We start from the raw sequence: 72,089 nt of genomic DNA, 5'->3' as shown, positions 1-72,089 counted from the left end.
GACACAAATTATTATTTATTGTTACAAATGCCAGATAAGTCAGTCTACAGATGGAGATGTATAAGCTTCTCTCATTCAACAAAACACAGAACTATCTTGCCTTCAACAATTTTACACTATGATATGCAAAAAATAAATAGAAGATATTTACTTCCCCTCTACTAGTGTTAATCTACATAAATCCATGCAAAATATTCATGAATACAGAACATGTTGCAGAATTTTAAAGATAGTCATTAAAATAAGTGAAATAAAATGCTATAAATCATGGTTCCTCTAAGAAAAGAAGGTTCTATCACATCCAGAGACATAAAATGTTTCTATCAGTAAAAGTGATGTGTTTATCTAAAGTATACTTTGAAAATTTAGCACAGAGATAAAATATATTTACTGGGAAACATGTACATGTATAATATGCAGTGAGTTTAACATTTGCCCACTGGATACCAGAAAATAAAACAGATGTGTTCATAGGTTTGTTTTTTTTACACATAGCATATTGAATTCCATGACAGAATTATGTCTAATCAAGAGTCCTAAACTTTTTTTTTTCTTTAATTTAAGTCTAATCTGTTCCTAATATAAAATCAAATATAACATTATTTGTATTATGTCATACTGTTGTGTATGTATTTAAAATTATCTTGATATTATTTAATAGCATAGAAAACTCAAGCAGTAAATGATTACCAAGAAACAAGCAACAAACAAACAACAACCAGAAAATTAAAAGGAAAGTTAAGATAATTCATCTATTCAGTTATGAGTAGATTATACACGGACAAGCAAATAATAGATAAAGGTGTAGATTAATTTCTTTTTCTTGATCTATATTTTTGGTTAACTTCTTGTTATAACTTCTATGTTTTGTCTCTATTGATGTACATCAGAGGTACTGTTTTTGTGCAAAGTTGCTTCTAAAGGAGACATTCTCAGAACAGAATAAGCAAGCAGTTCAGCTGGACTTCTTTCAATGTACATGCTTGCTAGCAAAAGCAACTAACATGCAAAAATAATGGATAAGGTTGGCCAATGGTAGAGAGTTCTTTCTTTTCTCTTTAAAAGACAAGTTATAATAGTATAATAATAGCATTAGTCTGTTTACGCTTACTGTCTATTGCTATTTTATATATAATTTCCTTCCCTTTGAAGCTTCTCAGGTTAGCCCAGTACCAAATCCTTAGAAATTGTTCTGGATTGTTGGGGAATGAACATTAGAATAACCATAACACTTGGAAGAACAAAATGGTTTTCTCATTTTGGTGTAATTCTCTGAACTTTGACAGAATGAACAGTTGTTTATGATATTTGATGTTCCCCTTATAGAAATGCTGAGTACCTTTCCAGACAATTTTTCCAGTATCAAAGACAGCCTGCAAGAGCATCAAGACTTTTTCAGTACCAATATCACAGAGGATGATTTTAAAACAAACAAAACAACCAAATAAACAACAAAGAAAAAAAAATACCTTTTTGGATTTCTATGAAGCAACAAAATCCTTCCTGCATTTTTTTTTTTTTTCCCTAAATGCACTGGAAGATGTTTATATGGTTCTTATGTATTTGAGACAGAATAGGGAAGTATTCAGATGTTGCCACATGGACCTTTTATATTTTATCTTGGGTAAGTGAATATTTGTGTTTTGTTGTTTTTGTTCTGTTTTGTTTGTTTGTTTGTAAGGTAAACATATAACTTTTGAATATTATTCATTTGTTTTCTCTAGGGCATAAAAGGATGCTATGGGTTAGACAGAAATAGGTCAAGAACTCATGGCATTGTATAACCACAGGTAAGCAGAAAGGCACATGCAGTACAATCCTCATGTATAACAGACTCTCCAGGATGCAGGAAGTGTTTACTCACTTGTCTTCTTCTTCAGGTTGATGGATTATTCTCATGCCTGAGAATTCCCATGTCATGAAAGTAAAATAACATCAAGTATCTTCTATCCAAGACTTCCTTAGAAACAAGGTAAAGATTTATGTGACCTTAATTCCCACCATAATATCTATTACTAGAACATCTATCAGTTTTCACTTTTGTAAAGTCTCATAAAAATGCACAAACTAATGAAGTTGATTCAAAAAATCCCATTTCTTAAAATGCTCAAAAACTGGTTGGCTCATTCAATAAATACAAGCTTTAGAATAAGTTATCTAGTTACATAACTATGGGACTGAAAGTAAAACTAAACATATTTCTCCAACTAGTTATCCTATTATTTATAGTCTTGTCTTATTCAGCTGGTTCTTACATGAAATTTTAACCTTTTTGTAGCAATGAGAATATTTTCCTAGGTATTTTCTATGATGTCATAGTGCAGTAGATACTGAATACAAAAATGAAGCATCTATTTTAAGTTAATATTCTGGAAAAATCAGGCACAGTGTGGGAGATTAAACACAAAGTTGCTGTGTAATATTGTGAAGGCAGCATGCACAGGGAATTCACCACGGTGTCTGTGTCTTCACAGGTCTCATGCACCAGTGTTACAGTATAGGTGGAACTTAAATTCACCATGGTTATATAAGTGTGAAGCACATTGATAAATAGAAATAAATACTTTGCTTAGAGATACACGTATTTTATTCCAGAGCAGTGAGAAAAGCTAGCTGCTCCTATCCACTAAATGCTGAAGATGATTGTACACTGATCATCGTTACTTTCTGCTATTTCCAGTAGGGCTGTTCAAATAGTATCCTTTTTGGTTCAGAATACCAGATCGTATTTACAAACAAATAGAACACAGAACTGGACTTTTTTTGTCTCATTGTTGCAGGAGTGCAAGAGTAACTAAAAAAAAATATATATATATAAACAAACTTCAGTCACTTCAGTCTAGTACCTGTCTTCTCCATTATATACTCAAATATACAGGGAGAGAGAAAGGGAGAGATAAAGAGGGAACACCATACAAGCAGCTAGTCTTTTGTCAAAAGAGCATTAACATTCAAGATACATATATAAACAAAAAGTGATTGAGCATCAAGCAGACGTCCCTGTGTCTGGCAAACGCAGTTTTCTGCACAGGTTATACTGGACATCCTTTTCAACTGAAGAAATTTGAAGACACAAAATAACTAAACACTTACTTCTTCAGTTAGATAAACACCCAACTGATACTATTTAAACTACTGAGCATGTAGTTTACAGATATACAGATATATAAGGCCCAGATAAATAGATAAATTAAAAGATAAGTATGGCCCTGTCACAACATTTTATTACAACTGTTTTATTCATCTACTTTAGATAAAAATGCAGTCAGTTTCACTATCTAGATAAAAATTTTGGCCATGAACCATAAATACGGTCTTGGAGCAGACAGATTACACTAGCTTAATCAGTTTGGAGTGGAGTTTGGAGTGGAAAAGAGAGATTAAAAACAGAAAAGTTGCTGAATTTGTTTCCATTAAGAAGCTTTTTTTGTTTGTTTGCTTGTTTTCTGTTTCTTCTTCGTCCTTCCATATTAATATGTTAGAGTAGTATTACCTGATCTCAGTGCTTAAAATAGCTACATTATATTTATTGTCCACATATGATTACTTCGGGTTCCTTGTAAGAAGATTAGAGATGAATATTACTGATTTTAACTAACAAAACTACGGGACATACATACTTCAGCTTTCTGCTGTGATTAAACTGCAAAAAACTCTGCCCAAATAAATTCAGTCTCACTAAGCTATCAAACTTATATAACATTGTAACTGAAAAGGCCTGCACTCAAAGATGTGTAAATTTGTACAATAAATGCAAGAAAGAATAGGTGGAAGGTTATTGAATGGTATTGGGTAGTCCTGACACTTCTCTTTTATGCTGCTGTGTCTGGTTTGGTATCTATAAAATGACAGCAGAAGAGAAAACTGTAAAACTAAAAAGATAGTTGTACATTAGTTGTTTCTGGTGTTATGTGGAATAATGCAACAAACTAAATAAACTGTGCAGAAAGAAGAGTATGTTATTCATACAAGAAAGATCAAGTTAGCTAAGGAAGTGTAAGCAGAACAGTAATGCAGAGATATCAAGCCTGCATTTCAAAAAGATTTTCTAGATTTTAGATTTTCTGCCTTTTTTTTTTTTCTTTTTTTCTTTGTCTGTATAAACCTAACTGCTTCACTGTCATCTTTTCTGTATATGGAACTGATACAAAATCATAGCAACACAGGGAACAACAGAAGGAACAGAAAATAGGATTCCAGGTTCATCTTGGTGATTTCTACTTTTGTTGTTACCCAATAACCCAGATTATAAGTAGAAATCAAGCAGCCAATTCTACAAAGTAAATCAGGCAGTGACGTATCACTGGAAAGTTGCTCTTAGTACCAATGATTGGTAGATGTCAACTTTAGGAATGCTCCTATGTATTGCAGAGACAAAATTCTGGTGGGTTTTAAGAATTCTATCTCTTAATTGCACTTTTTGTTATATTTCCATTCTGTTCAGCTTTAACCAATTTTATTACCAAACACTTCCTACATTTTTTAAAGCTCATGTCCTAATCTGCTCCAGTCAGACAGTGTTCTTTCAAGTATACCTCTACTGATGCCCATCTTGCTAAACAGAATAATGTCAGGGAGACACCTCTATCTGCACCATATTGCATTCCATGTTCCCTCAGATTGTTTTTGTCTCTGGCTGTTAGTATTCTTTCATGCAGCATCCAGACATGGCTCAGGGAGCAATATTTTCCATGGGCCGTCTATAACAAGAGTTATATAACAAGATACCTTTTGAGTCTTCAGACTCTCTAATGTACCTTCCTGTGACATGCAGTCTAGAACATGCCAAGAAACTAATATACCTCTGGATTCAAAATATGCAAACTCTATTGCAATGGGATGAAACAGAACACATTTCAGATGTTCTGAAACTTAAAATCATGTATATATTTATTTCTTTAGACCACTGACACTACATTGGGTCCACAGGAGACCATGAGCTAAGTGCTAAGGATATGCTTAGTCTGTTGCTCAATATTAGAAGAACATCTGCATAGACTCAGGCCAACAGTTCTGGCTAACAGCATGGACTCCTGTTTCTTATGAGTGATGAATCAAGAATATGCAGGTTCTAAGTGCCATTCTGGCAACTGGAGAAAGCAAATTCATGAGCCAGTGGAAAGCAGACTTCTTCATTGGAGGCACACTGGTGTCCCACAGGAGCAGGTAGCGAGGGCATTACAAAAAGCCCACACGCATGAAAGTGCTGGCCTACCTAAATATAGTTTTTCAAAGATACTTAAGTGTGCCCATTTAATAGAATATAAGCATATATAGAAGGGATGAAAAAGTTGGAGTAATTAAACATTATATATAATTGTCCTGAAGACCACAGTTGCCCTGAGAGAGAAACTAATTGTTTATTAATTGAAGTCTCTCTGCCTGGGTAATATAATGCAAATAAGAAGCCACCTCTAAATCAAAAGGCAAGACTTGGGAGGGTTCTTAGGAGAATAAAATCAAACAGACTGTTCTGATAACCTAATTTAGGTACTAATTTGAAATGACTGTAGGTGAGATGAAAACTGGGGACTTCTCCTCAAAGAGCTGAATTCAAAAGAAATGGATGCTTATAATTAGGGGCAAAAACAGCAGGAAACAACCTTAGATGTCTCAACAGTAGAAATGTCCATCAAGCACACAGCTGAGTTCAGTTGTGATTTGGAATATTCTGCTTACATTTGTCTCCTTCTATTCATCTTTCTTCAAAGGGCAAATAAATATCCTCTCAGAAAAGCAAGTGCAGTCTGTCATATATTGTTTCTGATTGTATAGGAATACTATTCTTACATTTGTGAAATATACCTTGAACTGGCTAAAATATTAGAACAAAAATGACAAGGACTTGGCATATTATAATTAAATTTAGATATTTTTGAACTCAAATCCAGTTCATGATAATACAATGACTACTGTTCTGATTCTTAAATGTGAGAAGAAACAACATCCTAAATAAATGGGCTGGCCTCTTTTCTTCTTAGTCAATAATTAGAAATGTATGCTAGCAATGAGCTTATTCAGTCAGATGGAATGTTGTCTGTGTTAAGCTGCTTGGAATTGCATCACAGAAATTAGACAAAATGACATTACAAAATTTAGAAAAGTAGCCTTTACTGAAAGGTGGTTCAGGAAATATGCTAATGAATCCTCAGATAATGGTTCTACCAGCAGACTATATCATTTATACAAGGCTGGGGGCAGATACAATTGTTGACCTGAACTTTTTAAACAGTCAAGTTCAAGTTCACACTCGGTCCAATTCACATAACGAAGCAGAAGACCAAACACAGAAAGTCTTCCTAATCTATTTCACTTGCCCAGCAGCTCTCATTTAACAGTGGAGTAAACAATAAAACATTTTCATAATTTAGAACTATGCTTTCAAACAGGAAAAACTAGCACTAGTCCAAACTAATTTACAATGTTAATTAGGCAAGGATTCTAATAATTACATGCATTTTCTTGATTTATAGAAATCAGTAACAAAAACCATGCAGAGCTTACTGCAGAAGGAGCCTAAATTTCCACTGCTGCATAGTAATTTGCCCTTTAGCTTAAGTTTTGTATTAACCTGGGACGTAAAATATTAATGATCTGCTTGACTCCAAATCAGCAGTATTCTGAAAACTCTCTAATAATACAAATTAATTCCATAAATTAATGTGGTGTTTTCTCAAAATACATTGTATTAGGTAAAACTCTATGTAGATTCCAATTTTAATAACAACTTTGAATCTTTGAAACGTCACAAAAGAATGCACTGTTCTTATTTGATATTATATGCCTAAGCAGCAAAGAAACTGTGATGACAGTAGAATGTGTATAAGCATCCATACTCAGGAATGTGATGTACTTTAATGTAATCGATTTCTCATGTAAACATTATTTTCTAGCCTTTGCAATAGTTGCTTGGAATGAATGAATGAATGAATGAATGAATGAACAAATAAATAAATAAATAAATAAATATTTTCCATCCAGTTGAGGAGAGTACCACTTTAAGGCTATTAGAAGTTTTGCCTTATTTAGAATATATATATAGCCACCCTATTTTATATTCTGAAATTTCAGAACCTAGAAAAGTTAATTATTAAATCTTATCAAATTCATGTTTCTTATTTCTTCTTCAGTAAAACTTATAAACTGATTTGTTATGAGAAAAAATAATAATAAAAAATGTTATAATCTCATCAGACAACTAGAATTTACTAACAGAAAAAAAAAAATATTAATTTCTCCTTTCTGTTCAGCTACATACTATGATAAAGAAATTTACGTGTAAGTTTTAAAGTAAAAATCTTTCTTGACAAATTTACTCCTGTAATGAGAACTAATCTAAAAAAAATATGTTTATAAACTTGAGCAAAATACAGTTCCATTTGTTAACAAAAACATATAGGACACCATAACAATGCCCTCAGCTTTTCCGTGTTAATTGCACATTTCATTTGCAATAAATTGTTCTGTTTTCCTCCCATAGAAAATAAGCATTATATTGCTAGACTATAACACCATATATTCAGATACCCAGCCACCTTAGTAAATATGGTGGCTAAAGATGTCAAAGAAGTAAGTAAAGTTGTTTCATCTCCTGTTGTACAAGCAGAATAACACTGTAAAAAGATGTTCATAGGTTCTAAGAATCATAGTTATCAGGATGTTAAATAATCTTTTATAATTATTATTATTCTTTAAGGGTCCAACTTTGACTCTTTACCCTTTCCAACTCCACCCCCCTTACCTGGCAATACTGGCAACAGCTTAAATTTACTGTAAACAGAGATTTCATAAATGAAATAAAAGCAGAGTTTTAGTTAAACTTATGCTGCAGATTTTAGATTTTCTGAAGCTTCCTTTGCATTGCCAAATCTATTTTACATCATCTGATAAGATGGCCCTAGAAGTTATGGCCACTAAAAACAAAAGTTCTTAAATTTTATGGGATCCCCAACTCTGTAACTCATAGACTCAGCTCAAGCAAGTTATTTAACCTGCCAATAAACAGACTTACTCATCTGTGAAATGATGAATTAAGAGGTTGCAAAGTGATATAAACTCTCAGATAAAAAGCTATTCATGAAAATATTTTGTTGTTTCCTATTCTGTCTGGTTGTTCCATATTGTAATTCAGATGTGGTTGACAAGAAAACAAAAAATAAAGAGGAACTCTGAAGATTATCCTAATTCACTCACTGCTGCCACTCAGACTGAACTGAACTTTTCTTTTAGGGAGAGGAGAAAGAGAGTAACAAATTGATCTGCTTGAACATCAGTAGGATTCTTTTCATTCATATGACAAGACTGGGAGTTGGCAGGCCCTGAGGACTATGAAAGCTTTATTAAAAGTAGATTATTAATGAGCTTAATATGGAAATAAAGAATTGGTAAGTAAACACATAAACTGTATATATATATAACTCATAAATATACACAATAATAAAATCACAGAATTGTTGAATGTTTGGGGTTGGAAGGGACCTTTAAGATCATCTAATTCTAATCCCCCACTATGGGCAGGGACACCTTCTACTATACCAGGTTGCTCAAAACCCCAGCCTACCTGGCCTTGAACACTTCCAGGGAGGTGGTGTCCACAGCCTCTCTGGGCTACCTGCTTCTGTGACATATCACCCTCAGAGTAAAGAATTTCTCCCTTATATCTGACCTAAATCCACACTCTTTTAGTTTAAAAATATTGCCCTGACCCAGATGCAGGACATTGCATTTGGCTTTTTTGAACTTATTGAGGTTCACACAGGCCTACCTCTCAAGCTTGTCCAGGTCCCTCTGGATGGCTTCCCTTCTGTCCAGAGTGTTTACTGCACCACACAGCCTAGTGACATTGGAAAACTTGCTGAGGATGCATTTGATTCCACTGTCCATGTCACTGACAAAAATGTTAAACAGTGCTTGTCCCAATACTGATCCCTGAGGAACACCACTCACTACTGATCTCCACTTGGACATTGAGCTGTTGACCACAACATTGTAAGACAATAATAATATGAGATAATAATAGTATAAGATTGTAAAGCATTAGTGGTACAGAGGCTAGCATAGCTGCCTTCCAAACATTTGACCTGGGTTAGAAAACCAGCTAAAGCAGCATGAACTTTATTTGTCTTGTACAGAGTTGCCATGACAAAGTAGAGTTCTCTATTACAGGTGAAGTCAGGAGGGAAGACAATAAAACTACTACCTTGGTCTTCTGGAAGGCAGACTTTGAACTGTTCAGGACAGTGGTAGGGAGGGTCCCTTGGGAGTCAGTCATCAAGGGCAGAGGGATCCAGAAAGGCTGGACACTCCTGAAGAAGGTACTCTTAAACACCCAGGAGCAGGCTGTCCCTGTCTGTCACAAGATGAGCTGGTGGGGAAGAAGACTGGAATGGCTGACCAGGAAACTTTTCCTGTGTATTCAGGAGCATTTATGTGTGGTGCAAGAAGGGATAGGAAACTCAGAAAAAGTACAGGGAAATTGCCAGCATACATAGAGAAAAAATGACGAAGGCCAAGGTCCAGGATGAGCTCTACCTGTCCAGTATCATTAAAGATAACAAAAAATGTTTTTATAAATATATTAATGGCAAGAGGAGGACCAAGGAGAATCTCCATCCTTTACTGGATGCAGGGAGGAACATGACTACAGAGGATAATAAAAAGGCTGAGGTTCTTAATGCCTTCTTTACATCTGTCTTTACTAGACAAACCACTTATCCTCGGAGTACTCAGCCTCCCAACCTGGAAGTCTAGGATGGGGAGCAGAAGAACCTCCCCTCCCCCAGTTCAGGTGGAAACAGTTAAAGACCTGCTGCTTCACCTGGACTGTCACAAGTACATGGGCCCAGATGGGATCCACCCAAGGGTGCTGGGGGAGTTGGTGGATGTGATTGCTGGGACACCTTCCATCATCTGTCAGTGGCCATGATCACCTGGATAGTTTGCAGATGACTGGAGACTTGCTAATGTGAAATGTGACACCCATCTATAAGAAGGATTGTAAGGAGGACACAGGGAACAAGCCTGTCAGCCTGACCTCGGTGCCAGGAAAGCTGATGAACAGGTCATCTTGAGTACAATCATGCAGCATATTCAGAACAACTGGTGGATCAGGCCCAGTCAGCATGGGTTCATGAAAAGCAGTTCCTGCCTGACTAACCATCTCCTTCTGTGACCAAGTAACCTGACTGGCGGATGAGGGAAAGGCTGTTGATGTAGTCTACACAGACTTCAGCAAGGCCTTTGACATAGTCTCCCACAGTATTCTCCTGGAGAAACTGGCAGCCCATGGCTTGGACAGGTACACTTTTGCAGAGATAAAAATTGGCTGGATGGCCAGGCCCAGAGAGTGGTGGTGAATGGAGTGAAATCCAGCTGGTGACTAGTCACCAGTGGTGTTCCCCAGGAGTCCATCCTTTAAAGTCAATCCTCTTTAATATCTTTATTGTTTATTTGGATGAGGGAATTGAGTGCACCCTCAGTAAGTTTGCAGATGACATCAAGCAAGGGGGAAATGTCAATCTGCTGGAGGGTAGGAAGGCCCTGCAGAGGAACCTAGACAGGATGGGTTGATGGGCAGAGTCTAATGGCATGAGGTTCAACAAGGCTAAGTGCTGGGTCCTGCACTTTGGCCACACCAACCCCATGCAGCACTACAGGCTTGGGGTAGAGTGCCTGGAAAGCTGTGCAGAGGAAAAGGACCTGGGGGTGCTGATTAATGCTCACCTGAACACAAGCCAGCAGTGTGCCTAGGTGGCCAAGAAGGCCAACGGCATCCTGGCTTGTATCAGGCATAGCATACCAGCAGGACGAGGGAGAATTGTCCCCTTGTACTCTGCTCTGGTGAGGTTTGATCGTGAGTACTGTGTTCAGTTTTGGGTCTCTCAATCAAAGAAAGACATTAAGGTCCTGGACCGAGCAGGGCTACAAAGCTGGTGAAGGGCCTGGAACACAAGTCCTGTGAGAAGTGGCTGAGAGAACTGGAGTTGTGTTGTCTGGAGAAGGGGAGGCTCAAAGGATGCCTCATTGCCCTCTACAACCCCCTAAAAGAAAGGTGTGGGGAGCTGGGAGTCAGCCTCTTCTCACAGATAATCAGAAATTGGACTAGAAGGAATGCCCTCAAGTTGTGCAAGGGGATGTTCACCTTGGAAATTAGGAGACACTTCTTCTCAGAAAGAGCAGTTAGGTATTGGAATGGGTTGCCCAGGGAGGCTTTGGAGTCACCATCCCTGGGTTGTTTAAGGACAGGTTGGACGTGGTTCTCAGGGATATGGTTTGGTGAGTGTCTTGGTAGTAGGGTGGTGGTTGTACCAGATGATCTTGAACATCTTTTCCAACCTTAATGATTCTATGATAAGATAAACATCTATATACATGAGAGAAATTCAGTGGGAAGTCAGCTTAGAATTTCACAAAAATGCACTTCCAAAATTCAGTTGTTTAAACTCCTGTCTTCCCGAGTTCTAGTAGCATATAATATGTGTTTTCTTTCACTCATTTGAATTTAAAGTATAGAGTTTTGTTTTGCTGTTCTCAACTTATACATGACACAGGCAAGAGAAAATTATTGGCTATTAAGTGCCAACCTTATTTTTTATCTGAGGGGAACAAAGACATGAGACATGGGCAAAGGCACATCTAAACTGTGTGCACAAGTACTATGATGCGCATTCAAATGATGCATTATATAATCATAAATCGTACAACATAACTCAATGAACTCCTTACTTTTTGTTTGAACACTTTTCACATATGTAGGAACATACAGAACTCCAAGTGTCTTAATTTCAAAATCTAAGCTGTATTTTTTCCACTTCTGTGAATGAATCTTGTACCATAACTGTCTTCATCTGCTCCTAGTGAAATGTCATACCTAAGTCATGCTGAGTAAGGATACTGTTTTCTTTCTCCCTCCAATGATTTTCAGTCAACTGATATGAAAGACTATTACAATAAACTTTTTAATACTCCCAAAAAAGAACACAATAAAACATAAATATAGTAGTCTGTAAACATAGAAACATACATCATAAGCATGTCTTATGTGTAAAATTGGAAGATATTTCTTTTTCACAGCCTCTACTGCATTGCAAATACATACAATAAATAAAGTAATACTCCACTGAGCAATCATAGCTGGGAAGAAACAAACAAAAAACAAACAAACAGAAAAAAATAAACACACCGATTGATCAAAGAATGTAAGCTGTGTAAAATAATTAAATGTGAATAAAAATCAAATTTTAAATTTGTCCCAAAACATTCAGTGGTGATTCTAGAGTAGATAAAGGGTTCTAAAGCATCACAGAAGAACATCATTTCCAAATGACAAAGCATCTGAAAAAAATACTAGTGTCAACTTATTTTTTTTTATAAATTTGAGTCTTTCATCTCTCTCACACCTAAGAGGAGAAAAAATAAAATATGAAAGTATTTCACTCTGTAGAAAACTAGAAAAGATATCTATAGATAAGACTGAATATAAAAAGAGGTTACTAGCCATGCAACTGAACAATTTCCTAGTTTCATAACTCTGCAACTTATGTTAAAACTAAGATCAAATTTTATAAATAAATAAATAAATAAGTAAAGTTAAATATTTTCTGCTGCTTTCACAAGAATCTCTGTTCCTACAGAGGAACAGAGTATGTATAAAGGAGTATGTATAAAGGAGTTTACCCAATGAATAACTACAAACACTTCTGCAGAGGGGAAAAGCTGTATCACAGGAACCCTCTGCTGCAGTGCTTGGAAGATGTAACGTAAGATTTCTCAGTAATGAGCCTATGCACATGTCTGTCAGCATATGACAAAACATTACCAGATTTATTAAATAAGATTGTGTTTGAAAGTATATTTATACCAAGTTGTTAACACCACATGCTTTCTTCTCTAGTGATACAGAATTGTCATCACACTGTTTCACTGATTCACCTGGAAGTGCCTAATTGCCAAGTACAAGTTAAAAATCCTCTTGCATACTGATGGTGGCATGGTTTCTTCTACCAGTGCCTACTCTTGTATTTAATGTTACTGCTTCAATGTATTTAATTCATTAGAAAGCTTATAATCAGTAAAAAGACCATTCCAAAGAAAGTCATATGCCTTACTTCTGAAATCTAGATCTTCCCAGCTGATGCTCATGTTCTGTAATATAGCCTGTACTATCCTGCTTTGAAAGTCTTCCATATTTCCATCATGAGGAGAGCAGGCAAGAGTGAGGCCGTTTCTTGTTTTGCTTTTTTTTTTTTACAATATATAAAGCTTTGCAAGCAGAATCTGCCACTTCACACTAGCCCTTCTCCATAATCAGGAAGAAACTACCAAATGAGCTCTGTAATAATTAGAACATATACATTTAACTATATATATACACATATATATATTCTGAATGAACAGCTTCCTTTTATAGCCATAAAGCTATACTGATATTGCTGCAGAAAGAGTGAAAATGAGGACTACCTCATAAGAAATAATATAATTAAATCGTTAAGGCTTCCTCTTTTTATATTCAGTATTAACAAGTTTCATACATAAAGATTGTGTGTCTGGAGGCTTTAGCTGGTGTTTTTCATGTTTCATACTGCTTAGACTGAACAGTGACAGACAATAAATGGAAGTCCACAGTCTTCTACTCTGTAAATGCCAATCAACTTCTGTCAGCAGGGATTAAATGACAAAGTCACTAATGGATTGTGCATACAGTAAAATAATTTATACTGAAAAGCTGGATAATAAGATAAAATGTTATCACAGTGCCTCCTTGCCCCACAGAAGTGTTGTTATAGCAGAAGCAGTACTCAGTCAATAACGAGCCACCCAGCAATTTTGTCCTATTAAGACAGACACAAATTACTGATTGATTCCTCTCCTTTCAATTCAAAGTGATTCAAACTACTGCTTTGATAAGAGGAAAAAGTAATAATTCTGTTTCTCCAAGCTTACCCGAAAACTGACAAGAGTGGTACTCCATACAGCATTGATTACATTAGTGAGCTATAAGACAGTGAATCAAAAATCATAATTAACATTTCAAGTTCAGAGATACAAACTCCATGGGCATATGGCTCCCCCAATAACAAGGCAGAGATGTCCCATGTTAAACATATCTTGTGCCAACTGAGGACTCCCATGAAGGTTTAAAATGACTTAACTGATATTTAACTACCACAGAGGATACCTATGGGCCTCTCCAGTGAGTATGTAATTATAGTTCTCTGCTATGTGTGTTATGCTATAAAATAAAATGGCAGTTAATATGTAACAGCCAGTAAAAGTCTGCTTCACTGTGATCATAATGTATAAGTTCAAATTAAAAACTGAGAACCTCTGTGTTTAGACAGTACAGATGGTGCTCTTATGGTCTATATGGTTCTTCTAAAACTAACAGTTTAGAACAATACTTCTGTTATATTTGTCATTTTAATACATAGCACATCTTCAGCTGGAGGAGTTAAATGAAAAACTCCCAGTGAGATGATCTTTATTCCATTCTGTCATATAGACAAAAGGTACAAACAATAACAAATAAGGAATAAAAGTATGTACTTTTTCTATGTGAACTTCACTTTTCTTATGTTTTCCTTATTATTTCAAGCATTACCAACACATTGTTTGTGAGACATACTGCATAGAATCATAGAATATCCTGAGTTGAAAGGGACCCACAAGGATTATCAAGTCCAACTCCTGGGTCCCCAAAGAAACACCCTAAAAATCAGATCATGTGTCTGAGAGCACTGTCCTAACACTTCTTGAACTCCAGCAGGCTCAGTGCCATGACTACTGACCTGGGGAGCACGTTCCAGTGCTCAACCACCTTCATTGTGAAGAACTTTTTCCTGATATATATCCTGAAATACATCTGTGAATGCATTTGTAGAGACCCTTTTTAAGACTGGGGAATGAATTGTTTCTACAGATGTTATCTGGAAAGGAGAGGGCTGCATCAAGGACCATGAGGGAACAAACTGACCTCAAGAGACACAGACTGTAAAATGTAAGACAGGAGAGATATGTTGTGGACAGAATTAAGACTGGTCTCAAACAAATCAGTATAGAGTTGTAAGCTTTCTTCAACCTTTTAAAGATTTATTTGAAGAGTTTCTTCCAAAAACATTTTCTTCAGCAAGCACCCTCATTATATATGAATCTGTTAAGACTGACGCACTACTGCTTTTTTGTTTGTTTGAACCAAATTGACTCTTCTATTTAAAATAATGCAAATTAATAGTATTAGCTGTGTTTCAAAAACGGCAGTAAAATTCTTAGTCCAAATTTAGTCTGATTACTAACTTTTTTTGATGAGAACGTAAGTAAATTTTTCTCCAGTGGGTAAAATTCATCAGCAAGAAAGCTGATAAATTAGAGGGTTTAAAAATGTGAGATAACCATGGAAACAGAGTATGCTAAGAAATAGGTTTAGTATTTCCTACAATAGGAAGGGAACATGTTGAGTAGAAGCAAGAAAAAGAACTAAACAAGTTTCTTACTGTTAGAAATGTTCTGAAAATGAAATGCATCTTGAAGGAGTAATAGAAACCTGGATAAGGGAAATATCACTGATACTCATGGCAGTGTGATAGACTGCTGGGAGAACAGGATACTCAGACAAAACAGTAACCAAAGCAAAAGGAAATGAAATCTGAGCTATGGCAACTTTACCAGTGAAATTCATGGCTAGCATTCCTGGGAAAAATAAAGTCAAGCACTGTGATAAGCCATATGCAGGAAGAAGGGAGGGGTTAAGCCCAGTATATCCATGCTCACTTACAGAAAGGTTACTGATGTTATCACTATTTATGAGTAAGTAAATAAATACACTCTCTAGCACTTCTGTGAGACTTCACAAAAGCACAGAACTGTTCTAAACTTTTTCTTATTTCTACTGCACAATGACATGTAAAAGGACTCAGATGTTCTTACATTCTGAAGTACCCCTAGGTTCCCATCCATTGTTAGTTGCTTTACTCAGAATGCATGGGAATGAAAAAACAGGAAATTCAATGCTTCACTGAATAATTGCATGTCCCTTATCATAAAGTCCGTTAATGAAAAGAATATTTTTATTAAATTTTATTTGTCTACACAACCTTTCAACAAGTCAAGGCTTAGCAACATCTTACCTGCTAATACAGAATTCCTCACAACTTTTCAAATGTCAGATGCGAATCTTCTTCTACACCATCACATGGATTAGAGCTGGACAAAACTAGCCTAAAAATAGAAAAATAAGATAATAAAAATCGGTAATAATTATGGATATAGAATCATAAAGTCATTAAGGTTGGAAGAGACCTTCAAGATCATCTGGCACAACCATCACCCTACTACCAAAGTCACCCACCGAACAATGTTCCTAAGCACCACGTCCAAATTTCCTTAAACACCCCTATGGATGGTGACTCCAACACCTCTCTGGGCAACCCATTCCAATGCCTGACTGCTCTTTCTGAGAAGAAATGTCTCCTAATTTTCGACTTGAACCTCCCCTTGTGCAATTTGAGTCCATTCCCCCTAATCCCACCACTAGTTACCTGTGAGAAGTGGCTGATCCCCAGCTCCCCACACCTTCTTTTCAGACATTTGTAGAGAGCAATAAGGTCTCCTCTGAGCCTCCTCTTCCACAGACTAAATAACCCAGTTCCTTAGTCATTCCTCATGGGTCTTGTATTCCAGGCCCTTCACCAGCTTTGCTGCCCTTCTCTGGACATGTTGCAGGGACTCAATGTCCTTCTTTTAGTATATACCATAGCCAGAGAGAAATAAAGTTGTATAAATAGTATTGATTCAAATTTGATGCACAGGCAGTCAAATTTGATTAGGTAGTTAGCAAAAAATGCTTACATTTTATCAGTAATCCCTACATCTTCAACAAATGTGCTTATGAATAATAAAAGGTCTAATTTAGTCCTTCTATGGCAACATAGTCATACAGTAAAGATAATACACATATATGTAGCCATACAATAATCTACTGCTTACATCTGAGATTGTCCATTACACATTTTTTAAATGTGCTTGATTCCACAACCACAGCAAACATACGATTTTTGTATTACACTGTATTATCTTCCACATAAGTTGCAGAGCTCTGAGATTAACTCATGAGACTTGCCTTTTTCAACATTTCAGTTGCCTAACTTTTTTTCCACTTAAACTTGATCTAAGCTTTTTGAGTTTGAAAACACTGGAGTCTTACAAAGACTCAAAAGAGAATTATTGAGTTGTTGTTTTTATTTTTAATAAAATGTGTTTCTTCTCTGGAGTAGCACTGCAGTAAAACCCAGAAGGTAGTATTATGATGAGAAATGAAATACTTAATAACTGACAGTTTTTTCTAATTCTAAATTGAATCTGGTAGGTATAATGTATTCATGTACATTCACTAATACATACAGACATTTACACATGACTCTTGACCAAACACAAGCATATACATGTTCACTCATGTCAGTATTATAAGCAATGTATGACATATCTCATATTCAGAGGATATTACCTAAAAAAATAGCTCAAACATTCAGTAAAATGTAAACCTGATCTCTAATAATGGATTTACACCTCTTTACAAGTGGAAATGCCAATAATGACTTCTGATCCAAGAGGTTTTGTTTGTTTGTTTTAATACAAAATAGTAGCTATTTGTATACTCAGGATTGAGTAGAGGAGGATACTTGTGAAGAGGCTGATCCCCAGCCTTCCATTTAGGTAGTTCCCTGTATTGGCCATGGCTAAAGGCAGTACCAGTTACTCCTGTGCTCCAACATTGTGCTCAGGAAAAGGCTCTTTGAATAACAGATCTGAGAATAAATTTAGGAAAGAAATGCAGGAAAGGGCTGAGCTGCTCTCTATAGAGCTCAAGTGTATTTCTTTGAAGAGAAATATGTGAGGACCCAGACACAAGAAAAATAGGCAGAATTTGCATTCAAAACAGCACACAAAAAAAACAGTGATGGTCAGTAACACAATAAATCCTCCCAAAACAGCTTCATAGACTCAGGTTATAGATGAATGTCCAACCTCTTTTTTCTCCCACTGTGGTATGCATTGTCAATACACCAGCTGTTATTGTGTCTGCATATGACCAGCATGGAATGAGTAATAAATAAAATAAACAGTAATGAACTTTCTCTTTGTAGTCCCATAGTACAGCTGTTCTCAATTCAGTAATAACTTACACTACCAGCCTACCTCTACCATTTTATGCTTCAGGGAGGGAGAAGATATAGACCTTAATGATAAGACACGAATCCATGACAATTTGGGAAAAGTAGAAAACTTCAAAAGCATTTTAAAGTTGAGTACGATATGAATAAAACTGTTTAGATACAACATTAGTTGGATGCTAATTTTGTGATATAAAGCTAACCTTAAGTGCAAATTGATTAATTCATTTGATTCACTGTGTGTCAAAATTAACTCCAGTGTGAAGGTCTCCATTTAAATATATCATCATTTAGGAACACATCAAAGGCTTAGATTAAACTTACTGCATTGGCTAATCCAACAATGGAAGGGCAAAAGTACTGGTCCAAAGTAATAAGCTGCACTGACAGACAAAAACAGTGTATGGAGACTTTTTAAATTCATAGGAAAAAGTCAGGGTTGACTATCAGAATAAGCAGCTCTCTTGAAGAGGTAGCTCCAGTCATACTGAGAAAGAATTAAACAGAGACAGAACAAAGACTTTACAGATCTCCTAAGCATACAAAAGTCAAGACAGATCAATCTGAGAATAGCTGCTGTAGGGGGATCATAGAGATTAAAGTTTAAAATTGAATGGCCTTAGATCTTAAGGCAGTCACACTAGCAGTTGAAAATATCAACACATCTGTAAGATTTGCTTTCTTTAGGTATAGCAGAAAACCTCAAACAAAAAGTCAAGGCTATTGACCCCATATTAAGAGCTAATGTTAGGAAATATTAGCGTGATTCAGATCCAGGACTATGAATAAAAGTGATGAAATGGAGTTCTCATAGATTTTAGCTTAAAGAGTGAAATAAAAATAATTTCAATAAGCAGTTAGAAAGAACTCCACTATGAAGATGAAAATTCTTGACAGATAACGGTGAAGAATAAAATTAAAAAGGTAGCAATGTAGTTTCTTCAGAAGTATCTAAGATCACCAGGTTAGAAAGACACACCCAAATGCCCTACACTTGTGAACATGGATTTTCCCTTTTTCCCTTATTCATTGAACTGGCTGAAATCCTAGAATCACAGAATATCTTGAGTTGGAAGGGACCCACAAGGATCATTGAGTCCAGCTCCTTGGTCCCCTAGGGAACACTCCAAAAATCACACCATGTGTCTGAGAGGATTGTCCAAACACTCTTTGAATGAAGAATGTTGCCAAGTAATCACTTCCATTTCTGGCAAACATATTGCAACTCTACCTCTTTTCTGCCATCCAAGACAAAACTAGAACATTTAGGGATATGGTTTAGTGGGGACTATTAGCATTAGGTCAGAGGTTGGACTCGATGATCTTGAGGTCTCTTCCAACCTAGAAATTCTGTGATTCTGTGATTCTGTGATATTGCAAATACAAAAAAAAAAATAAAATAAAATAAAAAAAATAAAAATAAAAAAAAAAAAAAAGAAAAAAAGTTCATCCAAGCACTGCAGCAAGAATAGCTTCACAATATGCCAAGGAAGAAGAAACCTCCTCTAAGAATCTGCTGTTTTGTCCTGACACACTTTTTTTTAACTAGACTCATGCAATGCTCCACAGACAACTGGTAACAGATCAATTGCATAAAGAGAGGTAGATTTGCTATACAGGAAAGCATCTGATGAAAATTTCAGTTGTAATTTGAATATCTGACTAATATCTACCTAACCACTGTCTCCAGATAGCTTTCAACTGATGAACAGAGATGGGAAGTTCTGTTTTTAGGGAGCATGAGTTCCTTCTACTAAATAACATGTCAATGCCTACTGAAATAATCTGAAAGAGTCTATACAGTCAAGAGTGAGCTAAACAATCTCTTCGTAACTTTATTTAAAAAAAAAAAAAAAAAAAAAAGACATTCACATCAATGTTCAAGTGTTTTTAACACATCTGTATGAACTGATGGAATAACCTTGCTTGTTCTTGAGGTTCTCTTGCCTGAGGAGGCTCAGGGGCGACCTTATCACTCTCTACAGATACCTTAAAGGAGGCTGTAGAGAGGTGGGGGTTGGCCTGTTCTCCCACGTGCCTGGTGACAGGACGAGGGGGAATAGGCTAAAGTTGCGCCAGGGGAGTTTTAGGTTAGATGTTAGGAAGAGCTTCTTTACTGAAAGGGTTGTGAGGCATTGGAACAGGCTGCCCAGGGAGGTGGTGGAGTCACCATCCCTGGAAGTCTTCAAAAGACGTTTAGATGTAGAGCTTAGGGATATGGTTTAGTGGGGACTGTTAGTGTTAGGTTAGAGGTTGGACTCGATGATCTTGAGGTCTCTTCCAACCTAGAAATTCTGTGATTCTGATTCTGTGATTCTGTGATTCTATAAAACAAACAAACAAACAAAAACAGACAAACAAACATTAACTTTATTTAGCAAACTAAAATCATTTGTTATAATATCAAAATTTTGTGCAAAATAAAAAATTATATTAATAAGCTCCGCATAAGGAAGTTATAATTACATTTCACCTTATGACATCAAATAACTGCATACAAGTTTTGGAAAGAAGTACACAGCTACTTGAAAGGTAAATAATTTTCAGTTGTCCCTAACTTCTATACTGACATTCATTGAAAGAGATGTTCTTCATAAATCAGAATAGAAAAAAGGCAGCTATAAGACATGTTTTCCCAGGTTTAATAGTACTATCGTTAATTGCTTTTCTTCTTTATATTATAATAAATAATATTCATGTCATTAATAACTATGAAGGTCTGATGGTAAACAGCTATAGATGAAAAGTCCTGAAAGTCTGGGAGAAAAGATAATAGAAGAAAACCTTTGCTTCTAGAAGAGTAGAATTAGAATCCCATTTTCCACATAAGTATTACAAGATTCAAATTTTAGCTTAAGTATAATAAATCTACCTTTGCTGTGTTTTCTGTAGGCAAGGCAAGGCAAGGCAAGGCAAGAAAAGGCAAGGCAAGAAAAGGCAAGGCAAGAAAAGGCAAGGCAAGAAAAGGCAAGGCAAGAAAAGGCAAGAAAAGGCAAGAAAAGGCAAGGCAAGAAAAGGCAAGAAAAGGCAAGAAAAGGCAAGAAAAGGCAAGAAAAAAGAAAAGAAAAGAAAAGAAAAGAAAAGAAAAGAAAAGAAAAGAAAAGAAAAGAAAAGAAAAGAAAAGAAAAGAAAAGAAAAGAAAAGAAAAGAAAAGAAAAGAAAAGAAAAGAAAAGAAAAGAAAAGAAAAGAAAAGAAAAGAAAAGAAAAGAAAAGAAAAGAAAAGAAAAGAAAAGAAAAGAAAAAAAAGAAAAGAAAAGAAAAGAAAAGAAAAGAAAAGAAAAGAAAAGAAAAGAAAAGAAAAGAAAAGAAAAGAAAAGAAAAGAAAAGAAAAGAAAAGAAAAGAAAAGAAAAGAAAAGAAAAGAAAAGAAAAGAAAAGAAAAGAAAAGAAAAGAAAAGAAAAGAAAAGAAAAGAAAAGAAAAGTGACTTGTCAGTACTAAATAATAACAATGTATATCCAAACTGCCAAAAGGTGACATTTCAGCCAGATTCTGTTACATAAAAACACACAGCTCTTAATTCTGTTTTGGCTGTTTATCAGTCTCATGTCAATGAGCTGGTTAAGAATCTCTAAATTTGCTATGCTGTGAATAAAACTCTGTAGAGACCCAGTTGTCACAATGACAGGCAATATACCATATGTAAAACAAGTCCAATTACTCCAGGAAAAGGCAAGTCCAACCTAGCAGTCATCTCATGTTATATAAATTCATCCTGTCAACCAGTACCTGAAGGAGACTAATTCTTACAGCTTCAGGTACAAACACTGTTCTACAGAAGACTGATGATTTGTCAATGTAGAAATCTTCTGCAAAGGGAATTTGATTTTGAAACATGACAAGATTTTTGGCAGCCTGCTTGTCAAACTGCTGAGGCCCCCAGCCTGGTAAACTGTCAGAAGACAGCAATTCAGCATCCTAAACTCCCAGACTAGTTGGGGCACTTCAGAGTTTGTTTAACATCCAAGGAAGAGTGTTTCCAGGGTTTCTAAGCACTGACTAAATGCCAAAACATCCATTATACTGATAAGAATCTAGGTATCTTTGAGACTTCAGGCTAGACCCTCCAAATCCAATGATACTAGACTAACCATGGTTCCCCATCTCACTGTGTTGTGTCAAACAGCCCACTAATGGTCTAAGTAGTCTCATATCAGTTTATGAGGGTATAGGAATGCCTTTTCTGAGATTGAGTTTACCTGATAAGGTTGATAACACTTCCAGAGATGGACTGTCTCATAGTTCTGTCCTATGTGAACAGAAGCTCAAACTGTTTGGCTGCCTGCAAAATTCTGGTGAAAAAAATATGTTGCTTTCACCTTCCATACAACCATGGCTTTCTAGAATAGAGTTCAGAATAACTCTAAGCTGAGCAATACCTTTTTCAAGACAGAACAAGTCTGCACAGTTTCACAGATCCTTTTGCTGAATCTTTTTCACTGGAGGCCTTCTAAACTTCCTCTCTGTGATCATGTTTTCAGGAAATACTGAGGTTTGAAAATGTTTGTCTCTTTTGGAAAACATCCTGGCCTCTTTTCTGGTGCTTCCTTACTTTCCAGATGACTAAACTTGTTAAAAGAAAATCCTTAAATCCTCTAAAGTGTATTATGTTCTCGTTCCTACAAGATTCCCCACTTTGAGAGAGAACCAAAATATAGTGGTTTCAGTTTCAGTTTCTCAGAGATAAATGGCAACAGCCACAAATGATTAAAGTCTGCTCCAGCAGATATGATGTTTTATCTCCAGTGACTTTTTCATATGATAAATGCTGTATGCTCCTTCTGAGTCCACAGTCATCTTGGTGTTATTAAACATTGTCTAGACAGGTACCAGTGTTTCAAGTGACACCTGCAATTGATCAGAAAGAGAACACGCTTATCAGCAATGTTGTTGAAGCCACAGCTTTATAGGACTTACAGATGTAACCTACATCTGTGAATAAACTAGAAAATCCAAGCAAGATATAGCTGAAATGATAAAAATATGTTGTTGTTGAAAATCAAAATATATCTTTTTGTTACAAATATATTTTTATTTATTTATTATTTATTAATTTATGCATTTGGGACCTATAATTCATATCTCCACTCAACACCCTTCTCATTTTATTAATTTATCCATGTTTGATTATCACCTTTGTCACTGTCTTTATAGTATATTCATGCACCTTTTTGGTTTCAGTAAATACTGCTTGGTAAGTGCTGCAGAATATCAGTTTTCACTCTCCTTAGGACAGAAGCCAAAAAAGACAGTATTTATCAGGGAGAAGGGACAAGACAGAAAAGTCTGATAATCATATCAAATAGTTTTGATTGATTCATCTAGGGAAGTTTTATAATGAACTCTATAAGGATATAAAAGCAGGTTGTAAAGCATCATATTAAAAATAAATTAATGCAAAGTACTGCACAGAGGAGGAAAAGTTTAAGCTATTAATAGACATTGATGGGTTCTATATAACATTGACAAGGATAGTCGGCTACAAGAATCACATTGGAGATATGAAGATATTAAGTCCAACACACACGACTTCAAAAAGCAAAACACCAGAGTGCATAAATGTAAAACTTCTGTGGAAATTTATAATACTTTAATAAATAATTACTAAACACACTAACTAATTAAGATTATAAATCAGTACTAAAATCTTGACTTAGTCAAGTCTCCTGCAAATTTAAGGGGTTTCATCAATTTAACCGATTTCTAGTTGTAACCTTAAGTTTCTTTCAGGTGCCTTAAGTAAATAAAAATACTTTAATATATTTTAGATACTTTTTTTTTTTTTTTTAATAAAGTAACACTTTAGTATTACTTACAATGTCATGGTACTAAAAAATATCACAAGTATTAACTTACAGGCAAGGATCTCTACATAAGCTGAAGAATACTTAATATCAAGTACCAGTATACAGAAAATCTAGTCAGATGTATAAAAAGATGTTTTAATTACTACCTCTGCTGATGGTTTTATGAGGGTGCTCATAGTCAAGAAATTTAAAATTCTCATTTTGTTTGCTAAGATTACCTAGATTCTTGAATTATTGCCAAGAATACCACTCTTACATACCAGTCTAAAGAGAGAAATGCATCTGAAGAGTGAGAATTATGTATAGCAACCAGGTTTTCAGGATGTTAAAGAATTTTTTCATAGAAAGACATGTAAGGATTTTCATCCATTTCAATCCAAATTAGGCTTTTCTAAACTAATGAAAATTTACAGAAAATGTTGGGGTAATATTTCTACTAACCTACCAGTGAAGTCTGTGTGTTGATGCTCTGTCCTCAATAGTCCATAAGCTTTAGAACTACTCAATAAATAAATAAATAAATAAATACCTGGTCTCTTAATTTAAATAATTCCTCAATATTCATCTGATTGAATTTCTGGAGTTAGGGCCTTAATACAAAATATATAAGATGTGTTAAACAATACGGTTTACTGTTAGAAACACCTAAAGCAAAGTAATTATTCCAGAAGAACATATTACAAGATTCAAAAGCATTAAAGCTAGACTATTTCCGTGTAGTTATCTTTTGCTTTGAGAAACTAAATTAAAAACAAACAAACAAAAAAGTGTCTTAATGGTCAAGACTCCTCCTTTTTGACTGGTATCATATAATTACCTTTTAACACATAAATTTCTGTAAGACAACAATTATGTTGTACAGTTTTATTTACAAAATGTGTAGAAAATATATGTATGGAAACTCTTAAATAACAAAACTATAGCTTCATTACTTCATCCCATTTCTCAAACCATCATTGCAAAACAGATAAAAGGAAAAAAAGAAAGAAAAAAAAAAAGAAAGAAAACTTTTAAATGTTAACAAACTGTTGTTCATCACAGAAAGACAGATAAGCAAACTGTTACATAAATCATGAGCAATACGTTTGTGACAAAAAACTATGTGTTATTGTGAAGATGGGTGTGTAACACACCCTTAAAGATTTACCACGAAGTCCTTGTTCTTAGGGGTCTCATGGATGATAGGTTTAAAAACCTGTCTTAAAATTTGAAAAAAAGTATTTCACAAGCTAGAGAACATGTATGTATATATACGCACCCAAATTTAGGAAATATAAAATACCCTACTCCTAGTGTTACCTGTTTATATTAACCACTTAACCCAAGAATGATGTTGTAATAAAAAGAAAGTCTTCTTCCAATCCAGATAACTATAATAAAGGCACAAATTGGAAAATACAGTACACACAACGTATAAAAAGTTCAAATAGAAAGACACTAACCAGAATAAGCAGCAAGAACATAGCTGCAAGCTACATAGATGTTTATAAAGCACCATAAGAAGGATCCAGGCTAACTGATGTGAGTAGAGTGTTTGGTGGGTAGAGGAAAGCAGTGGTAGAAGGGATGGCCCTATGCTGTTGCCTGAGGCCAATTTTACGCAGATGTTTGAGGACAGCTACTGGAAAATCAGATATTGTTGGCACTTCATATACAGTTTTGACAGCTGTAAATTCTTTGAGGGATTCAAAATAAATAAAATAATTTAAGCAGATGAATTAGACTTAAAATTTAGTTTTGCCTTCAGGGGCTTTTTTTCCTCTTCTTTAATAGTGTGATTCTATTTCTTACCTAGAACCTTGATCAAACAATATTCTTTTCTTAAGGTATTCTGATGCTTTTGTTCTACCACATATTTCAATCAGGTTCAGGCACCCAGAGATGTATTTAAAATTAGCAGCAGGAAGTTGTGAAGGGCCAACTTTAACAATACCAAGCTGCTTATCTGAGACATCTCTATGTCTCAAGATCATCTCTTTATTTCAGCAATATATAGAATCATAGAAACATTTATGTTGGAAAAGGTCTCTAAGATCATCTAGTCTAATCTTTAACCTAGTACTGCCAAGTCCACCATTAACCATGTCACTAAGCTCTACATCTACACATTTTTGGAAGACCTACAGGGATGGTTACTCAACTACTTCCCTGGGCATCCTGTTCCAACACTTCACAACACTTATGGTGAAGAATTTTTTCCTGATTTCCAATCCAAACCTCTCCTGGCACAACTTGAGGCCACTTTCTCTTATCACTTGGTGCCTGGGAGAAGAGACTGATTCCCACCTCACTATAGCCTCCTTTAAGGTAACTCTAGAGCTCAATAAGGTCTCCCATGAGCCTTTTCTCCAAGCTAAACAATCCCAGCTCCCTCAGGCACTCCTCATAAATTTGTTCACTAGACTCCTCACTGGCTTTATTGCCCTTCTTTGGACACATTCCAGTAATGTCTTTCTTGTAATGAGTCCTCAGCAGAGCCAAGTACAGAGGGATGATCACTTCCCTAGTCCTTCTGACCACACCATTTTCAATACAAGCCAAGATGCTGTTGGCCATCCTGGCCACACTGCTGGCTCATAGTCTGCTGTCTGAATATCCCCCAGTCCCTTTCTGCCAGGCAATTTTCCAGCCACTCTTCTCCCAGCATAGAGTTGTGCCCCAAGTGCAGGACCCGGCACTTATCCTATTTAACTTCATATATTTGGCCTCAGTCCATCAGCCCAGCCTTTCCAGATCCTTTTGCAGAGCTCTCCTACCCTCAAGAAGATCAACACTCATGCCTAACCTGGTGTCAGCTGCAAGCTTACTGAGGGTGCACTTGATCTCTTCATACAGGTCACTGATAAAGATATTTAAGAGAAGTGGCCCCAATACTGACACCTGGGGGGGACACCACCAGTGACCGTCCTCCAGCTGGATTTAACTACATTCACTACAACTCTTTGGGTCTGGCCACTCAATCAGTTCTTAACCCAAAAAAGCTGTCCTGGTTTTAGTTAGGATAGAGTTAATTTCCCTCCTAGTAGATGGTAGGGTGTTGTGTTTGGGATTTAGGATGATAAAAATGTTGATACCATGCTGATGCTTTAATTGTAGCAGAGCAGTGCTTACACTAAGCCAAGGACTTTTCAGCTTTCCTGCCAGTGAGTGGGCTGGGGGTGAAGCAGGAGCTGGGAAGGGACAGACCCAGGACAGCTGACCCCAACTGGCCAAAGGGATGTCCCATGCCAGGTGGTGTCATGCTGAACAACTAATATGAGGGGGGCTGGCCAGGGTGGGGGGACCAGCTGCTCACAAATAAGCTGGGCATCGGTCAGCAGGTGGTGAGCAATTGCACTGTGCGTCACACATTTCATACACATTAGTAGTAGTAATGTTATTATCATTGCTATTATTATTTTCCTTTCCTTTCTGTCCTAATAAACTGTCTCTATCTCAAATAAGCATTCATTTTTTTTCTGATTCTCTCCCCCATCCCAGAGAGGGAGGGGGAAAGGTGAGTGAATGGCTGTGTGGTGCTTAGCTGCCAGCCGGGTTAAGACACAGCAGAAGTGTACACCCATTCAAGCCACAGGCAGTCAGTTTCTTCAGAAAGCTGTGGGAAACGGGGTCAAACTCCTGACTGAAGTCACCACTACCTAGTATTCCCAATATTTCTTAGGAACAGATAGGAAATAAATAAAATAAAATAAAATAAAATAAAATAAAATAAAATAAAATAAAATAAAATAAAATAAAATAAAAATAAAATAAAAAGGCCACACCAAACTATTAGCAAAACTGACCTTTAACGACAAATGACAAGTGACAAATAGAATGGAACCTGAAAGGCTGGAAACTGGAAGGAAAAATGTGGCATTGGCTCATAAACCATTTGTACTATGCTTCAGACAGATTTGAATTGAAATAATACATCAGAGTGTTGGGTATGTCTGTGCAACACAACCATTCAATCAGGAAATTCAAACACTTCAGGAAATTTTTATGCCTGAATCCACAGACTTTCTATGGATTTTGCATTACTGAATGTCTAGATTTATCTGGTTTGTAGAGCCTTTGCTCTAAATTTTAGAACAGAAAGTTTTACTGAATATAATGGGTATTATATTGAACAAATATAATGGATATTAATGAATATAATGGACTCCATGGATAGGAGTTCTTGTGTTGTGATCGGAGAAAAAACTGTCAACTCATTTCCCAGCGCTTAAGATATCCTAAACATATATTGTGTATCTGTGCATATCTGCTGTATATCCTAAGTACTATGGTATGAAAAGGGATGATTCTGCAGTGATTTGTAATATATAGATATAGATATAGATTATAGATATAGATATAGATATAGATATAGATATATAGATATAATATTTCTTTGCATGCTTGGCAGATGATCTGGAATTTAAATGTCCTACATGAAAAAAAAATAAGCTATGTGGAGCAGAGAAAAAGAACTAACGTGAGATTAGAATAATATACATGGAATAATTGTCCGATCAGAGTTGGAAAAGGTGGAGAAATTAAGCAGAAGGAAGGTTAATAAAGTAATAATGTCAATGAATTAAATGGTTTGCCTAGATAATGACCTGCAGCTGAAGGAAAATTTCAGGCTCATAAAGTATCAACAGTGATCTCTCTCCTATATGGTTCTCAGTGGTTCTAAGAGGAGAAAGGCTTTCCAAATATAACTTTATTACTTAAAGGTATTAGCAGTGAGGACCTAGGTAACAAATTATTGCAACAAGTTTCAGTCGCTATATGAAAGATTAACAAAAAATTAAAAAATTAAATGATGTGAACAAAAAATTAAAAAATTAAAGCTTGCTTAGCAAAAACTATTCTCTCAACAGTGTTAATCACTGCTTCTATAGCAGAGATGAGAAAAGGAAGTAGTAAACTAGAGGAATAAAAATGCCTCTGTATGCATATACTCTTATCACCTGTGCCAGGTGTGAATATTTGCAAGGCAGGATTTTTTTATTATTATTTATTTATTCATTTTCAGTAGTAATCTGTATCTGGTTAATTTGTAATATTAGAAAGAAATATCAGGAGAAAAATGCTTTTGAAAGATATTTTATAGCAGTTAGCAACAATTGCATTCTTCTGTAATTTTATCTTTGATAGTGAAAATTGAAACTCTGGTTCTAATTTTCATCCCATTGTGTGAAAGACAAAGCATTAAGTGGGCAAATAACCCTTGATACACAGGTGTGGAGCAGAGTTCATTACTTCACGTCAAGTGTATTGTGCTCTTAAAAGTGTCCATGGCTGTCACCTTTACTTTCAAAAATAAGGGCCTGAATTTGCTGCTGCTTATTTTTAAGTGGTTATTTTATCATCATCATCATTATTATTAGGTAGGAATGGACAGAGGAAGAGCATCAAGGTTCAAAGTAAATTCAAGATCAAACTTTTTTTCTCTTTTGGTATGATTACAAGTTTTTGTAATGAAAGTTTATTTTATTTTATTTTATTTTATTTTATTTTATTTTATTTTATTTTATTTTATTATTATTTTTTTTTTTTTTCTGAGACCAGTATTATTATGATCATGACAATTCAACTTCTTTTCAGAACATGATTGAATTCACTTATATGATGAAGAAAAATTTGAACTTCTCACAGTATGTTGATGAGTGCTGCCAGAGCTGAGTTACGGGCTACTCTCAAAAATACGATCTAATCATTGACACTACCACCACCACCACCACCACCACATACATAAGGTATTTAAGTGTAAATTAACCTAGAGGATCCGTATATTAATTCTCTACTCTACTAGTAAGAGATACATGCAGAAATCGATATGCCTCAATTCTATTATCAGTTCCCCTTATCATTTAGTTATCAGAAATAATACAGTATTAGTAAGATACGTCTACAGAAATATAGCCTAAATTATCCCTTAAATTGAAGTCAAGTATTTTTTGTCTGCCTTGCTTTTTTTTTTTTTTTTTTTTTTTTTTTGACGTGTAAGGCAATTCTTGTTTTTACTACTGAGGTAGTAGAAGCAATGTAAATTTCATCCCTTACTTCCCCCTTTCATTTCTCTCGATTTGAAATACATATTTTGTGTTTTATGGTTTATTAAGAAAAAGGAAACAAATGTGTTTGGGGTCAGTACAAACCATTAAAAATTATCTGCACTTTCTCAATAAAATGGTAATTATGGTAATAATAAATGGTAATTACTCTTATCCTTTTTAAAGTACCAACAATGGAATTTGACAAAGGAAGCATTTCACGAATACCCCTTTTTAAAAAAAAAAAAAAATATTATTATTATTAACTATGTAAATAACAATATAAAAATACACTCTTGGAGCAATGCTGTATTTATATAATCCTGGCAGTAGGGCAAGTAATTTTGCATTTGTAAGGCAGGGAGAAGACACTTGCTTGAACAATTAAGGACTTTGAGAAAATGTAACAAAAATAATTTAAAATTCTTAATTAAGATTAAATCGAGTGTCAAAGATTATGGTTCCTGCATTATTTCAACTGAAAGGATTGTTGTTGAAATCAAGAAATTAATCAAGTTTGAAATGAAAGCATGAATTATGAAGGAAATAAAAACATTAGATAGATTTAAGGGGAAAAACAAAACGAAAACTTCCACTGAAACCTTAAATAAATTTAAAATAAAGTTAGCAGAAATTAATTCAATTTAATTTGTTTCAGAAAGTAAATTTTCAGGAAGAAATGAAATAAACATCTTTTGTTTGATTAAAGTATAATATTACCAGCGTTAGCTTTTTAATCTGGTCTTGTTACAAAAGATCAAGCTTTTTATTAGTATTGGATGTGCTCTTCATAATAACTAATTAGATCCAATTGTTTTCATAAATTAGAGATTTTATTGCTTGTATGTCTGGTAAGGTAAAAAATATTATCTACAGGTCATATTTTTATAATACCCCAAAACATCTAACTAGTTGTATACATAAGATTGTTCAGAGTTTATAAATCATGTATTAAAAAAAATAAAATGGTATTTTAGTGCCTAAAATTCCAACTGTTACCTGCTTCACTTCTTTCTCAGCTATGTTTATCTTAAACATTTTTACTTAATGTTTACCAAGTAACCGGCAACTCTTCTTCAGATTGGATGCAGATTGGATAGACATAGGAAGGCAGTGTTTAGCAAAAAAACATAGTTATTAGCATGTTAACTAGGTATCCTCGATCTCTAAAAGCTACACAGATCCACTTGTCACCAGAATGTTGTCAGGTAAAACACATTGCACTGTACTTTACCATGTTCCTGCTTCAGGAGCCATGCATTTCCACATTTTTTATTCCTTCTTAATATCACATCACTTTCCTGAAAAACACATAAGATTTTATATCCTTTCCTGAATTACACTATTTTTAATGATATCTGTATTATTCTCACTGGTTAAAACTCATTAAAAAACTATTTATATAGCTTAGTAAAGAAAGGATTTAAGAACAAATGTGTCCACTTCTGTTCATAACAAATCTATTAAAACATGTTGTATCTGTATGCCCCCCCACCCCCTACTTTTTAATTAGAATTTTATTTTATTTTATTTTTGTATGCGGGTGAAAGAGTGTTTATTTCATAGTGTCTGCAGGCATTATTAATTGCACATGACCTAAATGGTCTTCAATGCCCTCATCAATAAATATATTTTGTGTCAGTCTTTGAAAACTTGTTTCATGAACTCCTTTCAGTTTCCTTTCCTATATACAAAAGGTTTTATAATTAATCATTCCATTATATTCTTTCCTTATACCAGGAAGAAAAACTGTGGTGGTGGCTGCTGTGTACGGCCATCACCATGGCCCACTGACGTCATGACCAAGTGATATCTCACTTCATTTTGACCCAAACCCTATAAAAACCTCTATGAGGTCTAGAGACATCTATGGCTGGCCCACAACTCCACAAGGTTTTTGGCCTTGCAGCATGAACTACTGTTTGCAGCTGGTCATTCTTTCCTACAAACACATATGTCTGTCCAACACATATGAGTTGTCTTTCTAGCCAACTTTCAGCATCTACTGGGGACTGAGCTTACTCCTTCCCAGGTGCAAAATTTGGTATTTCCCTTTATCAACTTTTTGAGCTTCCTGTTTGTCTGTTTATCAAGCCTGTCAAGGTTCTCCTGAATCACAGCACAACCATCTGATCTATCAGTTTATCCTCCTAGTTTTGTATCATCTGCAGGCTTTCTGATGGCACACTGCCCAATCATCGAGATCATATAGGAGATGTTAAACAGTATTGGCCCCAGTATCAGTCCCTGGGGTATGATGATACTGACTGGCCTCTACTTGAATTTTGCACTGCTGATCACAGATGCTCCTTTGAGCATGGCACTTCCACTTTTTAATCCACTGCATTGTCCTTTTATCTACTCCATACTCCATTAGTTTTTCTGCTGAGGATGTTATGGGAGACAGTGTTGAAGGCCTTGATAAAATCAAGGTAAACATATAAACACATAATGCTCTTACCTTATCTATAGAGTCAGTTATTGCAAAAGGCTAACCAGATGGGTCAAGCATGATTTCCCATTCAAAAATTCACTGTGACTTATCCCAATCACCTTCTCCTCAGTCAGCTTGGAAATGATTTCCAGGTGGATAAACTCCATCATATTTCCAAGCGTCAAGATAAATATTTCTTACCTGTAGTTCCCCTAATACTTTTCCTGCCCAAAGACTGAAGTGGCAAATGCCACTTCTATCTTCAAAAAGAGCAGGAAGGAGGACCCAGGGAAGTATGGGCAAGTGAGCCTCACCTCATTCCTGGGAAGGTGATGGAGCACCATCACACTGGAAGCCATTTACAGGTACATAAAGGACAAGAAAATCATCATGAGGAGTCACTGAGGGGAAGCTATACTAGAACAACGTACTAATTTTCTACAATGAAACGAACTATCTGGAAGCTAAGGGAGAAAACTAGAGATAATGTCTACCTGGATTTCAGTAAGTCCTTAGACTCTGTCTCCCATAAGATCCTTACAGACAGGTTGCTGTATGAACAGATAGTGAGCTTGTTTGTAAGCTGGCTGAATAGGATGGTTATCACAAAGTGGTGAAAAATGGCAAAGGTCTAGTTGGAGGCCAGTAACTAGCAGTGTACCACATGGGTCGACACTGGCTCCAGCTCTGTTTAATTTCTTCACAAATGACTTGGATGATGGGACAGATTAACCCTCAACAAGTTTACTGATGACACTAAATTATGAAGAGTGGCTGATAAACCAGTGGCTCATGTTGCTGTTTGGAAGAATCTGGGCAGGCTGAGAGGAACCTCATGAAGTTCAACAAGGAGAAGTGTGAAGTACTGCCCCTGGGGAGAAACAGCCCAGGCAGCAACACATGCTGAAAAACAGCCTGGCAGAAAAGGACCTAGGTTTTAACTTGTGGACTCCCAAGCTGAACATGAGCCAATGTACCAGGTCTGTCTGGGATGTTACCTTTCCCTGCAGCAACCCATACAGTGCTGTGCTCTGCACTTGTAGCTAGAACAGCATTGGTATGACACCAGTGTTGTGTCTGCTGCTGAGCAGCACTGGAACAGCATCAAGACTCCCTACAGACCTCCCAGAGTCAGCAGGCTGGGGGTGGGAGAAAAAGTGAGAAAGGAACATCACCAGGGCAGCTGAGTTAAACCAACCAAAGGGATATGCCATTGCATACTCAGCAATAAAAGGTAGAAAAAGGAAGAAGAGGGGAGGGGTGGGCTCTCGTTGCAAAAATATTTGTCCTCCCAAACAGCTACATGCGCTGAGGTCCAGCTTCAAGAACGTGGTCAAGCATTGCTCATTTGTGGGAAGTAGAGAGTAATTTCTTTTCTCTGCACTTCCACACAGTCTTTACTAGTTTTTGTTTGTTTGTTTTTCCCCTCCATTTTCTCCTTTCCCTTTGTTTCCTTTAGTTAAATTAATTAAATTGCTTAATTAATAATATTTTTTTTGTTTGTTTCCTTTAGTTAAATTAATTAAATTGCTTAATTAATAATAATTTTTCCTTAATAATTTTTTTTTTTTCTTTTAATTAAATTATCCTTTTCTCAACCAGTGAGTTGTTCTTTCCTTTACTTTATCCTCTGGTCTTCTGAGGAGGGGGAGTGAGAGGGCGGTTGTGGTGGAGTTCAGCTGCCTAGCAAGGTAAAACCACCACAGCCAGTGCTGCAAGTGCCCTTGCAGCAAAGGAGGCTAATTGTACCCTGAGCTGTGTTAGGCAAGGTCTGTTAGCAGGTCAAAGGAGGTGATTCTTCCTCTCTACTTACCAATGGTGTGGCCACATTGAGTCCCATGACCAGTTCCAGGATCCTCAGTACAAGAGAGACATGGAACTGCTGAAGAAAGTCCAATGAAGAGCTATGAAAGGGAGTGAAACATCTCTCCTATGAGGAAAGGCTGAGAGAACTGGGAAATTTCAGCTGGAATAAGAGAAGTCCTCTTTAACATCTTCATCAATGATCTGGATGACGGCATTGAGGGCACCCTCAGTAAGTTTGCAGATGACACCAAGCTAGGTGCGTGTGTCGATCTGCTCGAGGGTAGGAAGGCTCTGCAGGAGGATCTGGATAGGCTGCACCGATGGGCTGAGGTCAACTGTATGAAGTTCAACAAGGCCAAGTGCCGGGTCCTGCACCTGGGGCGCAATAACCCCAAGCAGAACTACAGGCTGGGAGAGGAATGGTTGGAGAGCTGCCAGGCAGAGAAGGACCTGGGAGTGATGGTGGACAGTCGGCTGAATATGAGCCAGCAGTGTGCTCAGGTGGCCAAGAAGGCCAACGGCATCCTGGCTTGTATCAGAAACACTGTGACCAGCAGGGCTAGGGAGGTGATCGTCCCCCTGTACTCGGCTCTGGTGAGGCCGCACCTAGAGTACTGTGTTCAGTTTTGGGCCCCTCGCTACAAGAAGGACATCGAGGTGCTTGAGCGGGTCCAAAGAAGAGCGACAAAGCTGGTGAGGGGCCTGGAGAGCAAGTCCTATGAGGAACGGCTGAAGGAGCTGGGCTTGTTCAGCCTAGAGAAGAGGAGGCTCAGGGGTGACCTTATTGCTCTGTATAAGTACATTAAAGGAGGCTGTAGCGAGGTGGGGGTTGGCCTGTTCTCCCATGTGCCTGGTGACAGGACGAGGGGGAATGGGCTAAAGTTACGCCAGGGGAGTTTTAGGTTGGATGTTAGGAAGAATTTCTTTACTGAAAGGGTTGTTAGGCACTGGAACGGGCTGCCCAGGGAAGTGGTGGAGTCACCATCCCTGGAAGTCTTCAAAAGACGTTTAGATGTAGAGCTTAGGGATATGGTTTAGTGGGGACTGTTAGTGTTAGCTTAGAGGTTGGACTCGATGATCTTGAGGTCTCTTCCAACCTAGAAATTCTGTGATTCTGTGATTCTGTGAAGTCTCAGGGGGAATCTCATCAACATACAGGACCATGGGACTCTCTTTGAAAAACCTGGTCTACTGTGAATGGATGAGGTCCATCTGGGGGAAGAACATCTTTGACTTTGACTACAGGCTTGCCAAGCTGGCGAAGAGAGCTTTAAACTAAACTTTACAGGGGAGGGGAACTTTAATCTAACTGATTCTTACTGGTTCTGTACCAGCATCAGCAATAGATTTCCAGAGTCAAGAAAGGGATAAGAGATCAGCAGGTGAACTGCTGAAGAGCATTACAGATGTATTCCAGACACTTCATCCAATAATACAGTCTCATTAGGGGCCTAGGTTAAGTGCCTCTGTACAAAATGGATGCAGCATCGGAAATAAACAAGCTCTTGTTCTCATGGGGAACTTCAAGTTCCCAGATTGTATTTCCAGCTGGAAATACAATATAGCAGAGAGGAAAGGGTCTAGGAGGTTCCTGAAGTGTGTGGAGGATAACTTCGTGACACTGATGGTAAGTGAACTAAACAGGAAAGCTGTTTACAGCTACTGTGGATTTCCAGAGGGCAGAATTTGGTCTATTTAGAGACCTGGTTGACAGAATGTAGTGGGTTTACGTGGCAAGGTTTTGGTAGCAGGGGGCCATAGGGGTGGCTTCTGTAAGAAGGATCTAAAGCTGCCACATGTTTGGTAAGGACCCCACTGCTGACCAGAGCTGAGCCAATAAGCGATGTTGTTTTGCGCCTCTGTGAGAGCATATTTAAGACAGGGAAAAAAAATGCTGTGACACACAGCAGCTGGGAGAGTGAGAGGAGTGAGGAATGGCCTTGCAGGCACCAAGGTCAGTGAAGAAGGAGGGGGAGAGGTGCTCCAGGCGCCGGAGCAGAAGTCCCCTGTGGCCTGTGGTGAGGACCATGGTGAAGCAGGCCGTCCCCCTGCAGCCCATGGAATACCACAGTGGAGCAGGGTTCCACGCTGCAGTCCGTGGAGGAGACCACGGTGGAGCAAGTGGCCCTGCACCAACGGAGGCTGCTGCCTGTGGAAGACCCCTGCCAGAGTAGATTCCAGGCCAGACCTGTAGCCCATGGAGAGGAGACCATGCAGGAGCAGGTGACCTGGCAGGAGCTGCTGCACATGGGGGACCCAGGTTGGAGCAGTTTTCTCCTGAGGGATGGACCCCGTGGTACGGACCCATATCTGGAGCAGTTCTGGAAGAGCTGCTGCCTGTGGGAAGCCCACGCCGGATCAGTTGCATCCCGCGGGAGGGACTCCACAGCACAGGGGATGAGAGTGACTGAGAAGGAGACTGAGAGAAGAAACACTGTAGACTGACCATAACTCCCATTCCCCCATTCCCCTGTGCCGCTCAGGGCGGGAGGAGGTGGAAGAGGGTGGATGGGGGGGAAGGTGCTTTTGGTTTCTTTCCTTTGTTTCTCACTTCTCTAGCTTGTTAGTAATAAGCAATAAATCTTACTATCTCCCTATGTCGAGTCTGTTTTGCCCGTTACAATAATTACTGCGTGATCTTGTCCTTATCTCAACCTTTGAGCCCTTTTCATCCTATTTTCTTCCCGTTCCTCTTTAAGGATGGGGAGTGAGAGAGTGGCTGTGGTGGAGCTCGGCTGCCCACTCGAGCGGAACCATGATACAGAGTCCTTTGGGAGGCAATTCTGAAAAGTAAAGGAGTCAAGGAAGGACAGACCTTCTTCAACAACGAAATCTTAAAGTGCAGAAGCAGGCTATCCCAATGCTCATAAAGTCAAGTTGGCAGGGAAGAAAATTGTCTCACTGAACAAACAGATTCCTCAGGAACTCAGGAAGAAAAAAGAGAGTTTATGAACTCTGGAAGATGGGGCAGGCAGTGCAGGGAGACTATAGAGCTATTGTAAAACTGAAGAAAAAAAATGGCCAAATCCCAGCTACATCTCAATATCACTTGTGTAGTAACAGACAATTAAAAATGTTTTTTATAAATAAATCAACAGTGAAAGGAGGATTCATCCTTTGTTGGATGTGAGAGGAAACAGTGATGAAAGACAAGGATAAGACTGCTTTTTTTGCCTCAGTTTATATTAGTGAGTCTAATTGGTCCCTGGGTACCAAGCTCCCCTGAGTTGGAAGGCTATGACAGGAAGAGAGATAAAGCACCTATAATCCAATGGGAAACTGTAAGTGATCCATTACATCATTTGAATGTTCACAAGTCTATGTGGCCAGATGGGATTCATCCAAGGGTACTAAAAGAGATGGCAGAAGAGCTTGTCAAGCCACTTTCAGTAATTTACCATCAGTCCTGGTTAACTGGGGAGGTCCCAGCTGACTGGAGGTTAGCAAATGTGACTTCAATCTGCAAAAAGGATGGGAAGGAAGATCCAGAGAATTACATGCTTGTCATTATAACCTCAGTACTAGAGAAGGTTATGAAGCAGATAATCTTGAATGTAATCTAACAGCACATACAGGACAACTGAGTGATAGGGTACAGCCAGCATGAATTTATGAAAAGCAGGTCCAGCCTGACTAACCTGATCTCCTTCTATGACAAGATGACCTGTTTAGCAGATGACGGAAAGGCTGTAGATGTCATTTACCTCAATTTCATACCATCTCCCAGAGTATTCTCCTGGAGAAACTGACTGCTCCTGTCTCGAACAGGTGTACAGTTTCCTGGGTGAAGAACTAGCTGGATAGTCAGACAAAGAGTCATAATGAATGGAGTTCAATCCATCTGGTAGCTGGTCAGTGATGTTCCCCAGGGCTCACTACTGGGGCAAGTTTAATTTTACATTGATATCAATGATCTGAATGAGGAAATCAAGTGCACCCTCAGTAAGTTTGCAGATGATCCCAGGATAGGTGGGACTGTCAATCTGCTTGATGACAGCACAGATTTTCAGAGGAATCTGGATAGGCTACATCAATGGTTGAGTCCAGTTACATGATATTCAACAGGGCTAAGTTCTGAATCCTGCACTTGGGTCATAGCAATCCCATGCAGTGCTATAAGGTTTGGGTTAGCGACAGAGGGGATTGGGGTTATTTAGTATGGAGAACAGGAAGCTGAGGAGAAACCCCATCACTCTTTGGGGTGAAAGGAGATTGCAGCGAGGCCAGTGTCAGACTCCTTTGTTAGATAGCAAGTGATAAGACATGAGGGAACAGTACCAGGTTGCATGAGGGGAGGTTTAGATTGGATACTAGGAAGAATTTATTTCACAGAGAGGTCAGGCACCGGAATGGGCTCCCCAGGGTAGTGGTGGAGTTGACAACTGTGCAGGTATTTAGATGTGTGAATATGGCACACATGGTCTAGTGATGGGACTTGGTAGGTCGGGTTGATCATTGTACTTGATGATCTTGATGGTCTTTTCTAACTTAGATGATTCAATGATTCTATGAGGAGACAGTCAAACAGGACGGAGGAAGGCTCCTCTCAGTGGCACCCAGTGATAGGACAAAAGACAATGGGAATAAACTGAAATACAAGGTTCCTATGAACATCATGAAACACTTCTTCATTATGCAGATGACTAAGTACTGGCACAGGCTGCCCAGAAAGGTTGTAGAGTTTCCCTCTTTTGATATTCAAAAGCTCACTGGACTCCTGGGCAACCTGCAGGTGGCCCTTCTTGAACAGGGGAGCTGGACCAGATGACCTCTAGAGGTCCCTGCCAGCCTTAGCGAGTCTGTGATTCTTGCCCTTCTGGAAAAAAAGAGTGACATTTGTTTTCTTCCAGTCCTCAGGAACCTTCATAAACCTCCTAACCTTTCAAAGAAAGTTGAGAGAGGCCCGACAATGACATCAGCCACTTCCTCAGCACTCACTGCTTCCACCCATCAGGTCTCATGGCATTACATATGTCAAATTTATTTCAATGTAAACTCACTGAACAGAAAAATTATCTTATTTTAAATTCCATTCTTGGATCCACCTGCAAAGAAGATTTTCACCTGTTCTTCAAAGGAACAGTTTGGGAGATCACAAAATATTTCCCAATTTGAAGCTGAGTTGAGATTTAGACCTAAGTTCCTTCATCTGCAGATAGCATAAATATCTTCTTTAAAGTTTTAGACATTGTTTTGAATGCCAAGTGATTTTTTGTCAGTTCCTAAGTTCTTCGGATAACTGGTGTACAGCTAATAATTATTTTTATATTGGCCTGTCAAAGGTTTTAGTAAAAGCTTTCTAACACTTGATAACAAATGGCTGTTCCTAGCAATTTTCCATTTTCATATAATTATAATAAATAAATAAATAAATAAATAAATAAATAAATAAATAGGAGCCTGCCCATAAATAAATAAATAAATAAATAAGTAGATTTACAGGAAATATAAAGGAAAAATCCTCTCTCTGAATTTGTCAGTTCTCATTTGCTTTTCCATGTCACATGCAGAAAAAAAATATATATATATATATAAAATATTTAAGATACTCTCATCATACTAAAACAAAACTGAGAATGTATTTTTCATATCAAAGTGGAGTGCAAGGAAAGGAAATTTTTCCTTGCAGCTAATCCGTATGGCTTTAAAGAAAAAATGGGGGGAGAGATAATACACTGTGACTTCTCTGTAAATTAGCTCTCACAAATACACAAAAATGGAATCCTGAAACTACAGCATAATAGGACATTAATCCACATTTATATACAAAATTTATAAAGATACCATTGCTACAGTTTTTGCCAGCAATGTCTCTGTTGGAGCTCTGAGAAAGTTGGACTATGTATTTCATATCCTTCCAGTCCACAAATTTCACAATATGTACATTGTCCTGAAGATTGCTCACATTACTTTAGATTTACAAAGTCTCTTTTGATATATTATTTAAATTGATTTCAAAACGTGTTAACTGAGTAAGGGTGTGATATTCAGAGCAAAGTGACAGAAAATTTTTAAGAAAAGGAGATAGCAGAAAGTACAACAGAATTGGATAAGACACAGTAGCAAACTATGCTGTGGAAAATGAAAACAGTTACCAACAGAGATGAGGAAAATCATCATAAAAATAGACTGCAATAGTTACAACACAGTGCCTCAAGCAATTTCCACAGAACCTGTGGATTGAAACCAAGGGAAGTTGCAATTATGTCTTCGGTGTTAGCTTTTGTTGATTATTCTGGGGAAGAATCAGATTCTGGAGATACATAGATTTTTCCCCCCTTAACTTCAACATGTCAGAAGAGAAAGGCAAAAATGGAGAGGGATCAAGAACACTCATCTGGTTTCTCTGAAGTAGGCAAAAGAGGAGCTAGAAAGCCATGGTCGAAGTTTCATCATGGATTTACTGTTTTGGGGATAGTGCTGAGTGGGAATCATTCAACTGATGAAATATTTAACCTCATACTTTTGTTCTTGAAGATACATTTCTTTCTGAAGATACGTCTTCTTTCTGATAGTACCTTCAGAGCATCTCAAATGCAGTCTTCTTTCTTTTTCTTTTCTCTTTGCATTTCCAAAACACAATCTTTTCCAAAACTCTTTCAGATTTTTCAGTGATTACTCTAATATATTACCTAACTTTATTCTTCAAACTTATATTAAGACTGTATTTGCCCATAAATTGATGGTTTTTGACTTTCACAGTTTTTTTAAGTACTTACTTATATTAAGTTAGTATTTGACTAACTGTTTGACTAAAACTGTTTGCAAGCGAACATCCTAACTTTAGAGATAAGATCCAAAGATCTGCAATCATGATTTAGAAGTACGCAAAGAGATTCCTCTCTTCTCCTTCCACTCCATCTGCCCCAAGGGTTTGTGTAGGTGTATCTATTCATCTGTATGTATTTGAAGTACATTCATACAACACAGCCTACATATCCACTTATTTTTGCAAGTGTGAAATGACACCCTCTTTCTCAATGTTATTCTTCCTATTTTACTTCAACTTTAACACAAGTGGACTGAAGGTCATAATTCACCTTAATATCTCCAGTGTCCCTCGCTGACAAAATTCCAATAATTTTGAGATAATGATTGTCATTGAAACAAAAACAGGCCTTTGAAACTCATTATTGTATACATGACCTAAATACTGAGAAAGTTTTTGTGGTGGTTTCACACCCATAGGTAGCTCAATCCCACCACAATGCTCTCTGACTCCCTGTACTCAGAAGAATAAGGGGAGAAAATATGATAAAAAACACTCATGAGTTAAGATACATACAGAGAATATTCTCACCAATTACCACCACAAGCAAAAAAGATTCACGGGGAGATTAATATAATTTATTACCTATTACTAACAAACTAGAGAAATTAAAAAGTTTCTCTAGTTTTCTTTCTTTTAGTGAGAAACTATAAGCAAACTAAAAACACCTTCCTGAACCATCCACCCTCTTCCACTTCCTTCCTCTGAGCAGCGCAGGGGAACAGGGAACGGGGTCTGCTGTCAGTCCCTGAACACTTTGTCTCCACTGCTCCTTCAAGATCATTCTCTGTCCCTGCTCCAAGTGGATTCGCTCACACGGGATGCCATCCTTCCCGAACTGAGCCTGTGGAGGTTGCACACAGGCAGCAGCTCTTCAAGAACTGCTCCCACATGGCTCCATATCACAGGGTCCATCCAGCCCCCAGGAGCAAACTGCTCCAGCACGGGTCCCCCGTGGGTGGGGGCAGCTCCCCCCAGGCCCCCTGCTCCACATGGGCTCCTCTCCACGGGCTGCAGCTGCAGCCCGGGGCCTGCTCCTGCGGGGGCTCTCCATGGGCCGCAGCCTCCTCCAGGCTGCACATCCACCTGCTCCACCGGGGGCTCCTCCACCCATGGGGGGGCTGCAGCGTGGAGATCTGCTCCATGGGGGACCCATGGGCTGCAGGGGGACAGCCTGCTCCACCAGGGGCCTCTCCCTGCACAGCCCGCAGGGGAACTGCTGCTGCCTGCCTGCAGCACCTCCTGCCCTCCTGCGGCACTCACCTGGGGTGAGTTCTCACTTCTCTCTCCCAACTGTTGTTGAGGAGTGCTTACATATTTATTTATTTATTTATTTATTTATTTATTTATTTATTTATTTATTTATTTATTTATTTCCCTCTTTCTTTGACCTGCTATCTCAAGGGCCCACCCAGCATCGCTCCCTTGTTCAGCTCTGGCCAGTAGTAGGTCCCTGTTGGAGCTGGTTCACTTTTGACATGGGGCAGCTGCTGGGTTTTGCTCACAGAGGCCATCCCTTCAGATCCCTGCTACCAAGCCCTTGCCACGTAAAATTAATAATTTTCTGTAAAATTATTCCTCTAGGAACAGATTTTATTCAAAGAATACATTTGACAGCATATTTGCCTCTCTGTGTGGGCATTTAGAATGTTACTTTAAGAAAGTAAATAAACAAAAAAAAGAAAGATGCAATTGCATATAATATCGAGACAGGTGTCGTCCATGCTGACAATCTAGTCTATACTTGTGCTACCAGTTTGTTTAAAGAACTGTAGAAATTTCAGCAACTGATGAAGTAGATGTAACAGTTCATTATGAGAACAATGAATAAGAAATGCAATGAACTTTTATGAAAGCTAAAACCTAAAAGATGCAAATCAGCATCTTTTGTAAAAGTATAAAAACACACATCAAATTAAAAACAGCTTTCTACAATCCAAACAGATTAATAGAATTTTAATAAATAGTGCTTGTTATTTTGCTGCAGAGGGCCATAGCATGTTGAATTGTCTTTAAATGAAAGAAGCATGACATAAATAGTAGTTTTCATGTAATTTAAATGGCTATATCAAAACAGGGAAAAAATATATATATATATTTATAATATATATATGTATAAATTTTATAACATAAGTAGATATTTCTGAATAAGGGAAAAGAAAGTGTAATATTATAGATCAGTTGTAGACTGATACTGTAATTATTGTGCTTGAATACTCTTTCATTTCAAATTCCACAATCTGTTTTCTCTGTTAATGCAGTAGGCTGAGAATTTCTGAAATTCTTATCAAGTCTGCAATAAAATCCTGTGCTTTGCCCCTGAGCATATCACTAAAAATGCCATTTCATTTTGAATAGCATATATATACACCTACTACTCATTAGAGCAAGAGTCTGCCTGAAGGACAACTGCAGGCACTATTGGAGTTGACATATTTTAGTAATGAAGAAATGGTCTTTTAGACTGCCTGAAAATGATAATGCCACCTTTAACACCTGATATGAACTACAGGAGTGAGATCTAAAGTAAGTTGCTATGTATTTGGTATGGAAAAATTTCAAAATTGTCATTGCCCAGAAGGGTGACAAGCACTATCAACACTCACCAAAGCCTTGAGGAAAGATAAATAGAGGTTCAGTCCTTGAAGATCTACCAATACATTATATTTTTAAGCCTATTTTATTTACAGATGAATATTTTCCAGTACTCTCCTAAACAATGATGATTTTATGTAAGTATATTTTAATAAATAATCATAACTATTTTAATAAATACTGACAGTAAAATGTTATAATCTTGGTTCATTTATAAACAGAATTTATAAGCATTTTATAAATTTATAAACAATTTATAAACATTTATAAACAAAAATGTACATAAGTAAATATCAGTAAAGTACACTTGGTATAAAAATGTCTTCCACTGCCAATTCCACTATCAAAGACTGTAAAGCAGTCTTAGGTGTGTAACATCACTTTTATTTCCTTAATAAAATAATTATTCTTTGATGAAGTGGGACAACACTAGTAGTATAATGCTACTCTGCTCAGAATGCTTATGCATATTTTATTGTGGGTTTTATTGACAGAGAAGGCAATAGTTAGGTCTGGCAGCTAGATTTTCTTTCCATATTCTGCAAGTGACTCATCACACTCAAGTTCTAAGCAGTGTTATCAACCTACAGGGATGCATTTAGAAAACTAGAAAGTAAGATGTCAGGTCATCTGTGCTCAGTGCACCATGATCCAGTTGAGAGTACAACTGCTTTTATTTCTGAGTCTGGAAATCAGATCTTAGAAGAAATCAGACAATTTAACAATGCCTAATTTCTAAGAAAAGAATGGGAGAAACATTTAACCTGAAATGCACCTTGAAATGGTTTCTTAGTTCTTCTCTGTTACTAACTGATGGCTCATAATACAATCAACAGCTGATAAGAAACTGACTGCATTCTTTCAATTAATACTTTGTGTTATCTTGAAAAGCACAGCTAATTACTTAACACAGAATAATGCATCCCTGTATTCTTTTGCAAGGTATTACTTTCTGAAGGCTGTACTTAGTTTCTGTCTTGTCATGGCTCATTTAATCCATGAAATATAGGCAGAAGAGTATGTGACACACTTTAGAGCTTAATTTCTGAAGAATCTCAGCTGCTGCTTTCATATAATTAAATCACTTTTAATAGGAAATTGAGGTAAATTTTTTTTGGAGTCTTGCTCATTTCTCACCAGCATTAGAATCTTGAAGTGGTGATTGTTATTATATTTTTTCTGCATGTGTGCAAACACTACTTTCTTAAAAATGAGAACAATACGATGTACCGCTGATGTTAGCACCACTTAAACTGTGCGGTATGTCAAACTTGTGCAAAATTTCCTAATCATGAAATCCCCCAATTCTGCACCTCAGTCTAAATGTCTGCTTTTGTCTGGAAATAGGTCACTGTCAAACAAACAAACCATTTTATATAGATTCTATGCAAGTGTGATTATTTTAGGAAAGTAAGCTTTTCAGTTACAAGATTCTTTGCACAGGTGTTATTTTTTTTACAACATCCACATCTTGATCAAAGCCTTTTGGATCTTGCAAAGTATAATTATTAATAGTAATAATAAGAACAATGATATGACAGGGAGCAACAACAATCACTAGATGTGATATGGAAGGGAGGAGTCAGTGTAGAAGGCAGTATATCAAACTAGAAGGCAGTATATCAAACTAAAATGACTTTCTGTACAAATACAGAGGATACAAAGAAGAATCTGGAAATTTAACAAATGCTGGATTATAATGCAGAGTAATTGACAATAAGAACAATAGACTGCGTAGAAATATGAGAATAATTTAATCCCATTTATATTTAATTCCACATAAGGGATTAGTTAACTGTAAATAATGTATGTCACGGTGGTCACCTTATTAGAGAAGAATATGCAGTTTGCAAAATGAGTAAGCAAAACGAGATTAATATTAAACTATGAAAAGTAGTTTCATAAAGCTTTCCAGCTTTGAAAAAAGAAAAGGAGAAATTTTCAACCACAAAACAAACATTTTCAAGTGAACAGAAAGTGCAAGCACTATACATGCATTTTTTTAAAGGAAAAATATGACTGCAGTGGGCAGGAAACTAAATAATGGGCCAATTACCACTGAAACTTACACAGACTTTTATGACATAGTGAAATAGATGTTCTGGGACAGAGAAGGCAACAACTAGGCCAGTTAGAAACAGTCTTTCTCTTTATACATAGATCTCTATAATTTAATGTTATTTCACAAGTATTATAAAACTACAGCTAAACTTTATAGCACAGTGGGATGCTATAATATTTCATACATGTATATTATTTTGGGTTATGGTTTTCTGTAGAATACCTATTTCAAAGACTATTCTTATGCATTGCTTTTTTTGCTGTTGTTGTAGGTTAAGTTACTTTCCTTCACTGCTGTCGCAGTCACATAGCGCTGTATTGTTTTGAAACTTATACATGACTATACGGTGTGAATGGCCTATTGTTAGTCTCAGCATGAGCTCAGATTTCTGTAAATGCTTCTTACCATCCCAGAAAAATTGATTTCTGAAGCTCTAAATTAAAATCTTCCATCATTACTGGATTTTCATTCTATTATTGCTCTGACTATAGTTAAAGTAAAGCTTTCATTTTGCTGCAGAAAAATGCAGAGTCTCTGATATTAAACATTCCCAGTACATTTATTGATAGATTTCTGAACTTAAGACGGCAAGCTAATTAATTCATATTCTGTGTTCACAATAAATTCAAAGTACACATAAAATTAAGTGAACCCCAAAAAGTTTTTTTTTTTTTTTATATAAAGAAAAAAAATAATTTGTTTCTTATAGAATTTATGGAAAGTTTATTATGTAAAGTTTTACTTCTATGAAAGCATGTGTTCCTCCTGACTGTAACAAAAATGAAGTTATACCTGGTTTGTATAACTTTACTGTTTCATAAATTTTCAGAAAACTGTAGAGGTAGTAGCAGGCAAAGTATCAGTCTTCAGCCTTTTGCTTTTTTACAGCAAAAGACTGAAGAGGAGGGGCTGGGAGGGCTCAGAATATTCAGCCTGGAGAAGAGGAGACTTGGAGAGATCTCAGCAATATCTATAGAGAACAGGAAGGAGGATGCAAAGAGGACAAAACCAGGCTCTGCCCTGTTCATTGGTGCCCAAGGACAAGACAAGAGGCAGTGGTCAAAATCGGGAACACAAAAAGCTCCTTCTGAACACCAGGATGTACTTTTGTACTGTACACTAGGGAGCACTCTCACAGGTTGCCAGAGAAGTTGCAGAGTGTTGGAGATATTCAAAAGCAGACTGGACGTGGTCCTGGGCAACTTGCCATAAGTTCTTAAGAAGGGTGTTGGACAAAAGTCCCTGCCAACCTTAACCATTCTGTGATTCTGTATGATTCTGTAAATATTTTCATAAATTTGGGTTATTCTAGGTAAAAAGTGTATTTTATGCCATTTTATAGTTCCCAGGTATAAATGCAGATGAATACAGTAATTGCAATGTTTCAGTTTTCTTCATAAAAACATTTTAAGGTACGTAGAAAATACAGCAGTTTTGTAAAGGCTACACTGACTGGTGAGACCTTAGGACAGAGAAACATAAGACTGGCTTCATTATCAGAGAAAAAACAAGAAGGACCAATCAGGAATATGACTGAAGGTCATTTAGTGAGGCATAGTTAGACTGAACATAGTCACAGCATGGACTCAGAAAAGCAAAAGCTCATGTAATAAATTTCACTATCTTTTGAAGATCTAATACAAAGAATTCACAGGGGAAATGCTGAAGACATAATTTACCATCACTTCAAGAAAGCTTTCAATGCAGCACAACACACAAAGACTCAACTGTAAGGTTAGCAGATCTGATGGGAAGAAGCAAGCTGAGTGCAAAACAGATTGAGGGTTGAAACAAAATGGTCCTGAAGACTGACAATGCTTTAGAATAGATGGATGAGAGCTACAAGTGGGCAGCCACAAAGTCACAAAGTTAAGGCTGGATTTTATTCAATTTCTTTCTCACTGACTCAGGAAAATAAAATAAAATAAAATAAAAAGAGCAAGGAAATGCACAGCAGAAAATCAAAAGTAAAGATGAATGAATTCTAAAGAATAGAATAGATCAAGTTGCTTTTTTTTTTTAAACAGATTATGCTTTTTTTTAACAGATTGTGCCTAATGCAATTCATATGAGGATTACTGTAAATGCACTATGTTAAATATATATGTACATGTGAGTACAGTGTAAACACACACAATTTTATGTTGTATGTGTTATGTTCTCTTACTGGGGGGTTTTCCATCATTAGTGATGGAAATTATGTGAATTAACAGTTTTCAGAAGTCATCAATTAGTCTGGCTATGTCTAGTCACAAAGATATAAAGTGATATATTCTTTACCTCCCCAACATGGCAGCACTGTGCATTCCACTGATCTTTTATTGTTGGCTTTCAAGTTCTGCATAAGGCAAAGATCCTCACTGTTCTTACGTCAACAGCAATCTAATTTCTAAATTCTAGGTAAAATTCTGAATTTTACCACAGGTGAGCAAAGTAATTTTCATTAATTTACTCAGGCCTCTGAATTCCAGGTATTTCTTTTGGGAACTTGGCTCAAATCAACTCTATTGAAGATGCTGTATAATTTTTGGAGTGTAAATATTCTGGTACCAGAAAATATTTCTTCCAGTTCAAAATGAAGCCAACTCTGCCATTATTGTCATGAGCAATGATAACAAATCTTATCTAAAGTGTGAGAACACAAACTGAGTCTTTTTTTTCTTAAAATAAATAAATAAATAAATCTAGACCCAAAATAGAATCAAGGAACAAGCAGCACACAGCTTTATTTACAAGGAAGCAAGAAATATGCATGAAATGCATAAATATTCTTGATTCATTTTTTTCCATGACATTTCAAATGGTTAACTTTTACATAATTTAATTTAACCAATTCATATATTGTGTAGCGCATATATTCTTGTCATGGTTTCAGTAAGTCATCCCCACATATCCTTACAGTGGTGCCAGTATAGACTGTTGAGTCACATTTATGTTCGTCCAAGAAAATTGCCATTCAGGGATTCAGTAGTAGCTTGTGTCCATGCATGTGCATATATATTTTCTCTTTCTGAAACAAATATGAGATTCTGTAGATTTTCTTCCTGCATTATGTTTTCCCCTCGGGCATATGTTATAGTTGGTAAACACTTTGGTAAAAATCTCAAAAAAAAAAAAGTGCTGCACTTTTAGGAATGCCTACCATTTCTTCCTTCACTAAGTATTCTGGTTTGCTTCTCTGCTTTTATGAGATTTTAAATACACTTCTGTCATGTATTTATCCAGTCTCATCTTTTATTTATTTATTTATTTATTTATTTATTTATTTTAAGTGCAAACTGATTGCCTTTTCTTTTCTCTCTCATCTCATAAATAACCTCATATGTTGGCCACAGGAGGTAAAGCCATTAGCCTAACTCAGTCCTTGATTAATCTGTTAAAATTTTCTCAGCAAGTTATATGAGTAAACAAAGCTTATAAATCAACGAATTAATGCATTAGATTATTAAGCAAGATGCATTTATTCAAATGCTGTTTTCAGCTTTACAGTTCCTGAACTGAAGAAATGTAGAGAATAAGAAGATATCTACTCATCTCACTGGACAAATAGGAAAAAGAATCATGTTAGGAAGATTCCGCTTATGATAACATTGCATGATTTTGAAATTCAGATCTGGTTCTTCAGTTTATTATTAATGGGAATGCATTTCAGCATTCAAGTGAACCTTTCCAGTATGTCTGCCTGCTTAATGGATAGATGATTACTAATCTAATAAGAGGTGAAACTCTTTTTTTCCTTCTCAGAAAACTTGCATCTTTCTGTGTAAGGTGTCTCTAGCTACTGAGCCATTTATTTTATGCCAACGTGCATACATTAAGGATACTTTATACAAATGTATGTTCAGTATGTTCAGTAAAATATATTTTTATCTCATTATTTTTTTTTCCATGAAATTAAACATTATAATAGCCACCCTAAAAGTGATAAACTTTCTTCTACAGCTATAAGAAAATTCAGCATAAAGTACAGATTCTGATTTTACCTTCAGGACTACAAAATTTGTACTTCAGCTTCAGATCAAGCTCTAGTTTACAACTGCATGGTGTAGGGAGGTTGGACAGGCTGTGATAAGGTATAACTGATGAACCAAATCTCCCAGGAAGTACAGAAGCTCAAAGTCACTGCATACACAGTTATGAAGCTACCAAGGCAATTCAGAGATGATCAAGATATTGTCCCTGGCTTGCTGGCTTGAACTCCTGGCTTGACCTCAGCCCACTTCCATCTCCAGGGAGGTGCCTGATGCATGGGACTGGAGCTGCCTCTAGCTGATGCCATGGTCTACCCTGCTCCCTGACTGGTGAGTCTCTGTCCTGGCTGCCCCAGGGGGAACCCTCACTGGTCCTGGTGCTGCAGCCCCAAGGAAGCAGTTGGACTGCTCTGAAGCATGACACATATGCAATCATCAACACAACAAATACTTTTACTACAAATGCGCTGATGTTTAGTCTACTTATAAACCTGTCTACAAGTGTTCATATGCATATGACTCTGAATTGTCCCAAGTAACTAATTCATTCATCCTCTTCATATGGATATTGTATCATATGATATGACACAATGATATTTACAGATACAGGATAAAGATATAAAATAAAATAAGGATAGATCCACAAATAGAGACAAGTACCATTCTTCAAATCTATGTCCTCAAAACTGAGGTACTGCTACTCTGTCTCTTTGAAGGTCAGAACTTTCCCCACACTAGTATTTCTGCTCATTCACATTCATCTAAATGCTAACATTTGGCCACCACACCAGTTTACTCCTAACATTGCAGCAAAGATACACTTCTAAATCCTATTAGAAACCAAAATATGTCATTTTCTCAGATTTCTTTACTTGCAACACCAATCTAATAAACTCAGATCCCCTAAAATACATGTATGTCTGTAAGATCTGGAGAGCTCAGGTTTCCATGACCCACAGCCAGACAGTGTGATAGTGTGTAAGATCTGGAGAGCTCAGGTTTCCATGACCCACAGCCAGACAGTGTGATAGTGATGTCATATTCTTAGTGTTATTCATTCAGGACTGAAATAGATTGTGGTATAAATTCCAGCTATCCCTAAAGGAACCTGAATGAACATGTCTGAATTCCCAAGACAATGCTCTAATTACTGAGTTATCAGGTATTTTTGAGTGGGTCTTTCTCAAATCTCTTCTTTTTTGGCTAATCCCCATGCATGAATAAAGACTAGTTTTTGGGCTCTGAACAGTGGGAAACATTGTGAATAATAAAATGAACAAATTTCCCTTGTGGAATCCATGAAAAGTAATTTGTCTATAGTCACCCAGACAAGATGTAATTTTTTTTGAAATAAAATAAGATTCTCTGAATAACAGAGCCAAAAACTCTTTCTCTGGACTTCATTGCTAGCTGCTGGTAGAAGCAATCATCTCATATTTATGAAACTATTCATGGGTGCTTTCATTCACGGTAGCCTTCATCTTTCATTTGCTTAAATGCCTTTTCTCATCTGCTGTGAAGGAGATGAAGCTAATCTCCCTTTCTCCCTTCTTCCATTTTGTCTCATTTGAAGGCAAGTAATTCTTCAGTCTTCCAGGTCACCTTCAGAAAGCAGTTCCTATGGTAGCAGATGACACCCATGCTATCAAGGTCATTTGCCTGTTTACAGCTTATTTGGAGGTGTTTTCTCTAAGACAATAATTTTCTGTAATCATTTTCATAAGAAATTGTTTTTATTCTTTATTAGGCCCTTTATTCCAAGTACTAAATACTGCAGGGTTATATTTTTTTTTTTACATCACTAAGCCCTTTTCTTCATGCTTCTGTTTTTACATATAGTGATAAAGAGACTTCTGAACTACAAGAGCACCAAGAAATATTTTCTTAAAATAAATAAAATAAAATAAATAAAATAAAAGTATAACTCCTCTTTCCCTCATCCCAAGCAGATTTTGTTCTGTCTTCACTTTATAATTTGATGTTCACCCTGCAAAAGTGATATTGCTCATGTTGTTCCAATTCATGGTACAGATAAAGAGTTCTGATTTTAACATGAAAATGTTAATTGCACTTTTTGATTCCTGTATAAATAAATTGTTGATTTACTCCTTTATTTGTAGTATTATTTATTTATAGTATTATTGACTGGAGATTTACCTAACAAAGTTAATTAATTGGTCCCTAGTAAATCTCCACCTAATCTGGAAATTAACCTAATCCACTAAAGATTCCTTGTTGTGTCAGTGAGATATGCTGCAGAAAAGCAGCAGCAGACAGTCGTGACTCCTGCTTGCATGTGTTCTTCAGGGTACTTGGTGGTTTTGTTATTTGGTACTGAAAAACAATCTAGCTCTCCAGGCAGATGTGAGTAACTGTAAACACTACATAAATGCTTACTTAGTTATGAAAGAATGAACTGGGTTTATTTCATCTGCATTTATTTTTAAAAGTGCTTTTTTTTTTTTTTTTTTTTTTTTGTCTATTTACCTGTAGATAAAGTTGACAGACTGACTAATCTGACATGCCAACATATAAATATTTCAAATTTACTTAACCCAATGCTGACAGAAAGCAAAGCTTTTAAAACTGGTCACCTATGAAGTTGCTTGCAACACAGTCCATTTTTTCTAGACAGAAAAGGTGCTTCTGAAATAATTAAACTGAATGTGGAAGCATAGAAGTAGCATGACAAACCATGGAACAGTCCAAGCTTTTCCTACTTACTACAATTTGACTAAATAATTTTGATTCCTTATCTAATTTAGTATTTTACATCAGTGTTTATTATCTTTATTTCTATACTTGGACTATTAATTAACAAATAAAAGGAAACATTTGTTTGAAACCTAGTTTTGTTGGTACATTGGTCAAAGCAAATTCTATTTCTTGCACTCTCCTGATCCTCCAGTTATAGGTATTCCAGATTTACATTAATTATCCACTCAAATTGCCCATCTTACACAACGCATGTTGCTTTTCTGACATAATAAATGTCACTATTACTTTATTTGCAAGTATATATGAGATGTTCATTCACCAAATTTATCTTTCCTTTTGTAATGAACACTTTATGGAACTTAGCAATGCTTCCTATTGCTTTGCAGTAATGCTGGGGTCCAAGTTATACTTCAGATATCATTTCCTCTGCATGACCTCTGATGCTAAATCAAAAAACTAAGTCCTCTTCACACAGTACAAAATAGCTAAAATCAAGAAATACAGAAATACAAGATGTTTATAAGTACACTTTCATTTGTGGATGGATTAACTCTAATTACACTCAAAGGAATTTTAGGCTAGCTCATTAATGCATAATTACTTCCAAGTTTATCTGGTTTCATTTTATTAGAAAATTGCATTGTTACAATGGATTTCGCTTCCTCTGTACACACAAAAAGGAAGTTTATATAAAAAAAGCAAAGCAACTCTGCTGTATTCTGCATGGTTTTATGCACTTCTCATATAAATGTACTGAATTTCTAATATGAATTACCAATATTCCCAGTCAATAGTTTGGTCTATCAATAATCCGATCATTCTTCACATTAAAATATAAAAACTTTTCTGTCTATCTCCTCTCACTTATCAACTGAGTTAGCTTGAAAGCAAAGAAAAACTGTAAAGTATACTACAGATATAATACAATTACAGCACTGCTCTCTGTTTGAAAATGATTGATTTTTTAATACGTTTTCAGGTAATGTAACAATATGATGTCTTTGGAATAAATACACATTCCTGATAACCCTGAAAATTTAGTTTATTTCTGAATTTGGCTCAACAGCACATGTCAAAAAATACAGAACCATAACTTAATTCTAGATACTTGATGTTTCTTTCCCTCACCTTGTGCTAGCATATCAGTGAAAGGGTCGGTATTTAATAGATTTCACCATAGGGTTAAATATGGAAAACACAATTGCACCAGCTCAGGCATAAAAGGCAAGTAAGGCATGGTAAATGATAAGTCTTTTTAAAGATGATGACTTATAAAAATAAGAGGTATAAACATAAATAAGTTAAACTTTTATAGAAGTCATTTCTAGTATTGCATAGATTTGTCTAGCCTGTTAAAAAATAAATAAATAAATAAATAAATAAATAAATAAATAAATAAATACATAGATAATCTTTTCGCCTAGACTCCAGCTTTATTTTTCTCTACAAATGTTAAAATTTTAGCATTGACTCAGTAAGCTTAATCTAGTTTCTTGTATAAATTCAGACATCGAATATTGTGCATATTGTGCTACCTCCCTAATAACTTGTTAGGAAAAATACCTGAATACTGAAAGCTAAAATACCGTAGAACACCAAAATAATGCAGAACACCTAAATTACTGCTCTGAACTTAGGATAAAGATTGAAAATGCTATTATTGCTACAGTCCCCTCAGCACACCCGTACATCCAGTCAAAGTTCATCATGGAATTTCTTCTTGTACTTGAAGAAAAAAATGTGTATCCTGATCCAGCTGCACGTCTTTACATTTATAATAGTTCTTAGCTCAGCAAAATACAGCATCTAACAACAAGATCATAATGTAGTCAATCCCTCTTAATTTTACATTTATTCTTTGGAAATATCAATTACAAAAGTGTAATACTGGAACTTTCCAAAACCCACTAAAAGGCTTACACTTCTGCTTCAGTTTGGCTTCCTATTTTTAGTCTCTCTGACTGCATTTGCAGATAAAAGCAAAATTCCTGATTCTAAGAGAGTTAACTCCTTCATCATTCCTTCTCTGTTTCTTTAAATCATGAAATTCAATCTTTTCTTCCAAACTATAGCAGTAATTTGCTTTCTGTGGAATCAAAACGACAAATACACAAAAAAAGACTAATCCAGAATGATGATGATGATTATTATTATTTCAATTAAAATAGACTGATAATATCTCAACAAATCACAGATACCAAATTAATTACTGTTGAGTTTGGTTGAAAATGCATGGATCCCAGAAAATATTTGGATATAGATCAAGCTATATTTTTCTCTGAATGTGTGATATCATCAAAAATGTTTCAGACATTCTGCAAGTAAAAATAGATGTATTATATGAAAACTATAATCCCAACAGTCACTTTAAATGTTCTAAAATTTACTTCATAATACCTTAATACTACAAGTAACTTAAAAATTGTAAGTAATGTTAAGTATTAGGTACTACTATTCTGTCTTTTGCACATAATTCTGCTTCCTGTTTACAGGAATCACACAGTTTTACTTGAATTACGTTCAAGTAATGGATTGAAAAGAATTACATTGGGAACTGCTGTACTGAGTCTGGCTGGGATGGAGTTGCCTTTTCCCATAGCAGCCCATATAGTGCTGTGCCCTGCACTTAAGGCTAGAACAGCCCTGATACTTCACCAATATTTTGGCTGTTGCAGAGCAGCGTGGCACAACATCAGAACATCAGAGATGTCTTTCCAGCTTCCCCCCAAAGACAGCAGTCTGTGGTGGGCAGGAGGTCTGGGGGGGACACAGACAGGACAGCTGATCCAGCCTGACCAGAGGGCATCCCCCCATAATGTATGATGTCAGGCTCAGTAATAAAATCCGGGGAAGGAGAAGAAGACTGTTATTATGAAGACATTCATCTTCCTGAGCACCACTGCCCATACTGGGGGCCTGCCTCCCAGGAGGTGGCTGGGCATCACTTGCTGATGGGAAGTGAAGAATATTTTTTCCTGCCTTTGCTTCTGCACAAAGTCTTTTCTTTCCATTCATGAAAGTGCTGCTATATCAAAAACCCACAAGATTTTTTCCCTCCATCTCATCCCAGCCACATTCTGCAAATAAGGCTGGGGAGTAAGAGAATGGCTGTGTGGTATGTAACTGCCTACAAGTGTTAAACCACAACAAGGTATCAAACAATATCTGATACAGTATTTTAGATAAATTACTAGAGATATTCCTTTAGGTAAATTCTATCCTTAAGTTCTTAAGCCAAACTTCTTGTCAATACTATTTTTTATGTGGCCCACTTCGGTCAAGGTGTAACTTGCCTGACGTTCTTGTGATAAAGAACAGAGCCCATGACGTGAATCCATCAGAAACATGGAAGGTGAAAGCAAATGATAACTAGTATTAGATACAGTATTCTGGGAAATCATAGAATCACAGAATAGTTTGGCTTCACAGGGACATCAAATATCATCTAGTTCCACCACCATGAGCAGGGTTGTCACCCACTAGATCAGGTTGCCCAGGGCTTCATCCAACCTGGTCTTGAACACCCCCAGGGATGGGGCATCCATAACTTCTCTGGACAATCTGTTCCAGCATCTTCCCACCCTCTAACTGAAGAATCTCCTCCTAACATCTAATCTAAATCTCCCTTCTTTTGGTTTAAAACCATTCCCCCTTGTCCTGACCAACAAAAAGGTTGTTCTCCATCTTTTTTATAAGCCTCCTTTAAGTATTGAAAAGATGCAATATGGAGCCTTCTCTTCTTCAGGCTGAACAGCCTCAGCTCCCTCAGCCTTTCTTTGTAGGAGAGGTGCTACGAAGATCAACTTCGTAGCTTTCCTCTGGACACACTCCAACAGATCAACAAGCCAATTCTTCGTCCACTGAATGGTCCAAACATCAAATCTATCCCTCTCTAATTTGGAGATCAGGATCATGACTGTTTCAAAAGCTTTACAGAAGTCCAGGCATATGACATGTTAGTCTTCCTTGTCAACTGTTGCAGTCACTTCATCATAGAAGGCTAACAAATTGGTCAGATGTGATTTGCACTTGGTGAAGCCATGCTGGCTGTCTCAGATCATGGTGTTTGGTGCTTTAGAAAACACAAAAATGCATTCAGAAAAGAATAAAGTTCATTAAAATACCATTACATGCAGCATGTAATGTCTAGAGAAGATAACCTTCAAATCAACTTCCACTACGAGTAGATGAACTGTGTACTGAGTGCAAGAAAAGTCCACATCAAATAAAAAACCTTCACTTCTAACAAGGAGATAGTAAGTATTCCTGCTGCAGTCCATCTTTGCACATTTTCATAAGAAGGAAGCAGTGAAAAATTGGTCTTCTGAGAAATCTCCATGTTGCTATATGGCAAAAATACTTCTATCTCATGTGTATTGTGAAGGTTTCCACAACATACTGTCTAATTTCTTGGCATGTTCTGTTCCTTGCTACCTGTGAATGTGTGCTGTGTTGTTCCTAAATCATATTAATTTCAAGAGTTGAATATATAAAGCCTTAGAACAAGGATTATACATAGAAGAAAGTCTGAATATATGCAGAGATATAACCTACCTATACCTTGAACGGACTACGAATTTTTATTCATAGTTTCTACATCTATTTTAGCTGTACAATGTTGTTCAGAATTCCATCTGTTCTTTTTCACATCAACATTTGTTAACAGGAATCGACACACAGGTAAAACTGTAATGTTGTATCAGCTGTAATTTGAAAAAAAAAAAAAATTAGTCACCAAGTGGTTTAGTGTCTGTCAAACTCTGGATTACTTTAAGAAGTTAAATCTATGTACCTCCTGTATATATCATCTTATATACATATTATGTTGTATCTGTAATCGGTTAAATAGAAATAAGCAGGAGAATCCCAAAACAGTAATGGCAAAGAAAGAAAGAAAAAAAAAAAAAAAAAAGAAAAAAGAAAAAGGAGGAATTAGGATATTTACTTATGTATGTCTCAGTATTAGAAAAGTAGATTAGAAAATAATATTTTCTCTTATTTAATAGTATTTTACCATTATCACATGAAAATCAGTTTTAATCCTGAAATTATAGAAGTGTTAGTTTATGCTTTTAATACCTAGCATTATGTCAGAGGCAATGAAATATTATAAATTTAGATCTGTGCCAGTAACATCAATTCCTTACTGAACCTTTTAATGTATATTCAAAGTCCAGTTCATCATCAATTTCATACAGACAGTTCTCACTACTCCATTTCTGCTGCAAGGAAGCAAGAGGCAATGTAATTGCAGCTGCCTCAAAGTAATTTGTGAAGAGGAAGAAAACTTACAGCCTTCCCCGTCACTGGAGGTACAGAGAAGTTCCATTATCTGCAAGGAAAATGTGCATTATTCCCCTTTCACAGATGCAGTGATTTTTAACAAGTTTTTACAAATACAACTTCAAATTATGGCATGGCATGCTGTTTCCTATATGACTTAATCCAAGGATATTTCTTCCTGAGAGGTATTAGAAATTGTCACTTTATAGGTAGCAGACTACTATCTTCAAATGGTAACATATCAATAACTTTGCCAGAGAGTGTAAGTTCTACAACAAAAATAAGGTGCTAGGTACTGCAGCTCCTGAGCTACCTTGGTTACCATAACACTCTCTTCTATGATAAGGAAAAAGAACATTACTATTCTTAGACAGATGGCTAGATGCCCTGCTACAACCTAAACAAAGATTATGTTTTATATATTTATATAAATATAGATATATTTATAAATAGAGTAATGTGAAAAATAAAAGTTCTCTGTTTTGTGATATATTATAAAGATAACTCACATGAAACATGAGAATATTTTTTTTTGTCTACATGGGAAGAAAAAAAAAAAAAAGCTAAAAAAAGAGCTAATTAATATATGCCAAACTGACAGTGAATTTCTGCTATGTTTTAGCTGGTGTCTTTATGAAACACTGAATGAAAAGCTGACATGGAGGAGCAAGCACTTTCTTCACACCATAATCATTTAATTAAAAGCATCTTCAGGGTTACAGCTTACCATACATTTCCTAGAGGTAATTCAGAAACTGTATTCTGAATATTTTGAAATTAACTTTAGTAGGAGGAAACAGGAGAACTGTAGAACAGCAGTGATTATTGTTAATTAAGGAATTTATGCTTGCTACTTTAAAGAGAATTTGGTACATGAGATATGGAAGTGGCATCTGGTTTGTAACACAGCAATATTCTACTCCAGTTGCTTGGGACCCAGCCTTAAGTGTGATTGTGAACATCCCTGGTGAAATCTAACATTATTTTCTCCTAAAATGAAAAGTGAGATCCAAAATTTGCAAACAGAATGTATCAAAACACTGGAGAAAGCCGAGACAAATATAGGTTGTGTAACAGTCACCTCATTTAAAGGGATCTACAGTTGTTGCTTTTTGAAAATCCTTCCTAGTTTTTTTTGGACGTATTTTTTTCTGACATATGGTAATAAAAACAAATCTATTTGCTAGTTTCCACTTTTTGACTAGTTTATATAAAGTCACTTGTACAAATGACTTTTGAAACTGCCTCAACCTGTAATCCAATTATTATTATTAATGATAATAATAATAAATTAGAATAAGTCATAACTCCTCCCCAGTTTCTTTGACCATGCAGTAGAAGAAGTATAGTATATTATAGATATTCATGAAGTAGAATAGATATAGTATAATATATTATAGATATTCATGAAATATTGTACTTCCAAATGCCACCATTCATCTTACAAGACAAAAATTGTTTATCGTTCTCATCTTCAACAAGAGATGATGGGTCCGTTTTATAACCTTGAGTCAAATCTAAGGGCATAAAGATCTAATTTAGCTACCCCTCAGCCAACAGACCAAAACCAGAGCTGAAGATCTGCCTGTATAAGGGACTATATTAGCACAGCGTGAGCCATGGAGATTCTGAATTACAGATTCTGTAGCTGAAAAGCAATTGCATCCATGGTGAGCTGTGCACAGATGAAGGACTTGAACATTTATGAATCTGTTACAGCTACATATATACTACTCTCTGAATGTCAGAGAATGAGCTTGGGAGAAAAATACTAAATGTTCCCAAGAGGAAATAGGTGATTTTCTGAAAAATTCTGGTATGACTTGAGCACTATCCTATTTTGCTTAACTTGCTAAATATTTTGTGGATGAAGTGGTGAGTGAGAAGTATTTCAGGAAAAATAACATGGAAATCTCTTTGCAAAGAAAGCTCTTTGTTGTGAAGGAAGACTTTAAGATGTCAGGATGAATTAATTTTCAGTCCTCTAAGATGCTACCCACCATAGGCAGCTGATTATAGCACTTTGGGGAAGGAAAAAAAATAAAATAAAATAAAAATAGGGAAAGAAAGGAAAAATCAGGTCAAAGCAAACACAGAAACAGAATATAAGAGGAGCTGGACCATTATTAGATAAAGTGCTTATTTTAGGCACTTTCAGTGCTTTATCTAATATATTGTGTTGTTGTTGTTTCCATTCAAAACATGACCACACAAAAAGTTCAGTCCTAAACTACTTATATATGTTTAATTACATTATACGTTATATTAATTTGGGACCCGCCCCCCTGCCATCTGGTAATTAGCACATTGTGGTATGGAATTCCTACTATCTCACTGAAAAATGCCTCTAGTAATCCAGAAAGGCAGAGCTGGGCAAGCAATACTCCCACCTAGCGATGAAACTGTAACCTAAGTGGAAACACTTTAAAACCCTGTGTTACACAAAATCAGGAGCTTCTTCTTTCTACTCTGTGTCAGGAATAATAACAGTGTATTCAACATAATCAGTCTGCAAATATAATGCAAATATAATGTGTATATGTTGTAATGCGAGCAAGAAACAAAGTACTATATTTATTTTTATGAGGTCATGCACTGCAATGCATGTTGGCATTGTTGGCAATACTTTTTTTGGGTTTGTTGGCAATAGCTTTGTTGTTGGCAATAGCTAACAATACTTTGTTATCCTCTGTCTCACTCTGCATTTCTATTGAAGACTATCTGAACTCCTGCACACTTGAAAGGGGTTGTTAGGCTGAAATCCACAGACTTCTTCAGGACATCTCCTTTCACTAAACCTACCCAGAGACTAACTGTACACTTAGCTAGAACCAGATTGTGGCCTACATGAAACTTCAAATATTAAGTCTGTTTAGATTGATCCAGTGCAGTACTATGAAACCTCATCAACTACTGGTTCTAGGGCATCTATGCTTTGTCTTGTCCAAAAGAAACGCCATTTAGCCAGATAATCTGTATATAGGAAATATCCATATACAGCTCATTTTTGTTCCATACATCATCCTAAGAGAGGGTAAAAATTGCTACACAGTCTTTCTTTCTTTTTTTTTTTTTTCTTTTTTTCTGTTTGTTTGTTTGTTTTTAGTTTTTTGTTTGTTTGTTTGTTTTTGCTTCCTTTTTTTTTTTTTTTGTTTGTTTGTTTGTTTTTATATATAAAATTTAAGAAATATGCATCTGTATAATACCTCAGGCTTACTGAATGCCTTAGGCTTACTGAGTCCTTCCATGGTCTGTCAGCATTCTACTCTTCGGTGATCTATATTCTTTTAAAATCAATTTGACTGTGAAATAAGATATTTTCTATTGTCTGCTGATGCAAAAATGCAAATCTTGCTTTGTCATATGTTCTGTATAATATAGAAATATGTCAGCTTCTACATCCCTAACACTGCCAGACAACCCAAATCACTTCCTTCTCAGTTTGCATTGCATGGGTGGATTCTATTTTGTATTTGTTTAGGTGTGGATGGGGAAACTTTAGGCTTTCCCCAACTATCCCACTAGAAAAGAAATATATACATTATAGAATTAGATCCCTACTACAAATATACAGTTAGTGATTTAAAGAAGACATGATTTAATTAATTACAATCTAGGTACCTGTATCCTTATAGGTGAGGAAATCTAACCTCTGATGACTTGCAGTTTTGAGAGCTCTAAACTGCAGTGGAATAATCATTGTTCCATAATATTGACTAGTATTCATTTTTTAAGTTGTCCTACCTCTATAAACCATTATATAAGCAAATAAGATTAAGAGCACTACATGAAAATATATATATATATATATTTTTTTTTTTTTGACAACTGCTGTTTAGACTGAATTGTTTTTTTACAGTGCATTTAAAATGCATTTTAATAATGCCATGTAGACTTTGTACATTGTTTGTTACTGTGTTTTGCTAATCATTATTTTAAGTTAAGGCCAAAATGCACTGGAAGAACAGTTAAGTATTTGATTTTTTTTTTTCTGTTGTTTGTTTGTTTTCCATATAACAAGGTTTTATTGATGAGATATGATTATGTTATTTATTGCTACCTGCTGGTCTAAAATACCTAATCAGATAATGATGAGACTGAGGATCTCAAGTGAATTCCAGTGTCTTCAGCAAATTTAAGATAATAGCTTACCTCTGCCTCTACTCCTTTCCAAAAAGGTACACTATACAACTCTTGCAGGCTTCCCAGAAATCTGCCAGTTTCACACTATTTTAAGCTGAGGAGGAGAGAAAAAGCTTTCATGGGGAATGTCCTGCCAACCACTACGTCTCTTATATATCACTTGGTAACAGCTGTGGCAAAACAGCATGAGGATAGATTTAATTCCTGATAGGCTATTTAGGACTTTATGGGTCATAACCAACATCTTAAATTCCATCTGGAGACCACAAAAGAGTCACTGTAAATACCACAGAAGTACATCAGTGGTCCTAGTAAAATACCCTCTTCAGTAAGTGATGATTATGAGTGTCAGCTCCTAAGAGATTCTAGAGCAAAACACCATGAAAAGTATACTTTCTCTGTCTAAGAAAATGACTTCCCACTCACCTCAGACCTGAAAAAGAGCAACAACAACAAAAATCCTAAAAAACAGGATATAAGGTAGCATAAATCTGACTCATACAAGTCATAATGTGAGAGGTAAACCTGGGAGACAAGTGGTAAAAATGCTAACTTCTATAAATGTGATCTTCAAATAATATTGGAGAATCTACACTTCAACTGCCAAATATTAATTAGGGCTTAGAAACGCCTTCATTATCTTTGTTAACTCAATATATACCCATTACTGCCAAAGTTTCATCTAGAATGTGTTTTCTAATACCGTAAGTGGCTTGTGAATTTTGTCTTCTTAAAACAGTCAAGGTAGAGAGTTCAGCATCACTGGAGCAAGGAAAATGTGGTTCCATTGTCTGTTAAACATCTAGCAGCAACTGATATGAGTAGATGTTTGCTACACTAATCTTACTATCCTACTAAGTTCTCCCTGTATTAGATTGCATTAGTGGTTTTTGTTTGTTTGTTTGTTTTTGTTTTTGTTTGTTTTCTTATTTCTTTATTCCAAATATAGTCACTTTAAGTCCTAATGACTCATTCAACACTCTCATGACTGTTCTGAGACATAGTTGTCCATATCAGGTCTTTATGGTTACAACAGCCCTACTGTACCAACATTTGCCTCATTGATCAATGAGTATTATTTATAAATAAATACAGACAGAGGCAAAATCTTTTGATAAAGAAATTTTCAGTGTTATCTACTTTTTGTATCTGAATGACATCAACTTATAATTTATGTAGCTATTTTAGCAAATTCCCCTCTCCCCATCTTCCCCTCAACAAAGGTTACCCATGGTCTTAGCTCCTTCAGGAAGGTTGTTTTTTTTTTCTTTAATAAAATAATAATAATAAAATAAATGTTTAAGGGTGAGTCTAAATAGAGTCTATTTTTCCCTTTCCCTCCAGTTGCATTGCTCTTCTTTTTTCATAATACCACTGCAAGTGTTTTTTCTGCACATATGGTTCAGAACATCTTCCAACTGTTTTGAGACTCTTGAAACACCTCAGCACCTGTCACTGCAGCCTAAATTCTGCTCCCTCACATGTACCCATAGATATTGAGGCACATATGGTACTTTGTCAAAGTCCTGAACACCTAGTCTATATTATTGTATTTAGAGTGGTAATTTGCTTTCAGAAAGCTCTAACATTCATCAGATCATAAATTCAGATACATGTATGTCCTCTTGAGACCTCCAGAACTACTACTGTGCTTCATAACTGAATTAAAAAAAAAAAAAAAAAAATAGAGTTTACATCACATGGAGAAAGAAGCTTTACTTGATTTATTTGATTACTGGAGAAAAGACAGTCAGAGCCTTCTTAATATGTATGATATAACATAATCTATACTATATTATGAGGATCTTTCTTCTTTTCTCACTTCTGTTCAATAGCTTGAAATGTGGACTGTCCTGTTTTTCAACATCTGTGATTCAGTGGCAAAAACTACCCTCACAGAATGACAGAATGGGTGGGGTTTGAAGGGACCTCTGAAGATCATTTAGTCCAACCTCCCTGCCAAACAGAATCACCGAGAGCATAATGCGCGGGATGTCATCTAAGTTTTGAGTATCTCCAGAGAAGCAGACTCCACAGCCTCTCTGGGCAGCCTGTACCAGTGCTCAATAACTACACAGTAAAGAAGTACCCCATTATATTCAGCTGGAACCTCCTGTGCTTCAGTTTGTGCCCGCCTCTTATCCTGTCACCAGGCACAACTGAAAAGAGACTGGCTCCATCCTCTCAACACACTCCTCTCAGATATTTATACACAATTATGAGACCTCCTCTCAGTCTTCTCTTTTCCAGGATAAACAGGCTCAGCACTCTCAGTGTGTCCTTGTACAGCAGGTCCTTCTGTCCTCTAATCATATTAGTAGCCCTCCTCAGGATTTGCTCCAGTATTTCCATGTCCCTCTTGTACTGAGGAGCCCAGAACTTGACACAATACTCCTGGTGTGGCCTCACCAGGGCTGAGTGAAGGAGGAGGATCACCTCCCTTGACACTCTTCCAGATGCAGCCCAGGATACCATTGGCCTTTTTGGCAGCAAGGGCACATTGCTGGCTCCTGGTCAGACAGCTGTCTGCTATGACTCCCAGGTCCCTCTCTGCAGAGCTGCACTCCAGCAGGTCAGTCCCCAGCCTGTACTGGTGCTTGGGGTTATTCTTCCCCTAGTGCAGGACCCTGCCCTTGCCTTTGTTGAACTTCATAGCATTCCTCTCAGCCCATCTCTCCAGCATGTTAAGGTCTCCTTGAATGGCAGCACAGCATTCTGGCGTATCAGCCACTCCCCCCCAGCTCTGTGTCATCAGCAAACCTGCTGATAGTGCACTCTGTTCCATCATCCAGGTCTCTGATGAATAAGTTAAACAAGACTAGACCCAGAACTGGCCCCTGCGGAACACCTTTAACTACAGGCCTCCAACTAGACTGCACCACTTATCACGATTCTCTGGGCTCTGCCATCCAGCCAATTATCAATCCACTTCACTTTTTCAGTTTTGAAATCTCCTTCAACTTCATTTTTTTTTCCAAATTTGTCATGGCATCACCCTTAATTCTCAAATGTTCTACCACAAAACTGAAAAATGTGCCTCCACTTCAATGTTTCTCAGTATTATGAAAGCAATATTGGAGAGTTGTGAAATCTTCAGCGCTTGTTCTCGTGGGGGACTTCAACTTCCCTGACATATCCTGGAAGCACAACACAGCCCAGAGAAAGCAGTCTAGGAGGTTTCTGGAGACCGTGGAAGACAGCTTCCTGACACAGCTGGTTAGTGAGCCTACCAGGGGTGGTGCCCCGCTAGACCTTCTCTTCACAAACAGAGAAGGACTGGTGGGAGATGTGGTGGTCAGGAGCTGTCTTGGGCACAGTGACCATGAAATGGTGGAGTTCTCTATCCTTGGCGAGGCCAGGAAGAGGACCAGTAAAACTGCTGTATTGGACTTCCGGAGGGCTGACTTTGTGCTGCTCAGGACACTGGTTGGTGGAGTCCCTTGGGAGGTGGTTCTGAAGGGCAGAGGGGTCCAGGAAGGCTGGGCGCTCTTCAAGAGGCAAATCTTAATGGCGCAGGAGTGGTCTGTTCCCATGTTCCCAAAGATGAGCTGGTGGGGAAGAAGGCCAGCCTGGCTCAAGTTGTGGCTAGAGTTTAGGAGAAAAAAGAGAGTTTATAATCTTTGGAAAAGAGGGCAGGCCACTAGGGAGGACTATAAGGATGTTGCGAGGCTGTGCAGGGACAAAAGAAGGAAAGGCCAAAGCTCATCTGGAGCTCAATCTGGCTACTGCCGTTAAAGATAAGAAATGTTTTTATAAATACATCAACACAAAACAGAGGACTAAGGAGAATCTCCATCCTTTACTGGATGCGGGGGGAAACTTAGTTACAAGAGATGAGGAAAAGGCGGAGGTGCTTAATGACTTCTTCGCCTCAGTCTTTAGCGGCAATACTGGTTGTTCTCTGGATACCCAGTACCCTGAGCTGGTAGAAGGGGATGGGGAACAGGATGTGGCCCTCACTATCCACGAAGAACTGGTTGGTAACCTGGTACGGCACTTGTATGTGCACAAGTCGATGGGGATGGATGGGATCCACCTGAGGATACAGAGAGAGCTGGCAGAGGTGCTGGCCAAGCCGCTTACCACCATTTAACAACAGTCCTGGTTACCGGGGGAGGTCCCAGTTGACTGGCGGCTAGCAAACATGACGCCCATCTACAAGAAGGGCCGGAGGACTGACCCGGGAAACTACAGGCCTGTCACTTTGACCTCAGTACCAGGGAAGCTCATGGAGCAGATCTTCTTGAGAGTCATCTTGCGGCATTTGCAGGGCAAGCAGACAATCAGGCCCAGTCAGCATGGGTTTATGAAAGGCAGGTCCTGCTTGACGAACCTGATCTCCTTCTATGACCAAGTGACTCACTGGGTGGATGAGGGAAAGGCTGTGGATGTGGTCTACCTTGACTTCAGCAAGGCATTTGACAACGTTTCCCACAGCATTCTCCTCAAGAAACTGGCTTCTCTTGGCTTGGAGTGGCACACGCTTCGTTGGGTTAGAAACTGGCTGGATAGTCGGGCCCAAAGAGATGTGGTAAATGGAGTCACGTCCAGTTGGAGGCCAGTCACTAGTGGCGTTCCCCAGGGCTCGGTGCTGGGGCCGGTCCTCTTTAATATCTTCATTGATGACCTGGACGAAGGCATTGAGTGCACCCTCAGTAAGTTTGCAGATGACACCAAGCTAGGTGCATGTGTCGACCTGCTTGAGGGTAGGAAGGCTCTGCAGCAGGATCTGGATAGGCTGGACCGATGGGCTGAGGCCAACTGCATGAAGTCCAACAAGGCCAAGTGCCGGGTCCTGCACCTGGGGCGCAATAACCCCAAGCAGAACTACAGGCTGGGAGATGAGTGGTTGGAGAGCTGCCAGGCAGAGACGGACCTGGGAGTGATGGTTGATAGTCGGCTGAATATGAGCCAGCAGTGTGCTCAGGTGGCCAAGATGACCAACATCATCCTGGCTTGCATAAGAAACAGTGTGACCAGCATGGCTAGGGAGGTGATCGTCCCCCTCTACTTGGCTCTGGTGAGGCTGCACCTCGAGTACTGTGTTCAGTTTTGGGCCCCTCGCTACAAGAAGGACATCGAGGTGCTTGAGCGGGTCCAAAGAAGGGCGATGAAGCTGGTGAGGGGCCTGGAGAACAAGTTCTACGAGGAGCGGCTGAGGGAGCTGGGCTTGTTCAGCCTGGAGAAGAGGAGGTTCAGGGGCGACCTTATCGCTCTCTACAGGTACCTCAAAGGAGGCTGTAGTGAGGTGGGGGTTGGTCCATTCTCCCACGTGCCTGATGACAGGACGAGGGGGAATGGGCTTAAGTTGCACCAGGAGAGTTTTAGGTTGGATGTTAGGAAGAGCTTCTTTACTGAAAGGGTTGTTAGACATTGGAACAAGCTTCCGAGGGAAGTGGTGGAGTCACCATCCCTGGAAGTCTTCAAAAGACGTTTAGATGTAGAGCTTAGGGATATGGTTTAGTGGGGACTGTTAGTGTTAGGTCAGAGGTTGGACTCAATGACCTTGAGGTCTCTTCCAACCTAGAAATTCTGTGATTCTGTGATTCTGTGAATATTGATATGCATAAAACAAAGCATAGTTTCCTATTAATAGACAATTTTGATAAGTTAAAAAAAAAAAAGGCAGGAAAAAATACCATGGAAATAGAATTAAATATTCTTTTGTAAACGTGCAGCTGGTGTTTGAACACAAGTGAATATGATTGGGGATCACAGTTTTTTATAGGGAGAACACATGTAAGAAGGAAAATGTGGCAACAGTGTTCACTATGCTGTTTGGTTTCTACCTATGACACAGGCACATGCAAATAATTTTATCCTAACTACAGTGAAAGATCTCCAGATAGTAACATCACAGAATATACATATTACAACTCACTATCATTTGTGGGTTTCAGATTCAGTCATTATTTAGCATGAACCTTTACTGTACTTGTTTTTGTTTGTTTGTTTGCTTAATAGAAATGAAAATAACACAACAGTTCCTAAGTAATTCATGTATAGCATGCAGGAGTTCAAACTTTTTCTCAGTTTGAACCTGATTGTAATATGGAAATATTATTTACTGTTCAATAGCAAGATTTGGACAGAATAATTTGCTTACCATTTACAATATCCTAATATCTCACACAGTTATATGAACATTGTTTTAGAAGGAAAAATTATTTCAATATTGTATATCTAAATTTACATGGGGGAAATTATCTTTTGCAGACATAAAACTTGTCTGAAATTTTCATTTTCAATATTATCCATCATACACTTTACATACACATACAAAAATAAAAAGTGAGATGAAAGTTCCTCAGGACTATCATCAGTCCTTATCCCTCACAAAAATCTGACAGAACTCAGCACCTTGACATATTTTGATTGTTTGCATTATAAAAAAGATTCCTTCAGCCACTGTCGCTCTTTACAAAAGTAAAATTTCACAAATAAGGAATATTACTTATGATCTGAACTTCAAATTCCATAGGAATTAGGGACTGGCCACAGTTAAATGTTTTCAGTTCTTAGAATTTTCTGAGTGTATGATTAACTACTAAAGCTATTTTGATAGTAATCATTAAAGGAAAAACTCTCTCTACCTGCTCATTCCCCAAATCACTATGCATTGCAAAGTGTCTATGTTTCTTAAACTTGAAATGTTTTTTAGTGAATACTGATGTTTTCAAGATGAGTCATCATTATTTTTCTATCTTCTTTCTTCATGAATGTTAACTACTGAGCAAAAGTAGCAAAATTTTTTAAAACCATGTATGAGAACACAGTCTCATTCTTCTATTATCTAGTATAACAAATGCACTGAGGCTGATTAGGGAATCAACACGTTGATTGGAAAAGAAAATTGAGAATTGCTGAATATGAGCAGGGAACACTTAATACTACATGATTAAGAATAAGCTCAGAATACTATTCACAGTTTTTTGTGCATACATAATTAAACCCTGGTGCTGTTTGGCATGACTGCCAAGCATAGGCACTGTGTTTTTCTACTGTTAAAAGTTTCTTGAGGAAATATAAGTCCATTGGCCCTCAAACCAGCCTAGTGTAAAAAGACTAGCCAGCCTTTTTTAAGGTAAGATGTATTGATGACTGGAGTACTGCCATGGAGGGATACAAGTACCTTAGAAATACCAGATCAGGAAGACAAGGCAGGCAGGTTCTAGTATTACATCTAGTATATCAATAGTATTACATTACTTTTAATAGTAAATGTAATAGTATTACATTACATTACAATCTAGTATTACAATAGTTTTTCTACCAAACAGAAATATAACTATCTATATATACAGAGATTTTTTTTTCTTAATTTTAACACGTATTTTAATTGACTTCGTAATGAGTTGAATATGGCTAAATCCCCCTGTCCTAAATTTAGAAATATTATGAGAGATGTTTAAGACAGATGTGCTGTACACAGCACAGACAAATCACAGAATTAATTAGATTAATGTTTATCTAAACTTACTTAGATTGAACCCTAGATTTAGACCTAATCTAAGTCATGAGGTAAAATTTCACAGATCTCTAGCCCTCCAGGACTCAACAGCTTTCTGTTTAGAAGTTTACATACAGTAGTGCTAAAAAATAATAAAATAAAATAAAATACTTAATAAAAAATAAAATATAAAAAAATAAAATTTTGAAGTTGGCCAACCACTTCCCATTACATGACAAACAGCAAAAATAAATAAAACAAAAAAGCCGTGACTCTTAGACAAAAGAATGCAGGTTGCAGGAGAAAGAATACATCCAAGCAATACATCCAATACATCCAATTCTTTCCAAGTCAAGGATGCTGTACAAAATTCTGCCAATGATCATCTTGGCTTCATGTACTGGAGTCTCCTCTCTGTTTTAAATAATGCCCTTGAGCAGGCTTACGGCAGAAAGGTGGACACAGAGAGAGTTAAAACGTTGCACTATATTTACAGGAAGTCAGAAAATTCTCCTGTGGGTTATTTTTATTCTTGTAGTGATTTTACTTTTGTAATAAGAGTGTTTATAAAACATTTACAGTTTGGTTCCACATTAGTTAGCTGTTCCACATTTAGATACCTTCCTTGCAACCAGAAGTTGCAGGATACAGTTTGCCTGTAGAGGACCATACTGCACAGGCAGATTTAAATGTCTCTAATGTGATTACCACTGCAACACTCTAACATGGTTCTGCCAAGTTGTCATATGAACATGGATTGTTTCTTCGCATTATAGCTGTTACAATACAAGACAAAACTCCTGAGGTGAGACACCTTTTTCAAAGGAGAACAAAAAGCTAGAAAGATAAGCTCAAAGCTCTGTTTTAGCGATTTAATTTTGTTCCCTTCTTTTACTATGGGAAAATTTTGTTCGAAATCTGCACTTCCAAATTCCTGGAATTTATGTAGAAAACCTTTGCTCATATCAAACCATGCTGACACAACAAGAGCTGCTTTGTCTCTGTGCATCAAGAGTAAGGGAAGAAGAATCTCAGCAGACACAGGGCAGGAGCATGGCAGAGCCTTTCCTACAGTGTAACTCCCCATTAAAAGACTACTTAAATGAATCATTGTGGGCCTGATACAAAATTCCCTTTAGCAAGAGAATAACACAGTGTAAGGTGTCAAACTTTTCTTTCCACTTTCACCCTTGTTGAACCAGCACTTTGTGCAAAGGCTTAGCACAAAAATTTTCAAAGAAAGAAAGGACAGCAAAAAACTCAGTCCTGTCAATGAGTCAGTTTCATTAAGCCTTTTTTACATAAAGACCACAATATGGTCTCTGCAGAGCCTTCTCTTCTCCAAACTGAGAACCCCAACTCCATTATGAAGGGTCTTCATAAGGCAGGCGCTCCAGACCCTTCAACATCTCTGTGGCCTCCTCTGGACTCCTTCTAACAGGTCTGTGTCCCTCCTGCCCTGGGGCCACAGAGCTTAACGCAGTGCTCCAGGTGGGGTCAGGAGAGCATAGCAGAGGGGGAGAATAATCACCTCCCTCACCTTGCCGGACATGCTGCTTTTGATGCAGCCCAGGGTACAGTCGGATTACTGGGCTGCCAGCATGCTTCTGGCTCATACCCCTCATACCCAAGTTTTCATCCACTATTATCCCCAGGTACTTCTCTGCAGGGCTGCCCTCAATTAGTTCGTTAACCAATCTGTACTGATACCGGAGGCTGCTCCAACAATGTCACCAATGAAAATGTTTAATGGTATATTTAGACCCTCTAATTTTTAAATGCAAATTGTTCAATTTCTAGGAATACTGTCAAATTATTTGTCAACACAGGAATTAAAGTTTAATTGAGAAATCTCATCAACTTCACTGGACTATTTATAAATCTGTCTCCAGACTCTGCTTTTCCAGTCAAACTTCCAAATGCAAGTCAGGTTGCCAGATATTTTGTCAATTATATTGGTATATAGAATAGGTACCCAGACACTGAATGCACACATGATAGCAACAACTGATTTTAAATGTGAAATGTGAATAAAATGTGGATACCTGTGTAGAGCAACAGTTCTCAAAGAAATCTAACAAAAAATTATATTTATTTTTTAACTTTTTTTTTTTTTTTTAAGTTTCTAATTATATTCTTATAGATCACACTTAACAAAGCTTAACATCTTCCCTCCCCACACTCAGGTCATCAATTAGTAGGTCATTATGTTGCCAAAAGGATGGTCTCTGTCAGTCCTCAGTACTGTCTTTTATGAAACTGCATTTAGCATGCAGTTAGCAGTACATGAAAAGAACTACTGGACATCCATAAATTCTAATTGGAAACCATTTTTTTCTGGTAACTTTAATTTTTTTTTTTTTTTTAATTTTATCAGAAAATGAATTTTTTTTTTCTAGGTCAATATCACGATAAATTAGTAACCTAAAAGTTTTAAGTTTTTTTTTTTTTTCTTTTTTCAGTAGCAAGAATATGCACTTGCTTAAGTGTATGTAAACAAAAGAAATTCTAAACCTTAAAATGCAAATTTTATTGAAAAATTATATGATATGAAATGATATGATAAACTATAAGAACAGCTGTAGTTCAAAAAAGCTCCAGAAAACTAATGGTAATTGAGGAAAATTCTGTGATGCAGTGTGCATTGATATATGCATTACATATGTGGGCTGATAACAGTGTAAGAGGACTTCCCTGGAGTTGTTTAATGTAATTACAAGACTAGTCCTTCTTTCAAACAGCATCTTACTAAAACAACTAGTGTTTGAAATACAGGAGGACAGCATCCTTTGAAGTTCACTTGTACATAATTACTTATCCACTGCTCAAACTTTTGGCTTTCAGCTTTTCCAGTGATATATG

This window comes from Anas acuta, chromosome Z, assembly GCF_963932015.1.
Source record: "Anas acuta chromosome Z, bAnaAcu1.1, whole genome shotgun sequence".
Classification (NCBI taxonomy): Eukaryota; Metazoa; Chordata; class Aves; order Anseriformes; family Anatidae; genus Anas; species Anas acuta.
Note: the sequence above shows the minus strand (reverse complement) of the source record.